Raw genomic sequence first — 72,089 nt, 5'->3', positions numbered from 1 at the left:
TCGCCATTTCACAGTGATAAGTAGTGGGGAATGCAAGTATTGATTCCAATGCAGTTTTACTCAAAATGGGGAATTCTTTCGCCATCTGACACCTAACAATAAAAAGTAATTATTAATGAGAATACCAAAAATCTAATAATGAAGTACATTTGAAAATAATCTGAGCAGACTGATTACATTGAAGTTCAATCAAGCTCTGCTGAAAATTGAGTTTGGGGCAATGAATTTAGTGAATCCAAATTGTACGTGATCCGACCAAAGACGACGATTCTTGTTAACCATAACTAGAATGATAAACCACGCTAATCAAATCAGATTAATTTCAATGTTTTTGATTTATACTTAATTGTACAATTAGTTTTAACTTTAATATATTTTTATTTTTCGAAAATTCCTGGGGACCACTAAAAATTTTCTGGGGACCACGGTTGAGAACCGCTGCATTAGAATGATAAACCACGCTGATAAAATCAGGTTAATATCAATGTTTTTGATTTATACTTAATTACACAATTATTTTTAACTTTAATATATTTTTATTTTTTCAAAATTCCTAGGGACCACGGTTGAGAACCGCTGTCTTAGTTAAAATAGAATCGCCATCTCACAGAAATATGCAACGAAAAGCTTCATAAATTACAAAGAAGAATTGGCCAATTAGAATCATATTTTTTATATCGACTCAATATTTGCTAATTGGATTTCTTATTTAGTTAAGTCACTTCCAAATATTCAGTTCCAAAACATTTTAAAAATTTATCAAAAACCCGAGTAAATATATTTTTAGCTTATTTTAAAACTATATTCAAGCTATTTTTAAATGTCTTTTACAATAAACCTTATATTTTTGTTTACCACAAAATAATGAAGGAAATAACTTTAATCAAAGCGGGCATTACATCATAAGATCGTCTCAAACAAGTCGAAATCAAAAAATTTCATAAATATGATCTACTGGGAAATAAAATTTCGATACTCTTTGAAGCAAAGGTAAAAACTATTCCGGTTGTTTTGCCATAGAATGGAAATATCTCGAGATACTTTAAAAATTACCATTGAAAAGCAACAAGAACTTATATTCAATCTTGTATACTGAAAAAGACTCTTGAAAGTATGTTGATTGAACACAAGCATGGGATGAGAGTATCTGGTGATGAATACACTTCTGAGCAATTTTGGAACTGCCATGCTTTCGGGGCATTTCAATTAAATTAAAGCTATGGTACATATAACAACTATATCTGACAGAAAGATAGAGAATGAGGAGCTAGTAGCAAATTCTTCCCCTAAATGAGGAGAAAAATTTCCAACAATAAGGAATGAAAAATTTCAATTAAATGGTGTAACCTTAATTAAATTTTGTTTTGTTTTAATAAAGTTTAATTTTTTACTCATTAAGGCATATCCAGTTTTTGAAATCAATATCTGGAAACCAATTGAGTATTATCTATCTCCTTGGTAAATATGTTGACTTTAGGGTTATTAATTATTGATTGACAGTTACTATAGCGTTTTGACGCTAATACATATGAAGCATCAATCAAATAATAAAAGCTATAAATTGTTAGCTTTTATTAAATATAATAAAGAATGCTAGATATAATCTCTATTAATATCAGTGGACGAAAATTCGAACTTGACAAATGTTACTTTAAAAAATTTCCAAAAACATTATTGGGAAATCCTTTGAAATTAAATGAATATTTTGATAAGACTAGAAACGAATATTTTTTTGACCGACATCGAGACAGTTTTGAAGGAATTATAAATTATTACCAAAATGAGGGAAACCTAAAAAAACCAGGAAACGTCGATATAGACATATTTACAAGAGAAGTAGAATTTTTTGAAATTGATCGTCGGTCGATCGAAAATATGTATGCTGACGAAGGAATTGGTCCATATTACGTTCCGAAAGAAATAAATATCCCAGAAAATTTTTTTTTGAGATTTATATGGATAACTTTAAAGTTTCCTGATTTATCTATGAGTGGAAAGATTATTCAAATATTTTCAAATCTTTTAATTTTGCTTTCCATTGCAAATTTATGTTTGCGCACTTATCCACACAATGATATAAGGATAGAAAGTCTTTCCAAAATTAATTATATTTTTGCAATTGAAGTTCTGTTTACAACATATTTTACAATTGAAATGATCATTCGCTTATTTTTGATTTATAAAATTATTTCAGAATGTTTTTCTGGAAAATTTATAGTTGACATTTTAAGCATTTCACCGTTATACATACAAACTATATTTGAAGTTATATATGCTCATGGATTAATCAAACACAGTATATTGTACACAATTAACCAGATTTGTTTAATAATCCAAATAATTCGAATATTTAAGTTATCAAATAATTTAACTGGTCTAGAAATACTGGGAAAAGCTATTTTTTATTCACTTGATTGTTTGACGCTAATGCTGGTTTATTTTATGATCACAATTCTCTTTTATTCGTCGTTAATTTATTACGCAGAATTAACCAATGTCAATAGTAACTTTTTAAGCATTCCGGATGCATTTTGGTGGGCTATTATTACAATGACAACTGTTGGATATGGAGATAAGCGACCATTGGGAGTTTATGGAAAAATTGTGGCAGGTTTCTGCTCTCTTTCTGGAATATTAATCATATCATTCCCAATTCCAGTGATAGTTTCAAAATTTACATTTTTATATAAGAAAAAATTTAAAATGCCATCAGAAATTTCACATGAAACTTTACGTTTTAATAAAATAAACAAAAACAGTTAAAATGCAAATAAATCGGAATTTTTAATTATTTTTTTACTAAATTTAAAGTGACTTTTATTTAAAAAAATCCAGTTTTTTATAAAAATGGTGTTGAATTACTAAAATCATTTTTCTATTAACTTATTAATTTTCTCGTTCTGGTCTACAGACAATTTGTCGGAACATCAATGAACTACGGAGTTCGGCATGGTTATGGAACCTGTCTTTATCAAATCTCCAAAAACTCCGAAGAATTAATAACTCACGCCTTCACACAATAATTGGCTGCTTAGCCCACACTCCCATCCTCATTGGCAATCCTGTATCCTTCCGCTCGAAGACCGTTTGGTGATGAGAGGACTTCAATTCCTCCACGAAATACAAAACCTTCTCATCCATGCCACAGAATCTATTTTAGAAAACAAGACATATTACTAATCTGGCCGATCAATGCAGATGTCTCTTAAAAATAAAATAAAGTCTCTCGAATCTGCCATTTTTTCGAATCTGTCAATTATATCTAATAAATTCTCCAATTTATTTATTAAATCACCAAGACCACGCTAAAAACCGAACAAATGTCACGTGATCCCGATGCACTCAACCAGGGACCTCATCCTCGCTCGGTGGTCTTCCCACGAGCCCACACAAGATCGCACAGGGCGGCAGGCCGTTTTTGGCAGACCAATCTGCCATTTTCTCTAAGAAAATTTCTCGAATCCTCTAAATTCCAGATTTTTGTTAACGAATCCGAAGGGTTCTCAATTTTAAAGAAATTTTATCAATCCCACGACACACGCACATACTCAGACTGTGAAGAGGATGTGGGAAGTGCAAAAAAGCGCGATAAAGTACAGAGAGGTGCCGCGCGTTACTTTATGGAAACATACTTTGCTGGTAGAAACAATTAAAACAATTTTTTTTCGAATTTCTCTGGAGAAGACAAGTAAGCAAGTTGAACAACGCATTTGACGAACTTCTAGATGCCATAATGGCCTTACGCACAAATAATTAATTTTTTTGATTATTTTTTTTCTCGCAAATTATACTCTAATAAAATATATGGATCATAAATAACAGATGGATTGGATGCAAATTCAAGCATTTAAAAACTGGAATCACTCACTAGGTTGCAACATTTAAAATATTCATTAAATTATTTAAATACGCATGGTACCTATAACCACTTTTATGAATTAAAACAAATTTTATTAGTTTAATTAACACAAAAAAGCAGCATCCATGAATACCTAAGAAACTAAAAATATTAAACCTGTGATGAAGTTTTTCTGTTGCTTTATCTTTGATGTCAAAAACCCGGTTTCAGCATCAAAAAGTTGCAGAAACTTAGATTTAACAAACAATTAGGAAATTAACTACTTTCATGCGAGACGGAAAGGAGTAAAAAGGGACATGTATGCGGAATTAATCAATGTAAATAATCGCAAACCGACTCCTTCATTGAAGAAACCGCCTTGAGGTTTAACACTTAGAGGTTCTACACTCTTAGAGGCTCTCCCCTCTATTTCCGCATGCTAATAGGCAAATTAAGTATGAGTTAACCGAATCCGAAATATTATTATGTTTAATATTTTAGTCTCTTTTATCTTTATTTTAATTATTAATAAAACTATTGAGTGGTGATGAGTCTTTCGGGCAAGACAGCACTCATCACAGGCTCTACTCGTGGAATTGGCAAGGCAATCGCACTCAAATTAGCCCAAAATGGGGCCAACGTAATCATCACAGGCAAGACAATAAGTCCCCACCGATTCCTCGAAGGAACAATATTCTCAGTTGCCCAAGAAAGTTTGATCCAACTAAAAATTCTAGTCAACCACTTCTGCGGAGCCGAGAGAGCCATCGCCTGTTTCCTCGACGTGCGTCGTCCTCAGCTAATCCAGGACGCCTTGGCCACTGCACTTAAAAAGTTTGACTCGCTCGACATCCTCGTCAATTCCTGCGCATCCACCAAACTGCGAGCACTCTCCGACCTAGATTTGACCAGTTTTAATTTAATGTACAACATCAACATGCTCGGACCATACAACTGGTATTCTGTTTACTGACTCCCCGTAGTATAAGGGAGACAATCAAATACTTGGAAAGAAATGGAAAAGGAGCCCACGTAGTCAACATATCCCCGCCTATGGACACTGACCCGAAGTGGTTCGGAGGAAACTCACGTAAATCAGTGCTGACATTTTCAGTCTTTGCTTTGACTAAGTATGGCCAGTCACTCCTCACGAGTGGTCTGTCGGGGTTGTTTAGGGAGAAGGGAGTGGCAGTCAATTCCCTTTGGTCGAAATATGGTTTGCCCTCCTCGAAAAGTCCTCAGTCATAGACACTAACACGACTGAGCATATTTTTGGGAAGCATTTTATCACACATGCTTGCTCCCCCGACTTGATGGCCGATGCCCTCGTCAAAATCGTTCTCAAGGACCCCCGTGACTTCACAGGAAATTTCTGTTTGGCCGAGGACTTGGTGTTAGACGATAGCTCAAAGTTGGAGTACTATACCCTTAGAGGTTTCCTTTTTCCATATTTGTAGACGACACGTCGACACCGCTGATGCCTAATCTGTTCACGGGAAGTGCTGAGGCGACTGTACGTGCCAGAGGACAGATCGCAAAGACAGTTGGTGTTTGGGGAGGTCAAATGTAGAGTTCCGTGAAGGCTCTCCTCCACCAAGTGAACGGATTGGTCACAGCCAAGGGGGTTTCTTCAGTGAAGGGACGGTTTTCGATTAAATTCGATGGTTTGTGAGGGTAAGTGATCAAAGATGTGAATGTTACGTGGACTATTGACTTTCGGTCGGACAATCCTCAGTTTCATTTGGATTCTGAGAAGTTGAAGTTGAGTGGTCCGCGTTGTCATCTTGTGATGAGTTCTTCCACATTGAGGGATATTGTCGACAAGAGAGCGGATGGCAATTTTCTTTTCTCGAAGGTGCGGACGGTTGGGGACGCTGATTTGACCAAGCGAGCTCGCTCATTTCTTTATTCTCTTTTTGAGCAATAATCCTGATTTAGTAGAATTAATGAAAATACTACCAAATAGTTTTTTTTAGTAAAATAATCATTTTGATTAATTTTTCAGTTAGATCCGAGAATTATGTTAATCAAACAAAGATTCGGGTAAAGGTAGTTACTCTCGTATTTGGAAAACCTACAAAGGTAAAGATTGCCTACCTAAAAAATAAAAATCATGTGATCCTAGAGGAATTGAATGCCATTTATTTGCTTTACATACAAATGTTAAAAAAAGTTAATGTTATAGTAAACAAATAATACACGTAAATCACAATCTAACCATTACTCCTTAAAATAAAAAACGTCCGTGAAATAAATTCAATCGCTGTTCCGATCCTTTAAAACGCAAAATAATGGGGAAAAATCCTCTTGATCTTGACACCAGAAAACCTACTTCAGGCTGAAGATTTAAAGCTTTTAAAATATTCTGCCCTCTCGGAGAAGTTTTCCGTGGTGCCGATCGCGGCGGAGACGTCGGGTGCTCTCGGTCCAAAAACAGAAAAGTTTCTTCGCAAGCTCGGAGCCAAAATCTCAATGCGCACCCATGATCCTCGGGAGGCGAACTGGCTAATGCAACGGTTCTCGATTGCCATCATCCGGGGAAACAGTTTAATGAGAATCCAGATCATCAGTGATTTCTCTTTCTCGCTTGGACGAAGAGTTTTGCCACAAACTTGCTTTCATTTTTCATTTCTGCGTCAAGGTTTTTGTCAGCTGAGTTTCCTCGCGATATTCCAGCTCGCAAGTTGATTGACGGCAGAAGCCTACTTTTCGTTGTCAACTTTCACTCCGTGTCTGTGTTTAGTGAGCATACTCTCCAGCGTTCTCTACAGCACAACCCACTGGATGTATGTCCTAGTTCATTTTAAATGGATGATGAAAACCAACCAATAACTACAAGTTAATTAATTAAAAGCTTCAAGTGCGGGAAGCCGACGCGATCAAGAAAGAATTAGAGCGTACTATCGCAAGGGATATCCGCTCGAAAAACCATCTCGATTCGCGGGCGTCGCCTGTGATGGCAGACATGCGGGATCCGATCTCCTGAACGAAGCTGATTGCCTTACTGCCCAAGGAACCGGAAGTCTCAACCGCGAATGGAAGGAATTGGAACTTCTCCGTAAGTGAGGAGTACTTCCGCATCTTTTTGCATTCCGCGGTTGTGACAATAGATCCAGGAGCGGAGGCCGACATCAGCAGGTTCTGAGGCGAGAAAGAGTCCACACACGTGGCATCCCAGGTGAGAGGCTTCCCCCTGTTGAAAGGAAACACAGTTATCCCGTCAGGCCTTTTTCCGTCCCCCCGATCGATCCCAGTGGGTTCAAGCAGGGAGGGGATTCCGGCGACTTCCAGGGCTCTCCTGATAAGGTCGTTAAGAGCGGCGTGACGCGGGATGCGGCCAGCACTGCGTCTGCACGATAGAGCGTGCAATCCAAAGCGACAGATTTTCGCGCCACAGCGGCAGACATGTGGCTCGCATAGGCGAAGACCGAGACGTAAACAGATTCCAGTGCGTACGGACTCGCAGTCCAGAAGGTTCCCAATGCTCGGCAGTGGAGTGGCATTTAGCCAGGCTCCGCTGTGAGGGCGACATGCCGTCTCAAAGCAGGCCAAGCGGTGTTGGTCGAAAGATGTACGTAAAGATTGGATTCGGGATTGTAGGCGGACTTCGTCCCAAACAAATTGCTTATGCTGATCCTCTGGGATTTCCAGTCCTAGCGAGTGCCACTTTACGACCGCCGATGATAACTCAGAGGGCACGTAATGTAATTCTTTCTCGCTCTAATTCTTTCTCGATCGCGTCGGCTTCCCGCACTTGAAGCTTTTAATTAATTAACTTGTAGTTATTGGTTGGTTTTCATCAAACCATTTTAAATGGATAAATTATCCATATGAATTTAAAGAATTTAAAGACAACTTACTTTTGCTTCTCAGCTGGATTAGCAAGGACTAAACTAAACTCAGTGAACCTCTTCAAAACAATCAACGAGTATGCCCTGTCTTTATATAATTACTACATTGGGCTAATCAATATTGAACCTTTCGAATTTGACGATATTGATCTCCAAATACGAAGATTACTTACAACACTGAAAATACACCTGAAGCCAGCCAATAAAGAGCGGCTATACCTCTCAAGAAAGAGCATGGGAAGGGGGTTGACATCAATTGCTTTTAAAAGTGAACTAATGCTGCTTCATTTTCTGGAAACCTTGGAGAAGAAGTCGGCTATCTGTCTCAGAAGGTCGGGGATCCTGCGGGTTATTAAAAAAGAAAAACCGCATATGGCGACAATCGCAGGATTTCTTGCCTCTAAATATGGATTGACTGATAAACAATCTATCACTGACAAATCCCTGAAAGAGGCTTATGTACAATATTTTTCCAACAAAATAAAAAACAAGTCACTCCATTCTGTCCTATTCAGGTTTAAAGAAGACTCTAACTCCGACCTCAAAATGTCTAGCGAGTGGCTGTACAAAGGGAACAATACACTAAGGAGTGAAGCTTTGTATTGCCTCTTGCAAGATATAAATTTGTTTTTTTCTTCTGCGCGTGGTGCGCTGTGTGATCATTGCAAAAAAGCTAAGAAGACAGTAGACCACATGGCTACACGGTGCAACAGAATGCTAAACAGTGACTATGTGAGAAGGCACAATGAGGTTTTTAGATGCATCCATTTGCACGTATGCAGACAGTTTGGAATAAAGAAAACTGGGAAACTAAAGTCTCACTCAGTACAGTCTAGTTTATCGGCTCGAAATGTTGAGATAAGAGTAGATACGCCAATATTGACTGATACGCAAGTTCAGTTCAATAAGCCAGATATCTTTATCTATGACAGATTGAAGAATGAGATCACCATAATTGAGATGGAGATTACATCGCAGGAGAGACTCAAACAAACCGAAGTTGAGAAATTGCATAAGTACGATTTGCTGGCTGGAGAACTAAAGATGCTTTACGGGGCACCAGTCCGAATTATTCCGATTGTGCTGACGTGGGACGGGGTGGTTTCAACGTGTTACAAAGCCTATATGGAGAAGTTATCCGTTGAAGGCCCGACAAGAACGTACATTCAGGGACTTGTCATGAAGAAGACATTGGAGGCAATTGTGGTGGAACATAGGCATGGAATCCATACGTCTCAAGAGGAATTCATTACGGCAACCAGTCAGTTGGCTGAAGTGGCAAATCAATCTTGCGAGGACCCTTCGGATGAAGCAAACGGGAAAATCTTGTGTTCGGAGAATGAAAGTTTCCCTCAGCGAATTGTGTCAAAAGCTCTCGACATATCGATTCCCACAATTTTCTCGAATCTTCGCTACGTAGCACAACGCCACCTATGTCCCCAGACAGTATCAGTGGTAGATCTGACACCCTGAACTCACGGTGGCTCAAAGACAGGAATTCCTTCGCAGGCTCTTATAAAAGGTCCAGCATCACCAGAACAAGTACCTTTCTTAACGTATTGAGATGTGAAAAAAATCTGACTACATTGGCAATCTTCAATTAAAATAAATTACGCAATTCAATTGGTCGAATCTCAAGATCTCAATTAGCTAATTACATTAGAAATCTTCAAAATTCAATTGGTCGAATTGTTGATAATTGGCGGAAAACCCATTATCAATTCATTGGAGTGGAAAATTGTTTAAACTATGTTTTAAAGCATCATTTTAGTTAAATAAGAAATTTCTTAAACAAAGTTGTTTGACAATACCATTTTCCTATTCAGAAGATCGTTGTTTATTCCTTTTCTCAGTAGCGTTTTAATCGATGCTTGTTTATAAAAAAACTGTTTAAAGCGAAAGTTCATCTACTATTAATGTAAATTTGTCATGCTGTCTAAACAGTTCGAATTTGGCTTTTTTGAAAGTTAGCGTATTTTTTAATCAATGGTGCTCAAACAATACTAATTAGATTTTGATACCTGGAAAGTTTACCATTACTTCTACTTTATTTCGGAAGCTCTATTTTTGTATCAATATTGGTTCACCAAGAAAAATTGATTTAATACCGAAAAAGTCATAATTGTTGTGTAAACATACGATCAAGTACTTTTTGAAATCCTCTTGAATAATATCCGCACAAAAATTGATATAAATGAACGTGAAAGATAAACTTTTTGAATTTAAAGACATATTTACAAGTATGAATCCTTTTTTAAATATAAAATAGACTTTCACCTGAAGGATAATTCAACATATCTTCTCGTTCCACTGTTTATAATCCAAAAAAAATCAAGTCAAGCTTTTCGAAAAATTTTAGTCTTTTTGGAATTTCTTTTAAAAATTTTAAAAATAAACATAATTAATTTAAAAATTCCCGTTTGAGTTCGGTAAGTCTCTGTTATGGGATGCGACGTGTTCAGACACTTTCTCGGAGCTCAACCTTCCTTCTTCAGCTGTCGAGGCTGGCTCAGTCTCTCGCAAAACCGAGAAGATGAAGATTGGAAAGTACAAGGAGCTCTCTGAACGGTATCTGTTCACTCCCATCGCCGTCGAGACTTCCGGCGTCATCGGCGAAAAGTCTCTTTCCTTTCTGAAAAAGCTTGGCCGCATGATCTCCCATAAACGGGGAGACCCACGCGAGTCCAAGTGGCTTCTCGAAAGGATTTCCTTGGCTATAGTACGTGGAAACTGTGTTTCCATTTACGAGGCCGGGAATTTAGTTAGTTAATAACTGTCGTAAGTTATAGCGTCCGGGCCAGTTCTAAGTGTCCGGAGTGATAAATTGGATTTATCACTCCAAATCATTATGATTTTGGGAATAAATTTTATTTGTGTCGCCTAATTTTGGTTAAATAACGTCCTATACGGGGATACGGATGAAATTATTGGTAAAATGTACCCGCATGTTTTTCTGGTAGGCAAAAAAATTGAAATTTTATTTTTGTTGAATTAGATAGGAAATGGGTCGAATTGGGGATAAAATGTCTATATTTTTTCCAGATTTTTATATTAAAAAGTTTAAATTTTTATTTAACAGTTTCACGTTTTTTAAACTGTTCATGGTGCGCTCGATACACATCAATAGCAAAGGAGAATATGATTCTATTTTACTATATCTATTGTCTAAAAAATATGAACCTGGAATGACAGAAACCAAAAAGCGAACAATTCGAAGAAAGTGTAAAACTCTTCATTTTGCAGACGATCAATTATTCTCTTATTCCAAATCAGGAACACGTAAAATTGTTATATGTCCTTTTGAACATGAAAGGATTCAATCTATTCTTTGTGATGAACATAATGAAGGACATCCTGGGTTCAATAAAATGTGTTATCTAATTTCTCAAAAATATATTGAAATTAAACAATGTATAATTCGTGATTTTGTATCAAAATGCATACCGTGCCAATCATTTAACTCTTTAAGTACTTGTGAAAATATCAGAATGATTTCTGTGGAAAAAAAATACGAAAGCTTTATCGCCGACTGTATAGTTCTAAGGCGGTATTCTGCAAATAATGACAATTTTAAATGGATACTTACTGTCATCGATGCATACACAAAGTTTGCATGGTCATTCGCGTTAGAGAATAAAACATCACAAAGCATCTATAATGCAATTGAGAGTTTATTCCAGACTGTCGGTCCTCCAATTTATTTTCATTCGGACAATGGAAAGGAATTCCGCAACAAAGAAGTTTCAAAACTTTTTGATGATTGGAAAATAACTCCGATATATGGATGACCAAGGCACCCACAATCTCAAGGACAAATAGAAAGATATAACCAAACTCTCAAACGTTGGTTGGGGAAGACTTTGTTCGCAACAGAATCTATAAGGTGGAGAGAAATTCTACAGAAGGTGGTGTATAAATACAACATAACTTGTCATCGCGCAACTGGAAAGTCACCATTTTGGTTAGTCTCTTTTTATTTACTCAGTCTATTTTACGGAATATCGGGTTTTAATATTTTGCCATGTGGAGGCGCAGTTACAGAAGTAAAAACTCATAATGAAAAGTATAAAAGAAAAGTTACAGAAGACGCAAATAAAAATTTTCGAAAAAAAGATATCACAATTGGAGATAATGTTACAATTAAAATTGATTTCGATAAAAATATAAAAGCAAGAAAATATCCACTCACTAGTTTTTTTAGCAAGGAACTATTTCTAGTAGTGGAAGAAGTTTCTCTGCATTCCGTTCTCGTTGAGAATTGCACATCTGGTGAAAGGAAGACAATTCCAAAGTCAATGATTAAAAAAATTAACTTTTAAAAAATTACATTTTCATTTTATATTCAATCAATTTGTAATGTTTCTTTAAAAATTGTTTCATAATATAAGTGAACTTTTGCTTTGTTTTATTCGACATAGGAGACGTTGCTTCTATACTGGAAGAAGGTCATCTCGTCTAAACCCTTTTCGTCACATAAATAAGGACCGGAAGAGTTTGCACAGAATCATATGTAGCGGTTGAATACAGACTCTGTTGAAAACTGAATTTATATTATACGAGACTGTTTGGGACAATGTTTGTAAATTTTATTATCTATTTTTATGTTTAGTTTCGGTTTTCGATTTAGTCAATATCTATATTTTATAGTCTTTTTAGCAATCAACAAATAGTTATAAAACTAAAGGATTTGAATTGAATTAATTGAGGTTAATTGTGAAAAAAAATTCGCATAGAGTAATCTTACATTTTTATGTTCGTTACTATGACGCTCAATCACCTGATTGATGAAAATTTCTTTGTTTAATTTCCGCGTTTTTTTTAACTTTTTTTTTTTTAACTCGTTCATTTTTTTAGACAAATAACACCGAAAATCGTTAAGTTCCAGCGGCGAGGACGCAGTGTGCGTTGCCCCGGACAATGGCCAGGCCGATGCGCTGGCGGAACCAGAGGCTCTCTCTCGAGTCCTTGAGCCTTCTCCCGATGGACTGCCCGACCTCTTTGAGGAAGGAGTCAGTCTCCTTTCCTGCAACTCCAGCGGTCTCCAGGGCGATTGCCGTAACGCGGTAGCGGTCCGCGAGCGAAGAATATTTGTGTATTTTCATCTTTTCGGCGTGGTTTGCAGCCGAACAAGGGTTTGCCGCAGAAGAATGGATCCTCGATTTCGAAAAGGTATCCACAACGGTGACATCCCATACAAGGGCCTTCCCCGACGAGTACGGGAATATTGTCATCCCGTCAGGCCTTTTGCCATCTCCCCGATCGAGTTCTTTTTAACTGAGTTACTTTTTTCAAATTTTAATAATTTAAAAAATTATTGAATTAACAAAAGTAATCATTAAGAATTTCAGATTTTAAACAAAGAATTTAGATGATTTGGAGTGATAAATCCGATTTATCACTCCGGACACTTAGAACGGGCCTAGACATTATAACTTACGACAATAACTATTTGTCACTTATTTCTCGAAAGTGCTTCAAAGATCAAAAAAACATAATAATAACTTATTATTTTTTCGGTTCTTGATAATTAATTTCGTTGTTCTAATTCTCTAATTTCAGCTTCTCTTCTGTATGTCACATTTATTTGTTAATTAAATTTAAGTTCAATATTCGATCCGGGTCATTGTCCATCTTATCTATAAAGCCAGATAATTAGTAATTTGGATAGTTTAATTAAATACACTTATATTTAAAAATTATAATTTTATAAATTACCTTGTTTATAATTTATAATTTTTTCATATTTTTTAATTTCTATAAATTTCAGCTTATATAAACACTATAGATATTATACCAAATTTCTCTTTTTTCGAAGTCAAAGGTTTCACAAAGTCAAATTTTAATTTAACTAATATAAAAATTATTCCCAGCAAGTCCTATTTAACAAAAAGATAGAATTTGAGGGCATTATTAGCTATTTTCTGTTGATTTATCTAATAAATATCAATTTATTCACAACAAAATTGCTATAAAATATGTCTCGACAATTTACAAAAGATTTTTATAATACACATTAAAAAAACATAGTCCAGATGTTCTATAGACTTTAATTTTATATTATAATTACTGGCTTCAACTTGCTAAAAAATTGATATTTATTGAGAACTCTTTGGACGACAATTATCGCTGGTTGGGTTCCAAAACAGAGTGTAGTTACTACAAAGATGGTTGAGATCACCAAATTAATTTATTTAGTTAATTATGGGTGACCGTTAGTAATAAATTGTTAAATGTTTTGTATTAAGTACATGATCAACTGCTCAAGTATGTATAAAATTAGATTTCCAAATTAATGATATTTAATAAATTCTAATTTTAGTATTATATGTTTAGATCCTAAAAGTAATAATTTTTTTCAAACGTGAAATAATTTTGATAATAAAAGCTCCAAATAGTTTGCCGACAATCCCTATCATATAAAAACTTTTGGAAACACATATAATTGAATTATTACTTAGATTGGTTTTACCTAATTTCGTCAAATACCTATTATTAGAGTCTATAAACATTTCAGACAGTGGATCGATTTAATGATTTGTAAGTAAAAATAGCTTAGTAAAAACATCAATCAATTATGAGGTTAATAAAATTGAGTCTTGATTAAAATATCTAAATTTTATAACAAAATTAGAATCTTATACCTTTGCAATAATTGATATTAACATCAGATTTTATAATGTAATAAAAGTTGTTTTTATTTTCAATAGATAAAACATATTACTAATTTGGTGAAATTTATTTTTAGAGTATAGAGTTGCAGATAAGAGTTTTAAAAAAATAATTAAGATGTTAAAACATGATAGTTACATTTTAATTTAGCATTATTTGTAATCATTTTAAAACAGTACAAGTCGATAAACGCGCTTTGACCGTTGTTGATGAAACTATAAAACATATGTATATCGCCAAACAACTTGGCTGTGAAGGAGGTATTTAAAGTATAATCAAATTAATATTGTCTGGCAAATAATAAACTTATGCGAAAAGCGACGGTAGCCTACATAATAGAAGTGTCATTCAAACAATGTTTTCTTAAGTGTATTGACACGGGGCAACAGCATGTAGTAAAGTTGACTGAATAATAGAATAAGCATATGAATTTGTGCAAATTTTATACGTTTCAAAGTCTAAAAATACATTTGTATTGATCAGAATGTATTTAAATATTTTTTGAGCTGTTCCAAATATAAGTCCCAGTGTGAGGTATTTAATCGCAATGTCATAAACAGCTATATATTATCAAATGACTGACTTATGTTACCCATACTGAGTCTTTGTTTCAATTGCTGTCACTTAGTTATTTTTTGTTTCTATTTGAGTGTTTCTTAATTATATAATTAACAGTACTCTTCGGTATAAAATATTTAGTAATCGTATTTTGTATCAAAGATAAAATTATTTCTAATCATTATGTAAAACTTTAATGCATTTATATTATCGTTGGCAGTATATACTGGTATATAAACATATGTTAGAGTAGGTCAAAGAACTTTACCAACCGCTGTTTGCGTACCCACTGTGAAGATATGTCGTTCACAGTTAGACATATATCAAGTGTATATTTTTTTAATTTACGCTAAATTAAATATATTTCTAAACAAGTTTAGAAAACCTGAACTAATGGAAGGCGAAAAAATATGCAAAAAATGTTGCAATGTGATAAATAAAGGCGAATCTCATTGTATTCTGATGCAATCCTTTTGGCATGAGAACTGTATACAGTGTTCAGAATGTAGTTCAATTCTTCGTGATATTTGTTATTGGAAGAATGGATTTATCTACTGTTTCAACGACTATTCAAGGTAAAAATCATTTTAAGTTCATTTATCAAGAATTTATGGAAATTGTCCAATATGTTGTTGTATGATTGAAGAAAATACATACGTTCTAATGGTGAATTCCTTCATGTATCACATTGAATGCTTTAAATGTCACGGCTGCAGACAGCAACTACAGGTCGGAGATTGTTTCTACTACATTAATCGCAGCACTCTGTTTTGCGTTGAAGATTATAAAAAATATTCATGTTTTATTAAATTGTGATTGATAGATTTAGGTGAAAATAAGAAAAATGATGACTACGATGCGATCCCGAATAGTTCTGCGGAGTCCTCGCCTGTTTTTGATTACAAGTCTGTTAATTCTGACAATGAATCTGAAACAAATGATAACGAAGACAAAGTCAAAAATAGGGGAACTGGAATTTGTAAAAAACGGGGCCCCAGAACATCCATTCGTCCTGAACAGCTCAGAATTCTTTTGAAAGCGTTTTCTGAAACGTCAAAGCCGTCACGGCATGTAAGAGAACAACTATCCAAGGACACGAACTTGGATATTAGAGTAATTCAAGTAAAATTTATTTGATTCTAATCAAGATTTGGTACCAAAACAAAAGATCAAAAGAGAAAAAGAATAATTTTAATAACAACAATGTGAACTATAACATAAAATATGTGCCAAAAGACAAAAATTCGAAAAATTTGTATTCAATGGGTAAAATTAAACATAATATTTTTAGACTATCAAAATCCTGGTTATTCGATGTACGCTTCTGAACCAAACGGGCCTTCGAATTATTCTCAATTTGGTCCAAATTCTGAAGGAACATGCGTTTATAATGGGAATATGCAATTTAGTAAACCTTCATCCAATTTGATGTACAGCAACTTTCAGATGGAATAAATTTAAAATCTATTAATTGTTGTCTCTTTTAATCAAATAAAGAGTATAATTAATACTTAAATTTCAATTTAATAATTACAGCCAACTTGGATTTTTGGTGATGAAAGATTGTTTGTACCTTCCAAGTTTACTTAGTTTCTACGACTGCAAGATGCTAAGAAAATCTAAAAAAATAGCCCGTTTCTATGAAATAATAATTGTTTTAAATATATTTTTTCTATGATTTATTTTGACGAAAACTCTACTTTTTTGTCTGGAATGGATTTGTCACTCGTCAGATTCTACAATTACTTTTCCTTTGTCCACTTGTCGAATGATGATTTTAGCAGTCTTCTTTCACTTCGACGAATACCGGAAATCTTTTCGTTGAAATTTTCAATCTATAAATTGAGTAAATTTAGTCTGACATTCGAATAAAAGCTCACATACGAACAAAAACAGAACCTTCTAAAAGTGTTAAAAAAGGTAAAATAGATAAGTCGATAAAGCCAACCATTTATCACTTTGGACGATTCGGGGCAGTGAACTCCTATGATAGAGTATTTGGAACTTATTTTATTCAATCCTATAAAGATGGAGTTTGTTCTATCTTAAATAACAAAACGTAGACCGAGCCTAGAGAATTTTTTAAAAATGGAATAGTCGTAACTCATCCTTAAATAGGAATTTTAAGTGAAACTCTTTTGAACAGCCTGTTGGTCTAGCGCACTAAAAAGAGACATATCTCAGAGTCACAACAGAAAACTGCGTAGATGGTATTTTATATAAGTTTTCACAATTGAAAGTAAATATAGTTATTCCACGTTTCTGCACAACAAACCCGATATTTTGGTCCGTGATAAGGTTACTGGGGAGATTGTTATCGTGGAAGTTAGCATCGCGTGCCTAGACCGTTTGCAAATAGTGGAAGTGAAGAAAAGTAGGAAGTATTACCTCCTTGCAAACAAGCTAGGGCTGATGTAACAGAGCAAAGTCCATGTCATTCCGTATGTGATGACATGGGATGGAATAGTCACGAAATACCACAAGGGGTACTTAAGACAGCTGGGTGTAGATAAGTCTCTATATGCTTATATGCAGTCAACTGTTCTTAAGAGGACTCTGGAGAGTGTCTCGTTTGATGCTCGCCGATCCAGTTCTTTCCTGACATTTAGTCAGCGTGAGGCGCTGGACTGCACTTTCTCGGAAGTCTATAGTGCCAGAGAAGAGGAAGAAGAAGGGAAGGAGGTGCGTGGAGTGTTATTCTCTGCTCACTTCGAAGGTTCGAAAATTAATTAGTTTTTTTTTAATGAAGGTTCCAAGTTTCTTGTTCCCGCAATCAAGCCCAGCAGGTTCAAACATTAAAGTAAATCCATCCACATCAAGTGCTCCCTTAACGATGTCGTCAAGCAATACATGAGGGGAAAACATTCCAGCAGTATGAGAAAAGATTCAAACACCTGAAAAGATTCAAATCCTTTCATTTGGTAAAAGCTAATAATCGGACTTTCCTATCTTCGACCTTCAGCAAATATCCGAGTGTCAAAGATTATTAAATTATTAAATCAAAGAAGTTCAACCATCCAATATGATTCCATCGAAATGAGATTTCTGGCTATTTGGTTGGCCCAGAGAGCAAATAGAAAAAAACAAGTGGATCTCCTTAGTGAATTTTAGTACAAGAAATAATAGTATAGCTCGACCCTAGCTTTGTGTGCTAAAATTTTAGAGTGTTCAAAAAACTATGGATAAAAAAATTTGTTCCAAACTCCCTAATATTATTTTGTGTTAATTATTTCAAAGAAATAATTGTTAAAACCAATTTAAAATCACTGTATAATCTCACATCAATTTGCTAGCCATTTTGTAAGGATATCTTATCTAAAAAGTCCCTTTTATACACCTTTGTTATTCTAATCTTGAATAAATAATTATAGTTCAAAAAGCAACAAATATTTACCCAAAAACACAAAATTTATTAGAAAAGAACAAAAATCACATATCGATGCGCTTAAAGAACCACTTATGTTCGCCTTTTCGATAACTACAGAGTAATATACAAATACGCATAACTGTGACTCCAATGCAGTTCGTGCCAATTGCCTCATCTGCTTTCTTCCTGCAAGATCTTTATACTTATCTACATTAACATCATCAGTTGTAATGGAAGGAGTGACACAATATCTAAATATATAAAATAAATGTATATAAACCTTGTTGTGAGGACGTGGTTGATATTTGTCAGCTTAACGAATGTGGATAGTCTGGTCCTTTTAAGTATTTTATTTGAGGACATTCCAGATAGTATTCTACGGGGATTTTTTGCCAGTCCAACAACAAGACATTGAGGATATTTTCTATTTTTAGTCTCGTTTATATTCTAGGCCTAATAATATATAATAGGTACCTGCATTACGATGCCTTTTTTGCCAGCATATCGCCCAGCAAGCATTATAACCACCCTTCCTGGAGTAATAACGTTAACTGGATTCTCTTCCATTCTATTTATAGTGATTTTTAAATATTGCAACAAACTAAGAAATCAAACACCAACTAATGAATAATCCACGCGTTGATTTTTTTATTGTTTTATTATAAATTATTACTAAACTACAAAATAATAAATATTTTTTATAACTTATTATTTTGAAATAGAAATTTCCTGAAATAATAGGTGGTATACTACGGTGAAAAATCGTATCCTAATTCCTGATATCATTTATAAAGGCAAGATCAAGCTTTTTGCGATTTCTGAGGTCTCTAGTGCTCCTAGGATAAAGATTTACTTCACCAGTCACATGTTTTTGCCATCACCGAAGTGGAGTCTGACTGGTTAAAAGATTTATTGCAAACCTTTAGCTTGTAGAACAACTTTTTTGGGAAAAATTAGCAAAGGAAATAATTCGCGTTGGGTCGACACCAAAAATAATTGATCAAAATTCTTTTATTGAACAAAAAATTGAAAACTGTAAATATTAAATGCCACAGGTCGCTGAACAGACAACGCCATTGAATTGACTATTCTCAAAATGCCATTTTTATCAATTCTGTACATCGGTAGTTCCGAACCTTTTAGAGATCGCGGCCGCCTAAAGACATTTTATTTGCCTCACGGAACCCATATATAGTTTTTAACAATTATCAGTATTTTATTAATACAACTGCAAAGTTCAGTTTCACTGAACTCCGTATAAAGTCAACTGTTTTCGAAACGCTTTTAAAGACGACGGGTTCTGTGTTCCACGTCAAAGCATGCTGGCACGAGAATATGCGTGTTATGATTGGGAATGTCTGCATCACCTAACTGATTTTGTTCTGGCTTTGACGGTCTTCTCGATTTAAATAATAATAAGTAGTAGGTTCATTCAACGTCCTTGTCCATCGAATGGATGATGACATTAAATTAAAGATCATGGATCGTTTAACACAATTTCAGGAAGAACACCTTATTGAAATTATTAAAATAATTGGTTGCATTCAATGGAAATACTTCTTATCGAAATGAAGAAATGTTATGCTTTATTCAAGATTGAAATTTATTTTCATTTAAGATTGAAATAATTCCCGAGACAAAGTATATTCACTGCAACTCGAGGAGGAAAACTGTTGACAATTTGTTTTGAGCAACTCTAGAGATCCTAAATGAATCACAAAGATTATAATGTCGTCAATGCAAAAAATGGAAAGCTTGTCGGAATACGGTATTTGTAGCATAAAATTATTTCTTACGCATTTAAACTCGGGGTTCTCTGCACTTCTCATAAACATTACTCTTCTCAATCCCACTCTGGTAACGTGGCACTCAGAGTTCGGAGCTTCGCTTTGTAAACATGACTCTTCTGATTACAAACTCTTTTATGATTAATGACGTAATAATGATAGTCAGAATTCATAACCAAATCAAATAGGAAATACTAATTAATAGGTTAATTAATTAAAATTGACTTATTAAGCCCCTTAACACAAACTTTGGTCTTGTAAAAAAACATTTTTTTTCAGCCTTGTTTCATCTAGTTAAAAAAAATATATCGTGTGTTATGAATACCCATTTTTTCTAAAAAAATAAATAAAATCTTCAGCTATTTATAATAGGTAATAAATATGTTATTATAATGTGATATAATTTTTAAGCCTAACCTTAAAAAATTAATAAATTTTATTCTACTGCGTCAGCATATCATAGGTAACTGATTATCTAACTATTATCAATTTAACATTTATAATCACCTTTTAAGAAACTATATGAATTCATTTTTAACCGAAATCCAACAAAAACAACTTTCAGAAATCGCTAACAAACTCACAAGAGTCGGCCGAGGAATTTTGGCTGCTGATGAAAGCACAGGGACGATCGGAAAACGGTTTTCAGCAATAAATTGCACAAATAATGAACAAAATCGTCGTCTTTATCGTCAAATGCTCTTCTCGTCTGGAGAAGTTCTCAGTAATTACATCTCCGGAGTGATCATGTACGACGAAACTTTCTGGCAAACATCTGACGAAGGAGTCTCATTTCCGGAGGTCTTACGTAAAAACGGGATACTTACTGGAATTAAAGTTGATTTGGGAGTAGTTTCGATCAATGGAGTGGAGACAACGACTCAAGGTCAACATGGCATTTAGAATTTGTCAGGGCTCGACAATTTGGACCAAAGATGTGCCAAGTACAAAAAGGCTGGAGCGGACTTTGCTAAATGGCGGTGTGTCCTCACAATTACTGACCAAACACCGTCGGAACTAGCGATTGTCACAAACAGCAATGTACTTGCCTCGTATGCCAAAATATGTCAACGAGTTGGTCTCATTTTTCCTGAATCCATAGAATGCCATCGTCCCCATCGTAGAGCCTGAAGTTCTCTGTGACGGTACTCACAGTTTAGAAAGATGTGAATATGTTACTACAAAGGTGGTCATTCGTTTTTATTATTTTAGGTTTTGGCGGGAGTTTATAAAGCTCTGAATGACCAGGACGTGTTTTTGGAAGGAACTTTACTAAAACCAAACATGGTCACTTCAGGAATGCAGGCCAATCCTCAAAGTTCGTTTTCTGATAATGCCACCGCAACTCTTCGCACATTGCGAAGAACTGTTCCATCTGCAGTCCCTGGTTCTGAGCTTTTAATGACTCAAAGGAATTGTTTTCCTTTCGGGTGGATTTTCCGAGTCGGATTCTACAAACATTCTTAACGAGATCAATAAGCAGGCCAATACAGATCGGAGAATGTATCCCTGGTCCTTGTCCTTTTCTTATGGACGAGCTCTGCAACATTCCGTTATTAGAAAGTGGAATGGAGATTGTGCAAATAATGATCTAGCTGTCGCTCAATTGATCAAAAGAGCCAATGTATAGTTTAATGGTCACTACGCCTAGGCCTGTAGTGATGCTTCCCAGGGTGTTTATTCTGGCACAGACGATGCATCTGCCAATGAAAGCCTCTTTGTGGCTAAACACGTCTACTAATTTGCTTATTGTTCAACTAATCAAATTTAATAAATCTTTCTAATTTTCTACTTACAATTAAGCAGGGTGTGTCTGTCCCATTAAATTTTGTGGTTATGTAATCAATTATTATTTTATTGGGAAAATCTGAAAGGTTTCAAGACCGTTCGACTGGATCACGTATGTGGTCATTTAGTCAAAGTCCCGGAGAAACACTAAAGATATAAGTATCTTGATGTGGTTGAAAAACCAGCTTTATTAATCACGCTCGAAACTAGAAAGTGCCTAGTGGAAGATGTGCGTAGCAATGCAGCAATAATATAGGCATCTCGCCTCAATGTATAGAACTTGTTCCACGTCTTTAACAAGTACGCTCAACTACTACGTCGGACTAATCGAATTCAACCCGAGTGACTATGATGAAATTGAACTTATTGTCCGAAGAGTACTTAAAGAGAATTGCGTTCACGTGTTTTCAAGTAATAAGAAGAAATTGTACTTGTTCAGTGAGCAGTTATGACGTGGGTTCATTCCGTGTAAAATGATATGGGATGGAGTGGTCTCGGAATACCACAAGCGTTACTTAAGATATTTAGATGTAGATAAACCTCTACAGGCTTATATGCAGTCAACTGTTTTTAAAAGGACTCTAGAGAGTATCTCGTTTAATGCTCTCCCAGTCCTTTTTAACATTTAGTCAGTAAGAAACGCTAAACTGCTTCTACTTCGAGGTCTATTGCTTTATTTCTTGAAAACTGAACGAAATCAATTCCTTGACGTATCTCATCAAGAATAATAACTAGGGCAAACATTTTATTGACCTAAAAAATTAACTGACCGTAAAATTTTAAAAATTGACTGAAAAATTGACCTACGGAATATTATTTAAAACTTTATTTTCAAATATTTTGTAAAAAAAGAAACTAATTAACTAAGTAATTTTCCAAGTCCAGAGCCTTCGAAGTGAGCAGACGATGGCACTCCATGCTCCTCCTTCCCTTCTTCCTCCTCTTCTCTGGCAATGTAGACCTCCGAGAAGGTGCAGTCTCGCTCATTTTAAATTAAATTAATTATTTTTGATATCTTTTATTGGGCTAAAATTTCTACTATCTTAAGTAAACTCTGAAGGAAGTGGATGCCCAATATTTTCGAATAAGTTGATAATTGCTTCATTCCTCAATTTATAGAGTGAAATGTTTGAGAATACAAATGATTCAAAATTTTTGAAACAATAATTTGAAAAAAATTCAATTATCTTGTATTTGTGGATGTAATTGTTGGTGAAGAGTGCTTCTGTGTTTCCCTGTGTTTGTTCACAAAAAAATGTTTTTTGCAAGTTACGGGTAACTCACACAATTTACAAAAAAGCATTCCATTCGGAGTAATTGAAAATTCTTTGGGATATTTTTCACAAATATTTTTCGCTTTTTTACAATCTGAAGGCTTATTTTTAGGCATACGTAGTCTATAATTTAGTTAAAGATTTGTTACAATACGATTTTTATAATTAAATTCGTATTTTAAAATTGACTTAATTAAAAAATTGACCTAAAAAATCCAAAAATTGACCAAATTGACGTAACAAACTTTTTATAAAAATCTTTTTTGGATATTTTTTAAATTAATCATTATTTTAGACTAAAGTTTAACTCTGAATTGAAATTGACTTTATTGATATGTTGCCCTAATAATAACGAAACTACATTATTTAAGTAATACCAAAAAACAAGAAGACAGAATAAGCCATTCATTCAACAAGGCAATACGATGAAATACAATCAAATATCCAATTCTCAGAAGCAACCAAACAATTTTTCTCTAAATTCATTCCAATGAGGACGGCTCCAGCCCACTCATCTGACACGGCTACAACCGGACAATTTGCTATCAGTCCAGAAGCAGCAGCATGGAAGGGTCTGCTCTTCTCATATTCAGAAAGAAGACTTCTTAGGACTTTTCCTCCACCCAACTCCACCAATGAAATAATTTTCCGCCGGGGCATGCGTGTCTTTGATGCAAAAAAGACAGAAATCCCATCAAAAAGAGGAGGAGACTACTCATTATCAAACAGCTACAGACTTGACTGGTCCTCGCCTTGGTAGGAATATACGACACTTCGCTATTGGAGTGTCCCACCACTTCATAAGGGGCACAGTCCAGTAAGGATTGACAGTCAAACGAGTCGGATAGCCCTGAAATACATTCATGTTCGTACATTGATGAGACACAATCCACAGACCTCTGAGAAGAGCGGTCATGTACTTAAATGTCCTCAAACATCGCCCATTCTCGTCTGTCTGGACAACCAAGTGGGAGACTTGTGAGGACATGGTGGATGCCGTCACACATCGTAGGAAAAGGTCATCCCCCTCAGGTCCCGTAGTTGTCGCATGGAGTAGCCACTGGGCCACCACGACTTTGGAGGGACTGTCTTTAAGGGATTTGAGCTTGTCCACAAGTTGATTGGCTAAGTTTGCGAGTGAAGTAAGGTTTTTCCGATTTATAATAGAAGAAGACAGAAGGGGATCGCCACACTCTTCCAAGCACTTTCTTTAATATTATTTAAAACTGCTAACTGGCAGAAAAGAGTTGGACGATTCGAATGGCTAAATAATTCACAAGTAGAGGACGAGCTGGTAGTAATAAGAAAAGAAAATCACCACGAGGAACACTTTAACTGTGAAATAAAATCATTTAAAGCTTTAGTGGTTTCATCGTCTCACATCATCCAATAAAATATTAATTTATCAAAATTCAATTTATTTAAATTTTCTTTAATAAAAAATCATAATCAAAAAAACAAGAAAAATTAAACTTTGGCGTATGAAATTGCCAGAAAATGAGTTGGGGAAAGTTTAAAGTTTTGAAGAGACTGAAGAGCAGCAGTAGCACATGTTTCATTCTCGTACTCCACAAAAGACACTTCCGGCCGAGCACTTGTGTACCGAAGTTCCTTAAACCCAGAAAACTTTTTAAAAAGAATGTTGAGATCATGTTCAGTGGCGTCACTTGGAATATTCTCCACAAAAAGCACAGAAGAGGCATCAGGAGGACATTCCACGTTCTCAAAGACATCCATTCGAACTCTTTTCGACTTTGACTGCAATTCCTCCTTCTGTCTTTCACATCTTTCGGCATATAATGTCTTCATTCTAGTTATGATCTGGGATTCAGTCTTGGCGTACTCTATGCGCTGGAAGATGAGGACAATCCTTTACCATGGCTTGCCGTAGAATGTAGAATTATCCATCATAGACCGGAGGGCAAGTGAGGCGTTGTTCACTTCCTTAAATATGACAAATGCTTGTCCCCGCATTTGATTAGTCTTTAGGGCCACTATTTCGACAATGTGGCCAAATGGGCAAAGGCGTGGTATAGCTGGTCTTTAAGTTCTGGAAATATTAATTTAAACTTAACCCAGCTTCTTTATCTTGTCGTTTAGGTTGCTTATGTATATTGTGTTCCCAGGTAGAATATCAGCACACATCAGAACACTTGTGGGTTTGAATTTATTCATATATTAATAGTTTTTTATATAACTTATTTAAATTTAATTATTAAAATCTTAGTTTTTAAAAAAATTAATGGTTAGATTTTTTAATTTTCGACGAAATATATTATAAAATTCTATTATTTTTGTATAAATGTTTTAGATAATTATGTTAAAATAAATTGAAAATTTTTGTTATTAATATATTTTAATTAGTTATTACATTTAAAAAAGTAATAAAAGTACTGTCACGTTTTCTCTGATGGTTTCTCCACTTTGTATTAATATTCCAGTCCATTGCTCAAAAAATCGTTCCGCTATTTGATAGAATTCTTGTTCAGAGAGCAGCTAAGGAAACAGTTTCAAAGACTGGGATTCTCATTCCAGCCAAAGCTCAAGAAAAGGTCATAGAAGGGACAATTGTGGCTGCTGGACCCGGCAGTATCGTGGTACAACATAAGTCGACTTAAATATATTAGAATGGTGTCAGACAGGCAATGTCGGTCAAGGTGGGGGATTCTGTCATCATCCCAGAGTACGGTGGTAGCAAAATAATGCTTGGGGACAACGTAGTGTGTCTTTTATATGTCTAGGAATACTATTTTTACAGGGAAAGTGATTTGTTGGCCAAACAAGTCGAGCAAAATTAGACCTTTCTGTCTTTACTTGTTCTTTGACTAATTTCAATACTTTTTCCTTATTTTATATATTTAGTTAATTAGTATATTTTTGTGTTTTCTCGTGTCTATGAAAGTTTATTTTTTGAAATTGGACTGATTTTCCACTGATAGATTTACTTTTTACACCGTGATATTATTCTTAATAGCTATCCGACTTTTGAGCTCAAATATTCTTTTATTTTTTTGGCCAATACAACTGTTATTTCATTATTTATAGATTCAAAGGCCTTTATAATAGCGACGTATCTTTTTTCCATGAAGGAATCGAAATACTCTTAGTATTTCCTCTGTTTAGTGAAAAGTCTCACAAGTGTTTGAGATTTGCTGGATTAGGTGGAATGTGCAAAATCATTTTAAAGTATAATCTGGTAATTGGTATAAAACTCGCATCCAAAGAGAAAGATTTGCTTGAAATGATCAGAAAAGCAGGCTTCGAGAATCACGTCTCTTCTCAGGCTGTTGAATGCATTCTTAATATCCAGTTTTATATCTAAAACATTTGAGTTTCTTTTTTTGCGAAAAGAATTCTCTGGTTGCATGCACTGCAGCTTCACATTCATTTGGAATTCTTACATCAATCTGAAGTGGCGAGACTTCGCAGCTGAGTCTCTGTGATGGCCTCCGTGATGCGACTTTAGCAGCCCGTTTTTCGAGAACGTTGCCAATAGTAATTTGACGTATCTCTGCCAACTAGACAGCCTCGCAATTCATTCACCTTAGTCTTTCTTCCGTTGGGCAAATGATAAACGGGGAGAAGAGTTTGGTCCTTTTGGACGAAAAAAAGCTCTAAAAATTGCTCTCAAAAATCCAGAACTCAATTGGGGACATGAGCATGACAAACTTGTTGATCGCACAACAAGATACTCGATAGACCAATTCTTATCTATTGGCGAGCCATTCTAAATTACTTTTTTCAGCAAACCAAGCGCTTCAAGACTGGACAAATCAAGCTAACATAAGCACCTATGTGCCTAAGGTTTTGCTCATGTCGTAGTCTCAAATATCCTCCCAGTCAGTCTTTTCCATTCAGCCTTGTTTCTCGTGCGTTTGTGAATGTCCTCAAGATTGTCACCATTTTCAAGTTGGTTGCCAATTCTCGCGTAATCATCCCTCAGGCAGAGGAGAAACGTGCGTCTTGGCCGACTCCGAAATCCAATTCCTTGATTAGAAAAGTATTCTTCCATGATTTGATTGCAAGAAATCATTTTTCCATTCTCATGACAGCATGAGGTAGTAACTTCCTTGCTAATCGGCTTGCATTCACATAATTTGTAGAAAGTGTCGTTTTTGATGGTCTGTGGCCATTTGATACCCGTTTTTTTTCTCATTTGCTTTCTATGAAAAGCGTAAAGGTCCGTTTTCGATGTTCCCCATGTTCCCGAGTTGCATAATAGGATTGGTAGTACGAACACATTATACAAGTGTGTCCGAAGATTTAGAGAGATAAGTCTTTGGCGTGTCCAGATACTCCACATCTTATTTAGTGCACACGACGCCAACATTTTTCTACGGGCAATGTCCTCAGCATCGCTCAAAAGCGACCCAAGCATTTTACTAAACCTCCACTTCTCGTCAATCCGAGTCGACGGACGCAGAAATCGAAGTTATGCCTGTCTTTTTCAAATTGATCTTCAGGACCACCTCTTCAAAACTGTTGTAGCCTTGTCTATTACAGCTCTTGGAATTTCCCCATCCTCAGATATAAAATCAATGGCGTTGGCCTATATTAGTTCCACAAAATGATTATTCAAGACTTAAATTTTACGTGATACAATTCCTTTCTGACATCTCATAACGCGGCTTCCAAATAGATTACAAAGAGGACTGGGGAAAGAGAGTCCCTTTGCGGAGTACCAATCCCGGAGGTCCATTTATCCGAATAGTTTCTCTCCATTTTCACTACGAGGCTCGTATCAGCCAGCAGAAAACGCACAATCCTCAAGGAGTCTTCATCAACAATATCCTCGAGAACTCGCAGTAGTTTATCTAGACAGATACTGTCGAACGCTTTTGATAGCTCAACTCCCAAAATGTGCATCGTTTTCCTGTACTTCTGACATATGGCAGTAAGCCACCGATGACTCCATACTATATCAGCGGTTGATCTTCCCAGTCTGAATTCGCTTTGACTTGGCGACAGGTATTTATCAACTGATTTTAATATACGATTCAATGTTATAATCGACAGGGTTTTTCGCAACGTGGTCAGTTGCCTGAGATTTTCAATCGCCAGGTTTTTGCAGAGAAAGTATAACTCCCATCGCAAGTTCAATTGGACAATGATTCCTGAATACATTGAATATAAGAGTTATCATTTCTGGAAGCTTGGTCCGTGCGTATTTCAACAACTCTCCGCAAATATCATCATAACCCGCTGCCCTGTTGTTATTAAGTCGATGCAATGCTGAGAGAATTTCGGACTTTTTACACATATTTTTCAGTGAACGAGGCTGTCCATCGAATTGTGAGAGTAATGAAGTATCCTCAAATTGCTAAAGTGTCTGGCTATGAGTTCAACCAAACGTCATAAAAAGGAATTTTCGTTAATTTTATTTAGATAATTTGTTATGGCTATAACTTCTGTATTTTAGACACCTTTAATATCACTTTTATGATGAAAATAAATGACGCCTAATTGTTTATAATCCACCATTATGTCTTCCAGTACATTAATTTATTAGACTAGGTGGTGATCTGCAACATCTAATTGATTTTCAGAGATTTTAATCTTATGTATATATCTTATCATTTAGCTTTCTGTGTTTTTAAAATGAATAATTCAGAATTTTTTAGATATTATTTGAATAATCTGTGAGAAAAAGATTTATTTAAAATATTTCTTAATATCTATATTTATATTTAAAATGTTTATTATTAAGCTGAAAAATTAATTATCAATTATTAACTCGGCAAAATAATTTATATATTTTAACTAAAAGAACTATGTGATTTAAAATTTTGCATTTTTGTGAAAATTAAGGCTATACTTCTAGGGATCATTTCTAAAGTTTGCCTTGAAAGAACGTTCATCGAAATTGTTCTTACACAAAGCTGTGATGATGTTCTATACTCTGCATTGCTTGAGCGTGACTTGACGTTCTTTTTTGAACGTTTGGACGATCGTTCCTGTTGGTTGGAGGGCATGTAGAGTTTCTGAGCAGTTTTGCTTTTTTTCTTATTAATCTTAAAAAGTGGATTTTGGAATTTTTACACAAATTTTTTTTTTTTTAATTTTTTTTTGTAATAAACGAAAGTCAAAAAAAACGAAAATCGTAAGTCCCAGCGGCGAAGACGCAGTGTGCGTTGCCCCAAACAATGGCCAGGCCGATGCGCTGGCAGAACCAGAGACCCTCTCTCGTGTTCTTGAGCCTCCTCCCAATGGACGCCCGACCTCGTTGAGGAACGAGTCAGTCTCCTTTCCCGCGGTTCCAGCGGTCTCCAGGGCGATTGGCGTAACGCGGTAGCGGTTCGCGAGCGAAGAATATTTTTGTATTTTGATCTTTTCGGCGTGGTTTGCAGCCGAACAAGGGTTTGCGGCGGAAGAATGGATCCTCGATTTGAAAAGGTATCCACAACGGTAACATCCCATACGAGGGCCTTCCCCGACGAGTACGGGAATATTGTCATCCCGTCAGGCCTTTTGCCATTCCCCGATCGAGTCCGACCGGTTCGAGGAGGCACGAATGAGGGCCTTGTGTCTGTGTTCCCTGCCTGCGCTCCTCTTGCAGGAAAGTGGGTGCATTCCCTTTTCGTCAACGTCCTCACCGCATCTGCAGCGGTGTTTTGCACAAACATCCAGGCCGAGTCGGTGAGCCACTCCGATGCGTATGGCAGCATCGTCTAGCCACGTCCCGATGCTGGAAAGAGGAAGAGCATTCATCCAGCTGCCAGAGTGAGGGGCGGATGCCGCACGAAGGCATGCCAGGCGGTGTTGGTCAAGGTTTGCCGAGAGCACATAAAATAATATGAAATTAGGTACAACTCAATTTCAAACGTCGTTGAGAGCTGAATGCCTCGGGAATCTACCAGCGCTTTTTCGGCAAGAAAAAAGGTGAAGTCCAAATTGATCAATCGATGCACCACAGCGGCCTTTGTGTGGTGGCACGACGGCTTCCGGACCTCCCTCGCCACGTGTGAGGTTTCTCCGTGTCTAAGGCGCTGGTTGTCGGGGTTCCTTGAATCTCGCGGACAGGTCTTGCGGCATTAGGAGGTCTTTTCTAAAGTCAGTAAGTCTTATATGGAAAGACTGAAGTTGGATGCTTCCACTAGATCAGTGGTTCTCAACCTTTTTTGTCCGCGGACCCCTTGTGAGTAAATGAAAAATTTCGCGGACCCCCTACATATTTATTAAGTTTTTTGCCAAAAAAATTTTGTTGTCCAAAATTACCACCTCAATCACAGAATTCCTGCATTGTAAATATGGAACAACCACACTCGATGAGATTGCTAAATCACTACGTGACTTGCAGATAGAGTCACTGTTGCTTAGTATTAAAAAGAAAAGGTTGCATTCGAAGCTATTGAGTCGCTTGAGAATAATATTTTTGATATCCCAACATCTTCAACATGGCTAAAGAAAGGGAATATATCTCCTAAATCTGAGGCAATGTTCTCTTTTCTTCAAGACAGAAACGTCTTTTTCAGAAACTCTGATGAAAAATGCCCACATTGTAAATCCTCGCCTAAAACCGTGGACCATCTTGCGACGCGATGCAGTAGAATGCTAAATTCAGATTATACCAGAAGGCATAACGAGATTGTGAGGTGTGTTCACATGCACTTGTGTCGGAGATTGGAATGAAGAAGTCCAAGAGACTGAAAAACCACTCCGTGCAGTGTATAATGTCGAATAGCTCTGCGGAAATTCGGGTCGATACTACAATTCCAACTGAACTAAAAATACAATATAACAAGCCTGATATATTCCTGTATGACAAGAAGGAAAATTTGATATGGATCATTGAAGTGGGTGTTACCTCGATAGATAATTTGAAATCGGTGGAAGTGGAAAAAATGCATAAATACGACATTCTAGCCAGTGAATTACAATTAATTCACAAGGCTAAGGTAAAGATTGTACCGATTGTCCTCACGTGGGATGGGATAGTCTCTACATTCTTCAGAAAATATATGGACCTTCTTAAAATCAAAGAAAGTGTGCAAGCATACATCCAGACTGTTGGTTTGAAAAAAAACAATGGAAAGCATGATAGTAGAACACAAATTTGGCTTCGAAAATATGTCTACCTCAGGTAACTCATTTGACGAAGGACGGAAATCGGTGAAGAGACGGCGAGATTCTGTAGTTTCCGCCGATGAAGGAAACAACTCCGAAGTGGGAACAGATAGCGGGAAGAGGATTCCGAGAGTAAACTTGGCGGAGCAAACTAATATGGAAAAGGAAAGTTAATTAGTTAATTAATTATTTTATCTTTCATGTCTAGTCGAGTTTGTTATACCAAATTTCTCTTTTTCGAAGTCAAAGGTTTCACAAAGTCAAATTTTAATTTAACTAATATAAAAATTATTCCCAGCAAGTCCTATTTAAAAAAAGATAGAATTGGAGGGCATTATTAGCTATTTTCTGTTGATTTATCTAATAAATATCAATTTATTCACAACAAAATTGCTATAAAATATGTCTCGACAATTTACAAAAGATTTTTATAATACACATTAAAAAACATAGTCCAGATGTTCTATAGACTTTAATTTTATATTATAATTACTGGCTTCAACTTGCTAAAAAATTGATATTTATTGAGAACTCTTTGGACGACAATTATCGCTGGTTGGGTTCCAAAACAGAGTGTAGTTACTACAAAGATGGTTGAGATCACCAAATTAATTTATTTAGTTAATTATGGGTGACCGTTAGTAATAAATTGTTAAATGTTTTGTATTAAGTACATGATCAACTGCTCAAGTATGTATAAAATTAGATTTCCAAATTAATGATATTTAATAAATTCTAATTTTAGTATTATATGTTTAGATCCTAAAAGTAATAATTTTTTTCAAACGTGAAATAATTTTGATAATAAAAGCTCCAAATAGTTTGCCGACAATCCCTATCATATAAAAACTTTTGGAAACACATATAATTGAATTATTACTTAGATTGGTTTTACCTAATTTCGTCAAATACCTATTATTAGAGTCTATAAAATTTCAGACAGTGGATCGATTTAATGATTTGTAAGTAAAAATAGCTTAGTAAAAACATCAATCAATTATGAGGTTAATAAAATTGAGTCTTGATTAAAATATCTAAATTTTATAACAAAATTAGAATCTTATACCTTTGCAATAATTGATATTAACATCAGATTTATAATGTAATAAAAGTTGTTTTTATTTTCAATAGATAAAACATATTACTAATTTGGTGAAATTTATTTTTAGAGTATAGAGTTGCAGATAAGAGTTTTAAAAAAATAATTAAGATGTTAAAACATGATAGTTACATTTTAATTTAGCATTATTTGTAATCATTTTAAAACAGTACAAGTCGATAAACGCGCTTTGACCGTTGTTGATGAAACTATAAAACATATGTATATCGCCAAACAACTTGGCTGTGAAGGAGGTATTTAAAGTATAATCAAATTAATATTGTCTGGCAAATAATAAACTTATGCGAAAAGCGACGGTAGCCTACATAATAGAAGTGTCATTCAAACAATGTTTTCTTAAGTGTATTGACACGGGGCAACAGCATGTAGTAAAGTTGACTGAATAATAGAATAAGCATATGAATTGTGCAAATTTTATACGTTTCAAAATCTAAAAATACATTTGTATTGATCAGAATGTATTTAAATATTTTTTGAGCTGTTCCAAATATAAGTCCCAGTGTGAGGTATTTAATCGCAATGTCATAAACAGCTATATATTATCAAATGACTGACTTATGTTACCCATACTGAGTCTTTGTTTCAATTGCTGTCACTTAGTTATTTTTTGTTTCTATTTGAGTGTTTCTTAATTATATAATTAACAGTACTCTTCGGTATAAAATATTTAGTAATCGTATTTTGTATCAAAGATAAATTATTTCTAATCATTATGTAAAACTTTAATGCATTTATATTATCGTTGGCAGTATATACTGGTATATAAACATATGTTAGAGTAGGTCAAAGAACTTTACCAACCGCTGTTTGCGTACCCACTGTGAAGATATGTCGTTCACAGTTAGACATATATCAAGTGTATATTTTTTTAATTTACGCTAAATTAAATATATTTCTAAACAAGTTTAGAAAACCTGGACTAATGGAAGGCGAAAAAATATGCAAAAAATGTTGCAATGTGATAAATAAAGGCGAATCTCATTGTATTCTGATGCAATCCTTTTGGCATGAGAACTGTATACAGTGTTCAGAATGTAGTTCAATTCTTCGTGATATTTGTTATTGGAAGAATGGATTTATCTACTGTTTCAACGACTATTCAAGGTAAAAATCATTTTAAGTTTATTTATCAAGAATTTATGGAAATTGTCCAATATGTTGTTGTATGATTGAAGAAAATACATACGTTCTAATGGTGAATTCCTTCATGTATCACATTGAATGCTTTAAATGTCACGGCTGCAGACAGCAACTACAGGTCGGAGATTGTTTCTACTACATTAATCGCAGCACTCTGTTTTGCGTTGAAGATTATAAAAAATATTCATGTTTTATTAAATTGTGATTGATAGATTTAGGTGAAAATAAGAAAAATGATGACTACGATGCGATCCCGAATAGTTCTGCGGAGTCCTCGCCTGTTTTTGATTACAAGTCTGTTAATTCTGACAATGAATCTGAAACAAATGATAACGAAGACAAAGTCAAAAATAGGGGAACTGGAATTTGTAAAAAACGGGGCCCCAGAACATCCATTCGTCCTGAACAGCTCAGAATTCTTTTGAAAGCGTTTTCTGAAACGTCAAAGCCGTCACGGCATGTAAGAGAACAACTATCCAAGGACACGAACTTGGATATTAGAGTAATTCAAGTAAAATTTATTTGATTCTAATCAAGATTGGTACCAAAACAAAAGATCAAAAGAGAAAAAGAATAATTTTAATAACAACAATGTGAACTATAACATAAAATATGTGCCAAAAGACAAAAATTCGAAAAATTTGTATTCAATGGGTAAAATTAAACATAATATTTTTAGACTATCAAAATCCTGGTTATTCGATGTACGCTTCTGAACCAAACGGGCCTTCGAATTATTCTCAATTTGGTCCAAATTCTGAAGGAACATGCGTTTATAATGGGAATATGCAATTTAGTAAACCTTCATCCAATTTGATGTACAGCAACTTTCAGATGGAATAAATTAAAATCTATTAATTGTTGTCTCTTTTAATCAAATAAAGAGTATAATTAATACTTAAATTTCAATTTAATAATTACAGCCAACTTGGATTTTTGGTGATGAAAGATTGTTTGTACCTTCCAAGTTTACTTAGTTTCTACGACTGCAAGATGCTAAGAAAATCTAAAAAAATAGCCCGTTTCTATGAAATAATAATTGTTTTAAATATATTTTTTCTATGATTTATTTTGACGAAAACTCTACTTTTTTGTCTGGAATGGATTTGTCACTTGTCAGATTCTACAATTACTTTTCCTTTGTCCACTTGTCGAATGTTGATTTTAGCAGTCTTCTTTCACTTCGACGAATACCGGAAATCTTTTCGATGAAATTTTCAATCTCCGAATTGAGTAAATTTAGTCTGACATTCGAATAAAAGCTCACATACGAACAACAACAGAACCTTCTAAAAGTGTTAAAAAAGGTAAAATAGATAAGTCGATAAAGCCAACCATTTATCACTTTGGACGATTCGGGGCAGTGAACTTCTATGATAGAGTATTTGGAACTTATTTTATTCAATCCTATAAAGATGGAGTTTGTTCTATCTTAAATAACAAAACGTAGACCGAGCCTAGAGAATTTTTTAAAAATGGAATAGTCGTAACTCATCCTTAAATAGGAATTTTAAGTGAAACTCTTTTGAACAGCCTGTTGGTCTAGCGCACTAAAAAGAGAGATATCTCAGAGTCACAACAGAAAACTGCGTAGATGGTATTTTATATAAGTTTTCACAATTGAAAGTAAATATAGTTATTCCACGTTTCTGCACAACAAACCCGATATTTTGGTCCGTGATAAGGTTACTGGGGAGATTGTTATCGTAAAAGTGAGCATCGCGTGCCTAGACCGTTTGCAAATAGTGGAAGTGAAGAAAAGTAGGAAGTATTACCTCCTTGCAAACGAGCTAGGGCTGATGTAACAGAACAAAGTCCATGTCATTCCGTATGTGATGACATGGGATGGAATAGTCACGAAATACCACAAGGGGTACTTAAGACAGCTGGGTGTAGATAAGTCTCTATATGCTTATACAGTATAACCTCCATTTGGGGCATCAATTTTGAAAAATTGCCCCAAAAATAGAGGTTTCCCCAAAAATGGAGGTCTGAAATTTTCTTTATTTTTATAAAAATTTTAATAGTTTTAGCATATTTTTCATTAATTTATAAATAAATAAAGTATTTTTAAGAACATTTAAACATGTTTTCCACTAATTTTATTGATAATTAGAGTATTTTTCAAGTAGAAAAAAATTTTTATTCTATTATACACGAAAATAATCTGTTATTTTGTTTCCTGTTGCAGATTTCTTCATATGTATGCCCAATATTTTTCTGAAATTGTAATAGTCTTTTAACGCATCGGGAAACAAACGGTGAATATTCTCTTCAAGGTTATTCATTGCTGTTATCGTGTCCAAGTGTGAACAGTTGCATTCAGTTTGGTCATATATTGACTCATCATTATTTTCTTCTTCATTTTCAGCAATTACGTCTGCAATTATCGTGTCCAAATTTTCTTTCTCACTGTTAACTAAAAAATTTGAACTAGGAATCTGTTGCCGACAGTTATTAATTGTTTCCCAACAATTCGTTATTGTTTCAGGATTTAAATTTTGCCATGTTTTTCCAACAATTATTATGACATGACGAAGATTTATTTTTTTTAAATTAACAATTTGTAACTCAACGTCCTCAAAATAAAGAGTAAAATCCAATAAAGCGTTAAGATAATTGGACTTGAAAGATTTAATAATACCCATGTCTAACGGTTGAATTAATGAGGTTGTATTTTTTGGGAGAAAAAACAATTCAATGTTGGAAAGATGGATATATTTGTGACAGCTTGCGTTATCAAGTAACAAAAACATTTTTCTCTTTTGCGTAATCATTTGTTCATTTGTAATGGTGAGCCATGTAATAAATATTTCTGATGTCATCCAACTGTTTTTAGATGATGAATATGAAACTCCATGTTCTTCAGGGTTAAAGTTTTTCATACAACGTGGGGATTTATATTTTCCTACTAACAATGGCTTCAATTTTTCGCCACAAGCACTGACCGACAAAAGAATAGTGAATTTTTCTTTACTCTTTTAATTCCGAAACAATCTTCATCCGAACTTACAAATGATTTTGAAGGTATCCTTTTAATATATAACCCAGTTTCGTCGCAATTAAAAATATTTTGAAGACCATATTCTTTTACGTATTCATCATACTTGGAAAAAAAACATATCAAGCGAAGAAACATCGGAAGAGTTTTTCTCTCCACTAATTGTCTTAAATGACAACATATGTCTTTTCTTAATTTTTCCAACCAGCCATTGGACCCTTTGAACGCCGAATAATTCAACATCCTTGCTACTTTGGAAGCAATATTTTTTAAAAGAGGACCGGACACAGGAATAAATTCTTCCCTTGTCTTGGTGAAAGCCTCAAAAACAATTTTATCCAATTTTTGGGATAAAGTATGAGGAGAGCGTTGAATATTTCTGGGAAAATCTGTTTGAACAGCCCCAGTATAAAAAAATTGAGATAATTTTTTAATACGTGACACAGCGCCTAAAAACTTACATTAATAAAAAACCTTTACTAATTTTGTACTTATCTACAATATCTCGTTCAGTAAGATGTTTATTTTCACTTAATTCCTTGGCAATTTTGATCTTTAACTCAAGACTAAGCTTACGAGCCATAACAACAAGAATACAAAAATTACACGAGGCTTCCAAATGAAATTTTATATAATTAATTTTAATTTTAATAGCAAATATGTATATAAATTAAAAATCCTGTGCCCCACTTAGAGGTTCCGGTAATTTCTAAATTTGGAAATTACCGCATAAAAATTATATCCTTTTCAAACTACCCCAAAAATAGAGGTTTCCCCAAAAATAGAGGTTTCCCCAAAAATAGAGGTTCCCCAAGCCAGAGGTCTGCCCCAAATGGAGGTTATACTGTATGCAGTCAACTGTTCTTAAGAGGACTCTGGAGAGTGTCTCGTTTGATGCTCGCCGATCCAGTTCTTTCCTGACATTTAGTCAGCGTGAGGCGCTGGACTGCACTTTCTCGGAAGTCTATAGTGCCAGAGAAAAGGAAGAAGAAGGGAAGGAGGTGCGTGGAGTGTTATTCTCTGCTCACTTCGAAGGTTCGAAAATTAATTAGTTTTTTTTTAATGAAGGTTCCAAGTTTCTTGTTCCCGCAATCAAGCCCAGCAGGTTCAAACATTAAAGTAAATCCATCCACATCAAGTGCTCCCTTAACGATGTCGTCAAGCAATACATGAGGGGAAAACATTCCAGCAGTATGAGAAAAGATTCAAATCCTTTCATTTGGTATAAGCTAATAATCGGACTTTCCTATCTTCGACCTTCAGCAAATATCCGAGTGTCAAAGATTATTAAATTATTAAATCAAAGAAGTTCAACCATCCAATATGATTCCATCGAAATGAGATTTCTGGCTATTTGGTTGGCCCAGAGAGCAAATAGAAAAAAAACAAGTGGATCTCCTTAGTGAATTTTAGTACAAGAAATAATAGTATAGCTCGACCCTAGCTTTGTGTGCTAAAATTTTAGAGTGTTCAAAAAACTATGGATAAAAAAATTTGTTCCAAACTCCCTAATATTATTTTGTGTTAATTATTTCAAAGAAATAATTGTTAAAACCAATTTAAAATCACTGTATAATCTCACATCAATTTGCTAGCCATTTTGTAAGGATATCTTATCTAAAAAGTCCCTTTTATACACCTTTGTTATTCTAATCTTGAATAAATAATTATAGTTCAAAAAGCAACAAATATTTACCCTAAAACACAAAATTTATTAGAAAAGAACAAAAATCACATATCGATGCGCTTAAAGAACCACTTATGTTCGCCTTTTCGATAACTACAGAGTAATATACAAATACGCATAACTGTGACTCCAATGCAGTTCGTGCCAATTGCCTCATCTGCTTTCTTCCTGCAAGATCTTTATACTTATCTACATTAACATCATCAGTTGTAATGGAAGGAGTGACACAATATCTAAATATATAAAATAAATGTATATAAACCTTGTTGTGAGGACGTGGTTGATATTTGTCAGCTTAACGAACGTGGATAGTCTGGTCCTTTTAAGTATTTTATTTGAGGACATTCCGGATAGTATTCTACGGGGATTTTTTGCCAGTCCAACAACAAGACATTGAGGATATTTTCTATTTTTAGTCTCGTTTATATTCTAAGCCTAATAATATATAATAGGTCCCTGCATTACGATGCCTTTTTTGCCAGCATATCGCCCAGCAAGCATTATAACCACCCTTCCTGGAGTAATAACGTTAACTGGATTCTCTTCCATTCTATTTATAGTGATTTTTAAATATTGCAACAAACTAAGAAATCAACACCAACTAATGAATAATCCACGCGTTGATTTTTTATTGTTTATTATAAATTATTACTAAACTACAAAATAATAAATATTTTTTATAACTTATTATTTTGAATAGAAATTTCCTGAAATAATAGGTGGTATACTACGGTGAAAAATCGTATCCTAATTCCTGATATCATTTATAAAGCAAGATCAAGCTTTTTGCGATTTCTGAGGTCTCTAGTGCTCCTAGGATAAAGATTTACTTCACCAGTCACATGTTTTTGCCATCACCGAAGTGGAGTCTGACTGGTTAAAAGATTTATTGCAAACCTTTAGCTTGTAGAACACTTTTTTGGGAAAAATTAGCAAAGGAAATAATTCGCGTTGGGTCGACACCAAAAATAATTGATCAAAATTCTTTTATTGAACAAAAAATTGAAAACTGTAAATATTAAATGCCACAGGTCGCTGAACAGACAACGCCATTGAATTGACTATTCTCAAAATGCCATTTTTATCAATTCTGTACATCGGTAGTTCCGAACCTTTTAGAGATCGCGGCCGCCTAAAGACATTTTATTTGCCTCACGGAACCCATATATAGTTTTTTAACAATTATCAGTATTTTATTAATACAACTGCAAAGTTCAGTTTCACTGAACTCCGTATAAAGTCAACTGTTTTCGAAACGCTTTTAAAGACGACGGGTTCTGTGTTCCACGTCAAAGCATGCTGGCACGAGAATATGCGTGTTATGATTGGGAATGTCTGCATCACCTAACTGATTTTGTTCTGACTTTGACGGTCTTCTCGATTTAAATAATAATAAGTAGTCGGTTCATTCAACGTCCTTGTCCATCGAATGGATGATGACATTAAATTAAAGATCATGCATCGTTTAACACAATTTCAGGAAGAACACCTTATTGAAATTATTAAAATAATTGGTTGCATTCAATGGAAATACTTCTTATCGAAATGAAGAAATGTTATGCTTTATTCAAGATTGAAATTTATTTTCATTTAAGATTGAAATAATTCCGAGACAAAGTATATTCACTGCAACTCGAGGAGGAAAACTGTTGACAATTTGTTTTGAGCAACTCTAGAGATCCTAAATGAATCACAAAGATTATAATGTCGTCAATGCAAAAAATGGAAAGCTTGTCGGAATACGGTATTTGTAGCATAAAATTATTTCTTACGCATTTAAACTCGGGGTTCTCTGCACTTCTCATAAACATTACTCTTCTCAATCCCACTCTGGTAACGTGGCACTCAGAGTTCGGAGCTTCGCTTTGTAAACATGACTCTTCTGATTACAAACTCTTTTATGATTAATGACGTAATAATGATAGTCAGAATTCATAACCAAATCAAATAGGAAATACTAATTAATAGGTTAATTAATTAAAATTGACTTATTAAGCCCCTTAACACAAACTTTGGTCTTGTAAAAAAACATTTTTATTCAGCCTTGTTTCATCTAGTTAAAAAAATACAGTAAAACCTCTGGTGCTCGCCATTTTCGGGACCGAAGAAAAAATGGCGAGCAATAGAATTTGGCGAGCAATAGAAATAATCAATAAATTTGTTGACATTGAAATTTTGAAAACATCTCCGTTTTCGATACTTTCCGATCATAAGTGAGCCTTCCAAGTCATATTTGAGCAAAGAAACAAAGAGAATCGAAAGAATTAAAAGGAAAAAATTAACTAAAAAAATCTTTAATAATTTTTTTAATTCAGCCATATTTTTAATAACGGTTTCGATTAGTTCCAACGAATTTATATCAAAATTTTCATTTTGATAAAAGAATGACTTTATTCTTTTCAACATTTTCAAAGCCTCTTCTGAAGTCACATGAGATTCGTCATTATGAGTATCTTCATCGTCATATTTGTGTGGAAAAGAATCTCCAGCAATATTAAGGTAATCTTCAATTTCATCTATTTCGGTAAATTCATGATTAATAAAATCATCTTTATTCACCGGGTCCAATATTTTCAAGATATTTACCATTTGATCATAATTATCAATTTCAACAGTTGGTCTTTCGAATTGATTTTCACATTCGATCCATTTTGAATGTCCGAAACAATTTGTAATTGTTTTTGGTCGTTACTTTTTTCCAGGCAAAATATGTAAAAAGAAGACCGTCTTTTAAAGTTATTTTTTTATGAGCTTCCAGTGGATTTTCTCCATTTTCAATTTTTTCTAACATAAACTCAAATTTAAGTTATTAAAATGTCCTTTGAAGGATCTAATGATTCCTTGATTCATTGGTTGTAGAATTGTTGTAGTCTTCGAAGGTAGGTAAAGAACTTCAATTGACTGTAAATCAGCGTAAAGTTTATGGGATGGGCATCGATCCACAACTAAAAGAATTTTTCGTTTTTTTAGATGCCTATCTTATGTTAGAAGCCATTCGTTAAAAATTTTACTTGTCATCCATGCTTTTGGTGAATGACAGTAATCGACAAAATTTTCGACTTTAAAATTTTTAAAGCAGCGAGGTTTCTGGAACTTTCCAATCATAAGTGGAATTTTTTTGTCTGTCCCAGTCATATTTGAGCATAGCAACAAAGAAAATCTAAAAAATAAATAAAAATTAAACCGTTCTTTAAGGATTTTATGTCCATGTCGAACCTTCTGACAAACACTTTTTGAAGGGATAGATTTGTAAAAAATCCCAGTTTCATCAGCGTTATAAATGTTTTCAGCATTATATTGTTGAATCTTTGCAGAGATCAAAAAAGTAAATGCATCAATTTCTTGTTTCTGATCAACTGCTCAACTGCTATACGGTCCATCGTGAGACTTTTGTTCTCCTCCATATACGCAAGAATGCGACGTTTTCCATTAAAAGACAATCTTTAGCACTTACGCATGTTAAATTCAGCCTGGTTGAAATATTTTATATAAAAAATAGTTTAACCAAAAAAAATATTTTTAAAAATTAATGGCGAGATTTAGAAAATGGCGAGCAATAGAATATTTATCAAAATTTACTAGAAATTTTTAATTTTTTGAAAAATATGTGGCGAGCAATAGAGGTGGCGAGTAACAGAGGTGGCGAGCACCAGAGGTTTTACTGTATATCGTGTGTTATGAATACCCATTTCTTCTAAAAAAATAAATAAAATCTTCAGCTATTTATAATAGGTAATAAATATGTTATTATAATGTGATATAATTTTTAGCCTAACCTTAAAAAATTAATAAATTTTATTCTACTGCGTCAGCATATCATAGGTAACTGATTATCTAACTATTATCAATTTAACATTTATAATCACCTTTTAAGAAACTATATGAATTCATTTTTAACCGAAATCCAACAAAAACAACTTTCAGAAATCGCTAACAAACTCACAAGAGTCGGCCGAGGAATTTTGGCTGCTGATGAAAGCACAGGGACGATCGGAAAACGGTTTTCAGCAATAAATTGCACAAATAATGAACAAAATCGTCGTCTTTATCGTCAAATGCTCTTCTCGTCTGCAGAAGTTCTCAGTAATTACATTTCCGGAGTGATCATGTACGACGAAACTTTCTGGCAAACATCTGACGAAGGAGTCTCATTTCCGGAGGTCTTACGTAAAAACGGGATACTTACTGGAATTAAAGTTGATTTGGGAGTAGTTTCGATCAATGGAGTGGAGACAACGACTCAAGGTCAACATGGCATTTAGAATTTGTCAGGGCTCGACAATTTGGACCAAAGATGTGCCAAGTACAAAAAGGCTGGAGCGGACTTTGCTAAATGGCGGTGTGTCCTCACAATTACTGACCAAACACACGTCGGAACTAGCGATTGTCACAAACAGCAATGTACTTGCCTCGTATGCCAAAATATGTCAACGAGTTGGTCTCATTTTTCCTGAATCCATAGAATGCCATCGTCCCCATCGTAGAGCCTGAAGTTCTCTGTGACGGTACTCACAGTTTAGAAAGATGTGAATATGTTACTACAAAGGTGGTCATTCGTTTTTATTATTTTAGGTTTTGGCGGGAGTTTATAAAGCTCTGAATGACCAGGACGTGTTTTTGGAAGGAACTTTACTAAAACCAAACATGGTCACTTCAGGAATGCAGGCCAATCCTCAAAGTTCGTTTTCTGATAATGCCACCGCAACTCTTCGCACATTGCGAAGAACTGTTCCATCTGCAGTCCCTGGTTCTGAGCTTTTAATGACTCAAAGGAATTGTTTTCCTTTCGGGTGGATTTTCCGAGTCGGATTCTACAACATTCTTAACGAGATCAATAAGCAGGCCAATACAGATCGGAGAATGTATCCCTGGTCCTTGTCCTTTTCTTATGGACGAGCTCTGCAACATTCCGTTATTAGAAAGTGGAATGGAGATTGTGCAAATAATGATCTAGCTGTCGCTCAATTGATCAAAAGAGCCAATGTATAGTTTAATGGTCACCACGCCTAGGCCTGTAGTGATGCTGCCCAGGGTGTTTATTCCGGCACAGACGATGCATCTGCCAATGAAAGCCTCTTTGTGGCTAAACACGTCTACTAATTTGCTTATTGTTCAACTAATCAAATTTAATAAATCTTTCTAATTTTCTACTTACAATTAAGCAGGGTGTGTCTGTCCCATTAAATTTTGTGGTTATGTAATCAATTATTATTTTATTGGGAAAATCTGAAAGGTTTCAAGACCGTTCGACTGGATCACGTATGTGGTCATTTAGTCAAAGTCCTGGAGAAACACTAAAGATATAAGTATCTTGATGTGGTTGAAAAACCAGCTTTATTAATCACGCTCGAAACTAGAAAGTGCCTAGTGGAAGATATGCGTAGCAATGCAGCAATAATATAGGCATCTCGCCTCAATGTATAGAATTTGTTCCACGTCTTGAACAAGTACGCTCAACTATTACTTTGGACTAATCGAATTCAACCCGAGTGACTATGATGAGATTGAACTTATTGTCCGAAGAGTACTTAAAGAGAATCGCGTTCACGTGTTTTCAAGTAATAAGGAGAAATTGTACTTGTTCAGTGAGCAGTTATGACGTGAAAACTGAAGGAAGTCAATTCCTTGACGTATCTCATCAAGAATAATAACTAGGGCAAACATTTTTATTGACCTAAAAAATTAACTGACCGTAAAATTTTAAAAATTGACTAAAAAATTGACCTAAGAAATATTATTTAAAACTTTATTTTCAAATATTTTGTAAAAAAAGAAACTAATTAACTAAGTGATTTTCTAACTAAGTCCAGAGCCTTCGAAGTGAGCAGAGGATGGCACTCCACGCTCCTCCTTCCCTTCTTCCTCCTCTTCTCTGGCAATGTAGACCTCCGAGAAGGTGCAGTCTCGCTCATTTTAAATTAAATTAATTATTTTTGATATCTTTTATAGAGCTAAAATTTCTACTATCTTAAGTAAACTCTGAAGGAAGTGAATGCCCAATATTTTCGAATAAGTTGATAATTGCTTCATTCCTCAATTTATAGAGTGAAATGTTTGAGAATACAAATGATTCAAAATTTTTGAAACAATAATTTGAAAAAAAATATTCAATTACAGTCCGACCTCTAATTGGGGCGCACCTCCAGGGGTGAGGCACCTCTTTTTTGGGGAAAACTCTGTTTTGGGGCATTATAAATTTTTTAACCAAATTATAAAAAATCAATTAATTTTAACATCTCTATTTGGGGCATTGATTTTTTATTAAATAAAATTAATTATACCAATTTAAAAAATAAATATTTTAAGACACGTTTCATTTCAAATTTCTTGTGTAATGCCTTTGAATTATGAAACCAAGTTGAAGATTGCTGATCATCTTTTAAAGAAAGAACATTCTGAGAGGAGATTATCCATAATGTACAATACTAGCAAGGGAACTATTTTCTGTATAAAAAAGAATATTCTTCCATTTATCAAAAAAGGATTTCTTTCCTCATCATTAAGTGAAAATAAAAACGGATTTGATGAAAAAGTCATTGATATTTTTCAGCGTCTAAGGGATCAGAATGTTCCAGTTTCTGGAACTCTTAAAAAAAATTTCCCTAACTGTTTCTTCGAGAATGGGCTTAAACAAGTTTAAAGCTTCAAATGGATGGTTAGAAAAATTCAAGCAGAGGCATGAATTAAAATTCCGAACATTGTCAGGCGAATCCGCATCTGCTGATAATTATTTGAATTGTCTAATTGATTTTTTATGTTTTCAAGACGACCAGGATTTGTTTATAGAGTCTTTATCCAAATTAAATTTGCGGCAAGTGGTAACAATAATCTCAGATGCCTGGAATAATGTATCTGCGGATATTATTTATAACTGCTGGCAAAAGGTTTTTCGACAATCTCCATCAGACTCGAGTTGCATAAATGAATCATCTGAAGAAATATTTAATAATGTTATTGATGAAATAGAAGATAATGATCCAAATATCTATGAGAATATAAGCTGCGAACCATCAATATCACAAATTTAAAGTTTGATGGAAAACTTAGAGACAAACATCTTTGATTTGATTCCAGATTCTCTTCATGATTTTTATGAATTCAGAAAGAAAGTGTCGTTAGGAATTAAAAATAAATATAAATATGGAGAAAAATTAACTGATTATTTTAAAAAATAATGTTCTTTTTCTTTATTTATTGAGCTTTTTGAAAAACCTCTTTTTTGGGGAAACCTCTGATTTGAGGCACTTAGTGCCCCATTTAGAGGTCGGACTGTATCTTGTATTGGTGGATATAATTGTTGGTGAAGAGTGCTTCTGTGTTTCCCTGTGTTTGTTCACAAAAAAACGTTTTTTGCAAGTTACGAGTAACTCACACAATTTACAAAAAAGCATTCCATTCGGAGTAATTGAAAATTCTTTGGGATATTTTTCATAAATATTTTTCGCTTTTTTACAATCTGAAGGCTTATTTTTAGGCATACGTACTCTATAATTTAGTTAAAGATTTGTTACAATACGACAGAAACGTCACGCCGATTTTTCTAATTAAATTCGTATTTTAAAATTGACTTAATTAACAAATTGACCAAATTGACGTAACAAACTTTTTATAAAAACCTTTTTTGGACCTTTTTAAAATTAATCATTACTTTTAGGTTGCCCTAATAATAACGAAACTACATTATTTAAGTAATACCTAGAATCCCTATCCTTACCAAAAAACAAGAAGACAGAATAAGCCATTCATTCAACAAGGCAATACGATGAAATACAATCAAATATCCAATTCTCAGAAGCAACCAAACAATTTTTCTCTAAATTCATTCCAATGAGGACGGCTCCAGCCCACTCATCTGACACGGCTACAACCGGACAATTTGCTATCAGTCCAGAAGCAGCAGCATGGAAGGGTCTGCTCTTCTCATATTCAGAAAGAAGACTTCTTAGGACTTTTCCTCCACCCAACTCCACCAATGAAATAATTTTCCGCCGGGGCATGCGTGTCTTTGATGCAAAAAAGACAGAAATCCCATCAAAAAGAGGAGGAGACTACTCATTATCAAACAGCCACAGACTTGACTGGTCCTCGCCTTGGTAGGAATATACGACACTTCGCTATTGGAGTGTCCCACCACTTCATAAGGGGCACAGTCCAGTAAGGATTGACAGTCAAACGAGTCGGATAGCCCTGAAATACATTCATGTTCGTACATTGATGAGACACAATCCACAGACCTCTGAGAAGAGCGGTCATGTACTTAAATGTCCTCAAACATCGCCCATTCTCGTCTGTCTGGACAACCAAGTGGGAGACTTGTGAGGACATGGTGGATGCCGTCACACATCGTAGGGAAAAGGTCATCCCCCTCAGGTCCCGTAGTTGTCGTATGGAGTAGCCACTGTGGGCCACCACGACTTTGGAGGGACTGTCTTTAAGGGATTTGAGCTTGTCCACAAGTTGATTGGCTAAGTTTGCGAGTGAAGTAAGGTTTTTCCGATTTATAATAGAAGAAGACAGAAGGGGATCGCCACACTCTTCCAAGCACTTTCTTTAATATTATTTAAAACTGCTAACTGGCAGAAAAGAGTTGGACGATTCGAATGGCTAAATAATTCACAAGTAGAGGACGAGCTGGTAGTAATAAGAAAAGAAAATCACCACGAGGAACACTTTAACTGTGAAATAAAATCATTTAAAGCTTTAGTGGTTTTCATCGTCTCACATCATCCAATAAAATATTAATTTATCAAAATTCAATTTATTTAAATTTTCTTTAATAAAAAATCATAATCAAAAAAAACAAGAAAAATTAAACTTTGGCGTATGAAATTGCCAGAAAATGAGTTGGGGAAAGTTTAAAGTTTTGAAGAGACTGAAGAGCAGCAGTAGCACATGTTTCATTCTCGTACTCCACAAAAGACACTTCCGGCCGAGCACTCGTGTACCGAAGTTCCTTAAACCCAGAAAACTTTTTAAAAAGAATGTTGAGATCATGTTCAGTGGCGTCACTTGGAATATTCTCCACAAAAAGCACAGAAGAGGCATCAGGAGGACATTCCACGTTCTCAAAGACATCCATTCGAACTCTTTTCGACTTTGACTGCAATTCCTCCTTCTGTCTTTCACATCTTTCGGCATATAATGTCTTCATTCTAGTTATGATCTGGGATTCAGTCTTGGCGTACTCTATGCGCTGGAAGATGAGGACAATCCTTTACCATGGGCTTGCCGTAGAATTTGAATCCATTCATAGACCGGAGGGCAAGTGAGGCGTTGTTCACTTCCTTAAATATGACAAATGCTTGTCCCCGCATTTGATTAGTCTTTAGGGCCACTATTTCGACAATGTGGCCAAATGGGGCAAAGGCGTGGTATAGCTGGTCTTTAAGTTCTGGAAATATTAATTTAAACTTAACCCAGCTTCTTTATCTTGTCGTTTAGGTTGCTTATGTATATTGTGTTCCCAGGTAGAATATCAGCACACATCAGAACACTTGTGGGTTTGAATTTATTTCATATATTAATAGTTTTTATATAACTTATTTAAATTTAATTATTAAAATCTTAGTTTTTAAAAAAATTAATGGTTAGATTTTTTAATTTTCGACGAAATATATTATAAAATTCTATTATTTTTGTATAAATGTTTTAGATAATTATGTTAAAATAAATTGAAAATTTTTGTTATTAATATATTTTAATTAGTTTATCACATTTAAAAAAGTAATAAAAGTACTGTCACGTTTTCTCTGATGGTTTCTCCACTTTGTATTAATATTCCAGTCCATTGCTCAAAAAATCGTTCCGCTATTTGATAGAATTCTTGTTCAGAGAGCAGCCAAGGAAACAGTTTCAAAGACTGGGATTCTCATTCCAGCCAAAGCTCAAGAAAAGGTCATAGAAGGGACAATTGTGGCTGCTGGACCCGGCAGTATCGTGGTACAACATAAGTCGACTTAAATATATTAGAATGGTGTCAGACAGGCAATGTCGGTCAAGGTGGGGGATTCTGTCATCATCCCAGAGTACGGTGGTAGCAAAATAATGCTTGAGGACAACGTAGTGTGTCTTTTATATGTCTAGGAATACTATTTTTACAGGGAAAGTGATTTGTTGGCCAAACAAGTCGAGCAAAATTAGACCCTTCTGTCTTTACTTGTTCTTTGACTAATTTCAATACTTTTTCCTTATTTTATATATTTAGTTAATTAGCATATTTTTGTGTTTCCTCGTGTCTATGAAAGTTTATTTTTTGAAATTGGACTGATTTTCCACTGATAGATTTACTTTTTACACCGTGATATTATTCTTAATAGCTATCCGACTTTTGAGCTCAAATATTCTTTTATTTTTTTGGTCGATACAACTGTTATTTCATTATTTATAGATTCAGGGGCCTCTTTGATAGCGACGTATCTTTTTTCCATAAAGGAATCGAAATACTCTTAATATTTCCTGTGTTTAGTGTAGAGTCTCACTAGTGTTTGAGACTAGCTGGATTAGGTGGAATGTGCAAAATCATTTTAAAGTATAATCTTGTAATTGGTATAAAACTCGCATCCAAAGAGAAAGATTTGCTTGAAATGATCAGAAAAGCAGGCTTCGAGAATCACGTCTCTTCTCAGGCTGTTAAATGCATTCTTAATATCCAGTTTTATAGCTAATAAATTTGAGTTTCTTTTTTTGCGCAAAGAATTTTCTGGCTGCATACACTGCAGCTTCAAAACCATTTGGAATTCCCATACCAAGCTGAAGTGGCGAGAGTTCACAGCTGAGTCTCTTTGACTTTAGCAGCCAGTTTCCCGAGAACGTTTGCCAATAGTAATTGGTCGTATCTCTGCCAACTAGACAGCCTCGCAATCCATTCACCTCAGTCTTCTTGAGCTTGTTAAGATTGCTTTATTGCACTAAAAAGCTCTTCCGTTGGGCAAATGATAAACGGAGAGAAGAGTGTGGTCCTCTTGGAAGAAAAAAAGCTCTATAAATTGCTCTCAAAAACCCAGAACTCAATTGGGAATATGAGCATGACAAACTTGTTGATCGCACAAGATACTCGATAGACCAATTCTTATCTATTGGCGAGCCATTCTAAATTACTTTTTTCAGCAAACCAAACGCTTCAAGACTGGACAAATCAAGCTCAATCAAAAGCTGGCATAAGCACGTATGTGCCTAAGGTTTCGCTCATGTCGCACTCTCAAATATCCTCCCAGTCAGTCTTTTCCATCCAGCCTTGTTTCTCGTGCGTTTGTGAATGTCCTCAAGATTGTCACCATTTTCAAGTCGGTCGCCAATTCTTTTGTAATCATTCCTCAGGCAGAGGGGAAACGTGCGTCTTGGCCGACTCCGAAATCCAATTCCTTGATTAGAAAAGTATTCTTCCATTATTTGATTGCAAGGAATCATTTTATCCGTTCTCAGGACAGCGTGAGGTAGTAACTTCCTTGCTAATCGGCTTGCATTTACATAATTTGTAGAAAGTTTCGTTTTTGATGGTCTATGGCCATTTGATACCCGTGTTTTTTCTCATTTGCTTTCTATGAAAAGCGTAAAGGTCCGTTTTCGATGTTCCCCATGTTCCCGAGTTGCATAATAGGATTGGTAGTACGAACGCATTATACAAGTGTGTCCGAAGATTTAGAGAGATAAGTTTTTGGCGTGTCCAGATACTCCACATCTTCTTTAGTGCACACGACGCCAACATTTTTCTACGGGCAATGTCCTCAGCATCGCTCAAAAGCGACCCATGCATTTTAGTAAACCTCCACTTCTCGTCAATCCGAGTTGACAGACGCTAAATCGAAGTTATGCCCGTCTTTTCCGGATTGATCTTCAGGACCACCTCTTCAAAACTGTTGTAGCCTTGTCTATTACAGCTCTTAGAATTTCCACATCCTCAGATATAAAATCAATGGCGTTGGCCTATATTAGTTCCACAAAATGATTATTCAAGACTTAAATTTTAAGTGATGCAATTCCTTTCTGACATCTCTTAACGCGGCTTCCAAATAGATTACAAAGAGGACTGGGGAAAGAGAGTCCCTTTGCGGAGTACCAATCCCGGAGGTCCATTTATCCGAATAGTTTCTCTCCATTTTCACTACGAGGCTCGTATCAGCCAGCAGAAAACGCACAATCCTCAAGGAGTCTTCATCAACAATATCCTCGAGAACTCGCAGTAGTTTATCTAGACAGATACTGTCGAACGCTTTTGATAGCTCAACTCCCAAAATGTGCATCGTTTTCCTGTACTTCTGACATATGGCAGTAAGCCACCGATGACTCCATACTATATCAGCGGTTGATCTTCCCAGTCTGAATTCGCTTTGACTTGGCGACAGGTATTTATCAACTGATTTTAATATACGATTCAATGTTATAATCGACAGGGTTTTTCGCAACGTGGTCAGTGGCCTGAGATTTTCAATCGCCAGGTTTTTGCAGAGAAAGTATAACTCCCATCGCAAGTTCAATTGGACAATGATTCCTGAATATATCATTGAATATAAGAGTTATCATTTCTGGAAGCTTGGTCCGTGCGTATTTCAACAACTCTCCGCAAATATCATCATAACCCGCTGCCCTGTTGTTATTAAGTCGATGCAATGCTGAGAGAATTTCGGACTTTTTACACATATTTTTCAGTGAACGAGGCTGTCCATCGAATTGTGAGAGTAATGAAGTATCCTCAAATTGCTAAAGTGTCTGGCTATGAGTTCAACCAAACGTCATAAAAAGAAATTTTCGTTAATTTTATTTAGATAATTTGTTATGGCTATAACTTCTGTATTTTAGACACCTTTGATATCACTTTTATGATGAAAATAAATGACGCCTAATTGTTTATAATCCACCATTATGTCTTCCAGTACATTAATTTATTAGACTAGGTGGTGATCTGCAACATCTAATTGATTTTCAGAGATTTTAATCTTATGTATATATCTTATCATTTAGCTTTCTGTGTTTTTTAAAATGAATAATTCAGAATTTTTTAGATATTATTTGAATAATCTGTGAGAAAAAGATTTATTTAAAATATTTCTTAATATCTATATTTATATTTAAAATGTTTATTATTAAGCTGAAAAATTAATTATCAATTATTAACTCGGCAAAATAATTTATATATTTTAACTAAAAGAACTATGTGATTTAAAATTTTGCATTTTTGTGAAAATTAAGGCTATACTTCTAGGGATCATTTCTAAAGTTTGCCTTGAAAGAACGTTCATCGAAATTGTTCTTACACAAAGCTGTGATGATGTTCTATACTCTGCATTGCTTGAGCGTGACTTGACGTTCTTTTTTGAACGTTTGGACGATCGTTCCTGTTGGTTGGAGGGCATGTAGAGTTTCTGAGCAGTTTTGCTTTTTTTCTTATTAATCTTAAAAAGTGGATTTTGGAATTTTTACACATAAATTTTTTTTTTTTTAATTTTTTTTGTAATAAACGAAAGTCAAAAAAAACGAAAATCGTAAGTCCCAGCGGCGAGGACGCAGTGTGCGTTGCCCCAAACAATGGCCAGGCCGATGCGCTGGCAGAACCAGAGACCCTCTCTCGTGTTCTTGAGCCTCCTCCCAATGGACTGCCCGACCTCGTTGAGGAACGAGTCAGTCTCCTTTCCCGCGGTTCCAGCGGTCTCCAGGGCGATTGGCGTAACGCGGTAGCGGTTCGCGAGCGAAGAATATTTTTGTATTTTGATCTTTTCGGCGTGGTTTGCAGCCGAACAAGGGTTTGCGGCGGAAGAATGGATCCTCGATTTGAAAAGGTATCCACAACGGTAACATCCCATACGAGGGCCTTCCCCGACGAGTACGGGAATATTGTCATCCCGTCAGGCCTTTTGCCATTTCCCCGATCGAGTCCGACCGGTTCGAGGAGGCACGAATGAGGGCCTTGTGTCTGTGTTCCCTGCCTGCGCTCCTCTTGCAGGAAAGTGGGTGCAGTCCCTTTTCGTCAACGTCCTCACCGCATCTGCAGCGGTGTTTTGCACAAACATCCAGGCCGAGTCGGTGAGCCACTCCGATGCGTATGGCAGCATCGTCTAGCCACGTCCCGATGCTGGAAAGAGGAAGAGCATTCATCCAGCTGCCAGAGTGAGGGGCGGATGCCGCACGAAGGCATGCCAGGCGGTGTTGGTCAAGGTTTGCCGAGAGCACATAAAATAATATGAAATTAGGTACAACTCAATTTCAAACGTCGTTGAGAGCTGAATGCCTCGGGAATCTACCAGCGCTTTTTCGGCAAGAAAAAAGGTGAAGTCCAAATTGATCAATCGATGCACCACAGCGGCCTTTGTGTGGTGGCACGACGGCTTCCGGACCTCCCTCGCCACGTGTGAGGTTTCTCCGTGTCTAAGGCGCTGGTTGTCGGGGTTCCTTGAATCTCGCGGACAGGTCTTGCGGCATTAGGAGGTCTTTTCTAAAGTCAGTAAGTCTTATATGGGAAGACTGAAGTTGGATGCTTCCACTAGATCAGTGGTTCTCAACCTTTTTTGTCCGCGGACCCCTTGTGAGTAAATGAAAAATTTCGCGGACCCCCTACATATTTATTAAGTTTTTTGTCAAAAAAATTTTGTTGTCCAAAATTACCACCTCACTCTTTCTTTGGCCTAATATCTTTTTAATTGTAGCCATTTATTAGGATTTAATTTAATTAAAAATTCTAACAAAAAAGAGAATTTTAAATTAAATTTTTCATAAATAGAACTTTTTCAATTTTTATTTTTACAAAAAACGTCGATTTGAACTATAATAAAATATCAATTGACAATTTTAGAAATAAAGATTTTGTGCTACTTATCGGTCTTGACATTATCAATTAAAAGTTTTTTTATCCCCTACCCCGCTGGGGGCAAATTATAAAATGATGTCTACTTAAGACGGCAAGTCTAACATAGATTGATTTTAAAAATTCATGTTATTCTAAAATTCTTTTATTATTAGTTACTTCTAAAAAATCGTTAAAATTATTGAAATACAAATTTTAATACCCCAAATATACATTTCTTCCTAGGCGAGTTGTCCGTCCTTGTTATTGTCGAGTTCAAGGACAACTCGTCTGTAGGCGAGTTGTCCGTCAGCCGATTTTTCATCATTTTACGCAAAGAAATAAAATAATCCTTATTTTTGTGGATTAGATGGGGATGACAGTGCGCAAGTGTCTCACAAGAGTTGTTGGTTTCATGCTATTGTGTGACAGAATTTTCATGCACACAACACATTTTGGGCTTTCAAATCCATCTTCATCAATACAAATAAACCCATATTTTATATAATCAGGATTATATTTGCGTATCTCAACAACATTCGAGGAATTCATATCAATAACGTGCTTAAAAATTTTATTAACTTTTACTAAAAAATAAATATATATACGATTTTTATAAATAATTGAGCTACATTCAGCTATTTAGCCCCCTCAGTATTATTGAATATAAAATATATTTATTTATAATATATCTAAAAGAGATATTATTAATTATGATTTAATTCTATTATATATTAATTTAAAATTGTTATCATTAAATATAAACATTTAAATAAAGTTTCAGAAAAATCTCGCGGTCCCCCTGGAATCTTTCGCGGACCCCAGGTTGAGAACCACTGCACTAGATCGTATATACAATCGCTGACGATTAAAAAGACATTGGAGGCCATGCTTGTTGAACATAAACATGGAGTGGAAATTGAAAAACATGAGGAACAAGTTTCGAGAGCCACCAACCACCTCCTAAAATTGGCTAGAGAAACAACAGATCCACCAGATTTGCCGGAAGATGTGTCTCATGTGTCATATGAAGTGTTAGAGGAGAAGAATACGCAGATCCAGTGCAACGGTCCAAAAAGGAGAAGAATTATACAGATTAGTTAGTTATTAGTAACTAAAGACGTTAATTTATAATAAGGCTTTATTGTGACCAAGCACTATCTTCGACTCTGAAAAAATTTTTAGACAATTTTTCGACAATAGTTACTGGATCCCCATACGGATATACAAAACACAGCCTTTTAAATGTTTTTATTTACTTTTTTGATCATCCGAAGCCATCAATATGGATAAACTCCTTGTGATTGTCTGGTTAAATTGTTTAAATATCCTTCGACTCTGAGGATTGTTCAGCCTTCCATGAATTTGAGTAATTTAGAATTCTCCACATAAATTTGAAATGTGAAGATTTTTGAATTCTGTTTCGTTAACAGACTGTAAATATCTGTAAGGGCCATGATCCACGAAAATGTAGTTTAATTTTCCAGCGATTTCAATTCCACTTGTATTTCTAGAATTCATTGTGATGGCAGATCTCAAATAAACGTCAATAACAGTGAAAAACCAAGAATATTGATCATTGTCATTTACAAACTTTTAATATGTCGCGAGCGCAGCGAGCACGCGAGCGCGACGCGCACATTTGACAGCTAACAAGCCTGTCATCAACAAATATATTTATTAAATTATTTAAAATTTTAACATGATTTAAAATTAAAATTGAAATAACTTAAGTTTTCCATTGAATCCCATAAAATAATTTATAAGTAGACCTTAATAGAAAAAGTAAAATCAATGAATACTGAACGCTAATTTTGTTTAGGTTGTGAGGGGGGTAATAATTTGACAAATCTCATTGCTATTTTTTCGTTTTAATCTCTAAAATTAGGTCTTCTAATCAAAAATGAACTGTGCAGACAGGCTTGCTCCTTCAGAAGATTCTTGTTTTGACATTTTTATAAATTATGAAGCATTTAGATTTTTTCTCATTATTCTAAAAAATCAATTATAAATTTTAAAATATTATTTTTATTTATGAAATCGGTTTTAAAGCTCATTCTGCTTTGGCATCGATTTTAATTTTTGTTATCGAATATATTTAATCCCAAATACAAGCCTGGGTATTTGTCAATTTATAGATTTTTTGATTGATCGGATCTAGAAATTGAGTGGTTGCTCGCTGCGCTCGCGTGCTCGCTGCGCTCGCGACATAATATAACACAATTTTATATTTTCAAGTTCGACAGATCAATCTGAAATCTCTCATTTGGTACATCCGCAAAAATATAACTTACGTCGTCATAATTGTTTTAGTGGGACTGCAGATTGGCATATACCGCAGTCTCTTACCACCTGACGAATGCCATCTCTTTTAACAAAAAAATTGTTTTCTACAGAATTTTTCCAATGCATTGTGTCCACAATTATTAGCGTCGTGGATCTCTTCTGCAATTGTCTGCATCTCATGTGCGTCGGTAGCAGTAATAACAAGTTTCTGATTAGATAAAAAATCTTAAAGATATAGCTTTCCGTCTATTTAAACAAATTTTTCAGCCTTTTTTTTAGTTTATACTTCCGAAAAGCTGATATATTTAGTTCTTGTCCTTTGAGCATGGATTTTATTTTGCTTTACTCTTTCTTTGAAAATTATTTATTAGCCACCGATAGTCACAATTAACTAATCGAACGAAGACCGAAGGAAGAAATTATTTGTGCCGATCAACATACACCTCCAAATTCTTCATTACTGACTTCCCTATCCAAAGAGAGGTCGAGAAATTTTGGTATGCCCAGGTCAAATTTAATAGCCTTTAACCGTCACGGACCGAACTTCATTTTTCTCTGGAAGGCTTTTGCATAATGGAGATTTCCCATTGGTAATGTAATCAGGGAAGGTAGGAAAACTCCTTTCTACAACTGTGTCGTTCAGAAGTACTCATCGCCTCACGGGTGGGGAACGTTGACAAGACTTGACCCCAAATGAAAAGTTGCTTTTTCCGGTCGCACGACGGATAGTAAGCGAATTACCTCGCAATATTCAAAGGGACTTGATCCATTACTTCATATATCCTAGACAAGATTCCCGGCTTCTGATTTCCAGTTTTTCCCAAAAATAAAGAAAACTCTGAAGAGACAAACTACACATGTCTATATTCCTTAAAAACCACTTATTTCAGGAAAAAACAAAATTTGTCAATTCATCTTGATAACCCCAGGCTGACCTCTAAAGTGAATCCCGACCGGATATGGCTTGTAGAGGTTACACGACTCTTCAACCTTGAATTTTGTGACATGCAGACACACTTAGCAACTATTACGAAATAGATATAAAGAAGTTCAAATAAAAATATTACAAAAACTTTTCATGGACGATTTTACTTTTTTGTGTCGTGGTCCCCTCAAGACTATAGATCCTCACTCCATTGAATGCATTCCACAAATTGGACAAATAATTTCTAGTTGGATTTCTCATGTTTGTTCTAGTTCATTTTTGCCACAATTTGTCACGTAGGTTATATTTGGTCGCTTCAAGGACGGTTGAAAGAAATTAACTTAAACCTTATTCATATTGAAAGAAGTGGACCCTTTTGCTGAAAAATGGATAGCTATTCTACATATTTAGTAGTTTTTGTTGGATACATACAACATAAAAGTGTCGTTCCTTCAAATACCAGTTGTGGAGGCTTTACGGATGCGTTCTTCCCCCATTACGTGGTCGGTTTGTTATAGTCAGTTATATGAATTATGTGACCAGGCAAATGAGTCTTTCTGAATTCATTCCTAAAATCACCATTGGCGCAGAAGAAATTGATCCCCCCGAATTTGTAAACTTGTATTGTCAGCACATTAATGACCCCTCCGATGCTAAGTTAAAGATAATCCTCAAAATGAAGGTTTATACCATTTTCAGTTCAAGTTTGACATTTTTTGCACCAATTTTGACAATGCAATATTCAAATTTGACAACGCGACATTCAATTTTGACACTTTTTGCATCAATTTTGACAATGCAATAAGCAATATTGACATTTTTTGCATCAATTTTGACATTGCAACATTCAATTTTGACAATGCAATAAGCAATATTGACATTTTTTGCATCGGTTTTGACAATGCGATATTCAAATTTGACAATGCGACATTCAATTTTGACACTTTTTACATCAATTTTGACTTTTGCCGATTTGTCATTTATTTTACATTTTCTGATTCGCCGTCCCTGTACGAATTTTATGTCAAGAAAAAATTCAAGAGTGTCAGAAGCTACAAGAAGAGCACTTATAAATAAGGATGAAGAGGGCGGTGATTATATACAGCTTGCTCGCGATCTTGGTGTCAAGAGGAAAACAGCTATAGCCATTGTAAAAAGTGGAAATCCGTATCTTTGTAAACGTGGAGGTAGAAGGGATGCTACGATAAAACTTACGGATGATGATATGAATTTGATAATTGAAACAATTGATAATAATCCATCGATAACATTGAAGGAATTACGAAAATTGGTAAATAATAAAGTTTGTATTGCGACAATATATAACCGACTTGATGGGCGATTGATTACCTACAAAATGCTGCGAAGAGAACCAATTTCTAGGAATAGTCCGGAAAATATAGAAAAAAGAAAAATATTTTCATTGGATTATCAACGTAATACAAATAGAAAAATACATTTGGACGAAATAAATTTTAATCTTTTTACGTTAAAAAAATTCGGCCGATCCTTTACAGGATCACGTGCGATAGTTCCAGTAAGGGCAAGCAAAGGAGTGAATCTTAACGTTATTTTGGCAATTGATGACAATGGAACAATTGTGAGATTTGAATCACACATTGGATCTATAAAATCGAAATTTTGCAATTTTATGACGGCATTATCGGACAGTTTAGCTGGAGAGGAAATTATTATGTCGCGAGCGCAGCGAGCGACCACTCAATTTCTAGATCCGATCAATCAAAAAATCTATAAATTGACAAATACCCAGGCTTGTATTTGGGATTAAATATATTCGATAACAAAAATTAAAATCGATGCCAAAGCAGAATGAGCTTTAAAACCGATTTCATAAATAAAAATAATATTTTAAAATTTATAATTGATATTTTAGAATAATGAGAAAAAATCTAAATGCTTCATAATTTATAAAAATGTCAAAACAAGAATCTTCTGAAGGAGCAAGCCTGTCTGCACAGTTCATTTTTGATTAGAAGACCTAATTTTAGAGATTAAAACGAAAAAATAGCAATGAGATCTGTCAAATTATTACCCCCCTCACAACCTAAACCAAATTAGCGTTCAGTATTAATTGATTTTACTTTTTCTATTAAGGTCTACTTATAAATTATTTTATGGGATTCAATGGAAAACTTAAGTTATTTCAATTTTAATTTTAAATCATGTTAAAATTTTAAATAATTTAATAAATATATTTGTTGATGATAGGCTTGTTAGGTGTTAAAGTCGCGTCTAGCGCTCGGTCGCGCGCTGCGCTCGCGACATATTATTTATATGGATAATGCTCCAATCCATAAAAAAACAAGGAAATTTTGAAGGCGTGAGAGTAGAACATACAATTCGAAGATTTGATGCACCATATTCTCCGCAGCTAAATCCATGCGAAGGCTGTTTTTCGATTATCAAGGCTGGGATTAAGACATATTTATCCAATCACAATAATCCTCATAACAATGTTTATGCAGCAGGAAATGGAACGCTGACAGAATTTCGAGCACTATTATTAAAAAATGCCTTAGAATATTCTATGACAAATCTAACTCGCGAGAAAATACGGAATTTTTACAGAAATGCAGAAAAAATTATTGCGAATTGTACGATTGGGATTCCATTAATCTGACCTGATTAATAAATTGTCTTTATTAACTCTCATCTTGATTTAGCCGCATAGAAAAGTCCTTATGTGTGTCCGTTATAAAAATATTTGTCAAAATTGATCTAAAAAATGTCAAAATTGAATATCGAATTGTCAAAACCGATGTAAAAATGTCAATATTGCTTATTGCATTGTCAAAATTGATGCAAAAAGTGTCAAAATTGAATATCGCATTGTCAAAACCGATGTAAAAAATGTCAATATTGCTTATTGCATTGTCAAAATTGAATGTTGCATTGTCAAAATTGATGCAAAAAGTGTCAAAATTGAACGTCGCATTTTCAAAATTGGTATAAAAAATGTCAAACTTGAATTGAAAATGGTATAGTTATGTATTTTGGAGTTTAGGGGGTTAAAAAGAGTGAAGTGCAGGCCTATATTGATTAAATATCTGATTTGTTATAAAAGATTTTATTCATTTCCGTTACCACGACAAGGCTTTCTTAAACAGTGTTTAATATGTCGGGATATCAAATGGTTTATGAGAAGTGTGGCACCCGTCCTCGCAGGTAAAAAAATTTTCAAATTGGTCAAAACAATATAAGTCTAAAGAATTTGTTTTCAATATGCCAGGGAAATTAATAAAGTCCAGAAAATCTCAATGAATTAGTTATTCAACACCTTTTTGAATTGAATTACCACATGAACATAATTTGCTAAATATGAGAGGGCAAACTAATTTATAATACAGTTCCAAGTCGGTCTAGTCTAATTTGGATATGTTCAGACTTTGATGGTCTTTAAAACCAGTTAAATGTTTAAGAATGGTGATAGTGAATAAAGGAAAATGCTCCTATAGTTCACTCAAGAATAGGTCTCAGGAGAATGACGAGATTAAAGCCAATGATCCGGAATCGAAATGAATAAGAAGGCCAGAAACTGCCCTAAAGTTGATAAACAACATACAACTAGGCCTGAAAGACTCCACTTTAGAGAAACAGAGACATGCTGACTTAAAATAACTGACCTCATTTGAATGGCTGAAATTTTCCGACCACGCTAACATAATTTTGTGTCATGAAGTTTGTTTTGTTAACGTTACAGAAAAATAATCAGAATGAGTCGAATTTTAGGATGACGGCATCATTATTCAGATTGTCCGACTCCAAGAAAGACATAGTTTATTCTATTCGATGCATTCTCGAAGTTTTGTTGGACGTCACCATTATTGTTTAAGTCAGCTATGGAAGTCTCCAAAGCAATAAATAAAATAATATTAATGTTTGGAAAACCTCAGTTATAAATGGATTTCGATAATGAACCGGATAACCAGTTCATATAACTCAACTGTCAAAGAGTAGGTAAAAGAAAAACATTTCCCCAAAGATAGGCAAGAAAGGCTGAGCTCGGCACATTCATAATGTGACAAATGGGACCTTAATGAGTTGAGGTGTGTCCAAACAGAAAGGAAGAAGCTGATTCTTGTTAATCAGAAGACTTTACCCTTGCTCGATTCCAGAGTGGTTATGTACTGGAGTCACTTATTTGATTCTTAAAATAGATAATTCTTCCGCTCCGACAGATTATCATCCGATAACCAGTGAAGGCGGTGGGTGTGGAGCTGTCGGCGACTAACACCCCTGTGTGTGGTGACCTAGTCAAAGTCTTGGAGGAGCAACATGAATATAAGTATCTTGGTGTGTTTGAGTGTCCAGACTCATTAATCATATCTGAATCGAGAAAGTGTGTAGTGGAGGGTGTGCGCAGTACGGCAGCAATGTTATGCAAAACTCGCCTCAATACACGAAGCTTATTTCACGAACGAGTACATGATCTCACTGCTAAACTACTACGTTGGCCTGATCGAATTCTAGCCGAGTGAGTACGATGAAATAAACCTTATTGTTTGAAGAGTACTCCGAGAGAATTATGTCCACGTGTTGGCAAGCAATAAAGATAGATTATACTTGTCTCGCGGGATGCTATGACGTGGACTAAGTAACATCGTACACTTAAGTGAGAGAATTCTTACTAAGATGCACAACACCTGTGGAGTGGGTCGGGTGTTTTCCAAAGGAAAGTTGCCTTCGTTGCTGTTGAAAAGCGCATGGTACACACTTTGGGGCCATAAAAGGCTATGTGTTAGCTAAATATGGTCTGGTGCTAAATACCCAAGTTAACATGAAGGAGTTGATCAAACTTATAGAGAATCGCTATTAAAAATCGAAGTATGGGAATAATTCTTTCCAATCAGAAGAGTTATTCTCATATTTTCAAGACATAAATTATTTTTAATAATAAACGGAAACAGTGTAGCCACTGTAAAAGTTGACCATTTAGCTACGAATTGCGTAGATATGCTGTACCATGATTACAAATGGAGGTATAAGAAGGTGATGAGGTCCCTCTATCTTCTGCACCTACAATAAGTATGGCTTGAGGCTCTCCAACAAGTTGAGAAGTCATTGATTTCGATCTGTGTGTAAGAACTTGAAGGTTTGCATTAAAGTGGATACTCCCATATGCACCTCGTTTGTTGTCTAGCACAACAAACCCAATATTGTGGATAAGGTTACTATGGAGATCGTTATTGTGGGAGTGGGCATACGTGCCTAGATCGTTTGCAAACAGTGGAAGTGGAGAAAAGGAGGAATTGTGACCTCTTGGCAAACGAGCTAGAGCTGATGCACCAGTGTAAAGTCCGTGTCATTCTGTTTGTAATTACATTAAATGGACAGGTCACTAAATACCACAAGGGGTACTTAAGACAGTATATGCAGTCTACTGTTCTTAAGAGGATCATGGAGAGTATCTTGTTTGATACTTCCCGATCCAGTTCTTTTCCGACATTTAGTTAGCGAGAGGCGCTGGACTGCACCTTCTCGGGGGTCTACAGTGCCAGAGAAGAGGAGGAAGAAGAGAAGGAGGTGCGTGGAGCGTCATTTTTTCATTTCAAAGACCCTAGACTTAGGGAATTAATTACTTAATTGGTAAAGGCTTTTTATTAAAATAGCATTTAAACATATTACAAATGTATAATCATTCCTACGTTTTTTCGACTATTTTCGATTCCATTCCTACAGAGGTTTGAAAAGTTGAAAAACATTCCAAATCTTCAACCCAGAAGTTTTGCTTTTGAAGATTTTTCAATCTAAAGAATTGATAAGAAAACCATACGGAGTATTTTGAAATAAACATTTGTGACTTCTTCGAATATAAATAAATATAGCAGATAATATAATCCCATTCATCAAGAATATCCCAAAAAGAATCCACACGACATGCATTTTCAGTCCATGTTCAACTAGGAACATATCATTATAAAAACTCACTATAATTAAATGAAACATTTATTGTTTGATTTACCCTTGATATTCCGTCGGACACAATGCAAGTTAAAGTTACTGTTTTTTTATTAATTTTTTTAAGTTGGTCAGATGAAAGTGTAAATAAAAATTCGCTTTCGATTTCATTATTCATTATCAAAAAGTCGGAATTTTGTTTATCACTTTCTATCCGTTCTCCGTCATATAACCAATTTATTTGTAATTTAAAGATTGGGTCGACCGTTCCTTTGCATGAAAAGACGGGTCGATTAAATTGAGTAATTTTATTGCGACCTGAGTGGGACATGTATATTTGGGGTTTTTCCGTTACTTTAAGGTAAACAGTTTTGGCAACTATTCCGAAATTATTTTTAATAAGGCATCGAACACTCATCGATTGGGCTACTTTGCGAAAAATTAATTGTGTGTTGTCATGATTCAAACGCGAATCAAAAGAATAATTTTTCGTTTCTAAAAGTAATTTTTACTTAAAATACGATATTCCACAGAGTCCAAATACCACTTTATTGTAGGTTGTGGATAACCTGTTTTTGGAAAACATTCAAAAATTGCTGTTGATCCAATGGTGGCATTGATTGATTGGAATGAATCAGAAATTGACGGCAATTCTATAAATATTTTAAACAGTCACAGACCATAAAAGGACAGTGTGAAATCATGACTATGCTCAGACAAGACGGTGCTTTTAAAGACAGGAGTGCAAGAAATTGTTTTTATTTCATCTATTCTATGTGATTTAATGATTATAGTATTGGCTCCTATTTTATGATTTCCTTGATGATACACTATTTTATCATATCCCCTAAAATATGCATTTCCAAAAAAACCTTCCAAAAAATATACAAGGAGTGATTTGATGGACAACTCCAAACTCAAGTTGTATTTGTTGTCCTCTTGGAAAAAAGTGCACTATATCGAATTGTGTTTCTTTTTTTATTTAAAATCTAGCAAAAACCTTCAATCTTATAATTGAAATAAAATGATATTTTTCCATGTTCAAGTTTGCACGTGTATTCAGAAAATGAATCATCTTTGAGAAAGTATTTTATGTACAAATCGTTGTCCACCACGAATAGCCTTCTAGATATTGACAGTGTCTCAATTGCGGACATTTCGTGCACATCCCAAGTTCTTCTGAACCATGAACATTTCCCACTGACACCTTTAGTCTTGAGTATTTCATAAGGCTGATGGTAAAAATTAAAGACTTAAATAGTTAATGATTTCAAATATACCAGTATCTTTCTTTGGAGAATCTACTTTAATAGGAAGTGATGTTTCTTTTCCACATTGATTTTTCACAGTGCATTCATATAATCCTTCATGAATGGAATTCTTTTTTAATGCAAGATCTCTGCCAGCTTTATAGTCATCAATATAATATTTGGTGTAAATCGGAATTCCATCTTTAGCCCATCTGAATCTGTAATAATAATCATACTCATAATTGTCGGCTGGAATTGCTTTTATCGGACAGTGTATAGTGTGGTGTGTCTTATTAAGAATAATATTAGTTTCTGACATTTCCATTGTCGGAGGAAAACAAAAAGAATATGTTTTAGTCATCAACATAAAAACATAAAGCAGCATATTTATTTACAACGGTTTTGTAAGTTAAATATTGGCGTTTATTTTTGCTAAATTTAGCAAAACTGTAAACTCTGAATTAAACAGTAAAAAATAATATTTCTTTATTCAAGGAATTAAACTTATTATTTCCTATATTGTCAATTTTCAGAAAAAGCTTTAATTGCCTGATTTTCGTACGTCCCGTTTTATTTCTTGCGTCCTCAGAGGATTCGGGACTCTGGTCTCTTGTTTGTCACATCGATCGAGACTAGGTGGTTCAAAACAAACACCGCGTTCTAGACACTACAGACACGACATCATTCAGAGCTACGTGTTGGGGAAAGCAGCGAACGCTATGTCGACATGAGAGAGAGTGCAGTCACTTCTCGTTTATTATGCTTCCCCAATGGGATCGGTGTGTTGAGCATTGGTTCAGTCCGAGAGAATCGTCTTTGAAAAGAGTTCCTGTGGATGCAGTTGGGAATATCTTCAACCAGGCGTCACTGTTTTGGTGTGCGGCAGACAAGAGGCACCTAAAAAGTGCTGGTTGAAGAAAGGTAGGAAGTCCTTTTTTAACAACTGTCGATTCGTGACATTATCAGACAAAAGTTGCCAGGCAGATAACGCTCCAAGAGACAATTAATTAAAATTGTCTTTTAAATGGATATCAACTTCAAAAATTCTGACTCAAATAACTACCCTAAGCCTTATTTTTGACTGTATAATAATAAAATGGTATGGTGTGTGTCTGTCTGTCTGTCTGTCTGTCGTTCTGTCTGTCTGTCTGTGTGTGCACACCAACTTCAAATTGGCAATACGATGTCCTCGACTTACATGATGAGGTCCTTAAAACCTTCCCCCCAAAAAAATTAAAAAAAATTTTCTGCATTTTGGTCAAAATGAACAACTACGATGTCCTCGACTTACATGATGAGGTCCTTAAAACCTTCCCCCCAAAAAAATTAAAAAAAAATTTTCTGCATTTTGGTTAAAATGAACAACTACGATATCCTCGACTTACATGATGAGGTCCTTAAAACCTTCCCCCCAAAAAAATTAAAAAAAAATTTTCTGCATTTTGGTTAAAATGAACAACTACGATGTCCTCGACTTACATGATGAGGTCCTTAAAACCTTCCCCCCAAAAAAATTGAAAAAAAAATTCTGCATTTTGGTTAAAATGAACAACTACGATGTCCTCGACTTACATGATGAGGTCCTTAAAACCTTCCCTCCGAAAAAATTAAAAAAAAATTTCTGCATTTTGGTTAAAATGAACAACTACGATGTCCTCGACTTACATGATGAGGTCCTTAAAACCTTCCCCCCAAAAAAATTGAAAAAAAAATTTCTGCATTTTGGTTAAAATGAACAACTACGATGTCCTCGACTTACATGATGAGGTCCTTAAAACCTTCCCTCCGAAAAAATTAAAAAAAAATTTTCTGCATTTTGGTTAAAATGAACAACTACGATGTCCTCGACTTACATGATGAGGTCCTTAAAACCTTCCCCCCCAAAAAAATTAAAAAAAAATTTTCTGCATTTTGGTTAAAATGAACAACTACAATGTCCTCGACTTACATGATGAAGTCCTTAAAACCTTCCCCCAAAAAAATTGAAAAAAAAATTTCTGCATTTTGGTTAAAATGAACAACTACAATGTCCTCGACTTACATGATGAAGTCCTTAAAACCTTCCCCCCAAAAAAATTAAAAAAAAATTTTCTGCATTTTGGTTAAAATGAACAACTACAATGTCCTCGACTTACATGATGAAGTCCTTAAAACCTTCCCCCCCAAAAAAAATTAAAAAAAAATTTTCTGCATTTTGGTTAAAATGAACAACTACAATGTCCTCGACTTACATGATGAAGTCCTTAAAACCTTCCCCCCCAAACAAATTAAAAAAAAATTTTCTGCATTTTGGTTAAAATGAACAACTACAATGTCCTCGACTTACATGATGAAGTCCTTAAAACCTTCCCCCCAAAAAAATTAAAAAAAAATTTTCTGCATTTTGGTTAAAATGAACAACTACAATGTCCTCGACTTACATGATGAAGTCCTTAAAACCTTCCCCCCAAAAAAAATCAAAAAAAAATTTTCTGCATTTTGGTTAAAATGAACAACTACAATGTCCTCGACTTACATGATGAAGTCCTTAAAACCTTCCCCCCCAAAAAAATTAAAAAAAAATTTTCTGCATTTTGATTAAAATGAACAACGCGAATGTCCTCGACATTCATGATGAGGTCCATTAAAACCTTCAAGGCAAAAATCTCACGTATTAAGAATATCCTTGATGAAAACGACAGCGAGAATATTAACAATGATGAACTCCCAATTATTCGCGATAAAGAAATTCAATTCATCCTATGTTTTTCTCTTTAAAATTAAATGCATATATCATTATCGACCATGAATCAAAATTAAAGCTATTATCATATTTGACTTTGACAGAATGTGCAATCACAGATTGCACGACTTTGAATAGAGTGTGCAATTAACAGATTTTGAAAAACCACTTTGATAGTTGAAACCACATTAGCACAATCATTAACACAATTTACCACCAATTGACGCACGACCTTGAATAGAGTGTGCAATTAACAGATTTTGAAAAACACTTTGATAGTTGAAACCACATTAGCACAATCATTAAGGGGAGGAAAAATTTATTTGTTAAGGGAGGCAGTTAAAAAACTAACTAAGTAGACCTTCGGCATCGCTGCCTTTTCAGTCTCCATCACACACACGCCTCCCTACACACAACCACAAGTTAAGACTTACCGCCTTACCTGCCATCCAGAAATAATCTTCTCTAGGACCTCAGAGAGGCCTTTGAGGGATGATTCCTGGGCGTCGGAGAGCTCAGTCCGGAATCCTAAGCCATAGGCTAGCCTTATGGCTCGTCTTCTTACTTTTTTAAGCACGTCAACATGCTTATCCCTGTCCTCATAGAGGTACCAAGCGTGGACGCCATAGGTCAAGACGGGTAACACCATGGCGTTAAACACGCGGAACCAGGCACCTCTGCTCAAGCGGAAAGCACGCAACGCACCTAATCGCTGCATTGCACGCCTTTTCGTACGTGCAATGTGATCATCAAACTTACCGGACGGCTTAAAGAGCACGCCCAAATAAGTCATCCGATCAACTGCAGCGATTGCTGACCCGCTCAGCAATAACCTAGGAACAAAATTAGTGTAACCCCTCGTCCTTTTACAGACTTTAAGGACACTGCACTTGTCCGCGCACATTCTCAGACCCCTACTCCCACACCAGTTTGCAAGTCCATCCACAGCAACCTGAAGCCTACGACACGCACACTCCGGTTTCATTGAGTGATCCCAGAGGATAATGTCGTCTGCATAGATTACCATTTCAGTACGAGCATTGACTGGCATAGGCGCAGTGGCCATAAACACATTGAATAGTGTCGGACTGAGCACAGAGCCCTGAGGGACCCCGCGAAGGACTGTTGCGACTTTAGAAAAGACCCCCTGATGCCGCACGACCTGTCTGCGAGATTAAAGAAACCCCGACAGCCAGCGCCTTAGACACGGAGAAACCCCGCACGTGGCAAGGGAACTCCGGAGGCCGTCGTGCCACACCGAGTCGAAGGCCTTTTCAATGTCGAGACTAACTAAAATACCGCATTCCCTTTTCTGGAGGGCGCTCTTCATACTAGACGACACCTTGTGAAGGCAGTCCCCGCATGATCGGCCCTCCCTGAAGCCCATTGGAACTCAGGGAGGGCGTCTGCCACCATCAGCTCCTCCAGGAGCCTTTGGTGCATAATTCTTTCTAGGATTTTAGATATCGCGGGGAGCAAGGAAATGGGCCTATATCCCCCGGGGACATCATGTGGCTTCCCGGGTTTTCCGATAAGGATCACCTCAGCTACTTTCCACCTGGAAGGAATCATCCCAAGTCGCAAGCTCCCGTTAAATAAAACCTTTAGCGCAGTGATTAACCGCGGCGGGGCCTTCTTAAAGATGGCCATCGGGATCCGATCCAAGCCCGCCGCGGTGTTCTTACTTCGGGAGATTGCTGCCAGAATCTCCGCTTCAGTAATTTCGCCTGCATCGTCCATTGATATATCCAGCTGGCAGCGCTTGTCCCACGACAATATCTGCTGGACAGTATCAAAGGACGATGTCTCTACGAACTGACTTCCGTCAGTTCCCGAGATGTCATTGAGATGGGCTGAAAGTATTTCAACCACCTCAACCGGGTCCGAAGCGAGGGTTCCATCAGAGCGTTTAAGGCGCACTGACTTAGCCCCCCTTCTCCCCGACAGGCTCTTCAACTGCTTCCAGAAGTCCGGAAAGCGAGGGTCCACCCTTCGGCAGGCCCTCTCCCACCGCGAACTTTCGAGTTCGCGGATTTCTCTTCGGATCTCCCTCTGAAGCCGGCTAATCCAGCCACGAAACCAAACACGGTTCTCCTCGTAAATGCATTTGTCCCGTAGTCTGGATAGCCGGCGCTTGAACCTAATTTTATTTAAGATCCGGTGAGGGAGCGTGGAATGTGACTGACCCTGCACTGAGTTCTGTTTGAAATTATCTCGCATGTAATCAGTCAGGGCAGCATTGATTCCATTATCAAGCGCCTCCAACTCACGTATGTTGGCGCAGGTATTCCCCACCAGAAGTGAGGGCAACCTGCTGGCCATGAAACTCTCCAGGTTAGCCCAGGAAACCACCCGGAGGTCAAAGTATCCTGGGACCCTTTGAGGAACTGGCTCACGGAGTTCGTGCAATAGAGGCAGATGGTCGCTCCCAATATCGGGCAATAAAATAGTTTTACTAACCCAATTTAGAAGACCGGGACTGACCAGAGCAAGCCCTAGCCAGTCACGTCCTCCCCTCGTGTCGACGTGGTTTGGCTCGCTCGAGGTCCGGATTTCCAGCCCGAGTTCTTCAATCAGCGTCTTCAGAGCCAAACCATGCGAGTTGGTTACCCTGAAGCCAAGATCTTGATGCTTGGCATTCAGGTCCCCAACAACCATGGCCTTCGGATGCTTTTCAAAGAACTCCCGTACGTGCCAGGAGCACGCCGTAAAGTTCTTCGAGTACATCCCTCCTAGGTAAAATGTAAGCTCACCTATGCGAATTCTCACTTGGAGGAATTCACATAGGCTACATAAACATAAACCTGAACTTTGTAGGGGAAGGTACGGCTTGTAGAAGAGGCTAGTTCCCGTGCCACATAATGACCCGTCTTTCCAGGGTATGTGACGACAGTTGTAGCCATCAACTACGTACGGACCCCCCCTTATCTTCGTTTCGTTGACCACCAGAATGTCCGCACTCGTGGTGGCCAACATCCTCTGAACGGCGTCCCTTTTCCCTTCCAGGGAACGCGCGTTCACCGATATGATGTTGAGCATCATATCGGTTCTTCGCCAAGGATCTTCTTGGCCTCGGCAACGTTGCAGTGTAGCATTTCATCTACACTGCAATTCATCTCCCTACAAAATTTTAATAGGGAAACGCATAATTGCACCGCAGGACTAATACTGTCCTGCGGTACACGCTCGCCAGGGGCTGAGTGCAATGGCATCTCCACGTATGGAGGACGCCTTTTCAGCCCCACGTTGTGCCGGACGGTGCCGCCGTTAGCCGCCTCGGAAGGCATTGCCGGCTTAGGCAACCAAGCGGACTCGGAAGCTTTCGCCTGCTTTGCCAACTTTGTCGGCGAAGGCTGCACCGACCCACACGCAGCATGGCTCACAGGTTCCACTAGCCTCGCCACCCTAGCGGGTTTGGAAGGTTTGGCCAGTATCGCCTGCTTGTCAGGTTTTGGGGCAGGGGGCGCGACGCGAGGCGGGCGCCTTACCTTTGGGATTACATCCCCACCTACCTTTCGGGTTGCCTCCTTAAACTTGGGGCAACCTCTGAAGTTGGCAGTGTGTCCTAACTTACCGCAGTTGACACACTGCCTCTCCTTGGATGGTGAGGGGCACGTCTTGCGACCATGCTCTCCACCGCAGATAAGGCACTTAGCCTTATCCGGGCACTTCGTAGAGATGTGCCCGAACCCCTGACACCGAAAGCATTGGGTTGCTTTCGGGCGGGGCCAGGCAGCTCGGATCCTAATGTAGCCGATCCTGGTACCAAGAAGTACCAGGCGCTCGGCTTCTGCAGGAGATCCCAGTGTTAGCTCCGCCACTTCAAGAGGGCGATTACCCTGCTTGAAGCGTGCAATGGCAGAGGCACTGGGGTACTCCTGCTGCAGGTGATCTAGGAGGTCATTATCCTCGAAGTCCCGAGGAACCCCGAGGAGGAGGACACTTACCTTTCTTACCTTACGTTCGATCCTGACTAGGCGATGCATGCCAGGACCGAACGGATTTGACTTCTCCAACTCCCCTTTGAAGTTGGAGAAGTCATCCTCCTTCTCCCAACCAAGCAGGAATTGGGTGGGCTCCCTCTTCAGGACTCTATACAGCTTTGAAGGCTGGATAGAGTCCAAGGTACCTAGGATCTTTACGACCGAGGCCTTCCCACTTGTAGGGAGGACCTCAAGTCGTGCCACAGCACCAAAGGTAATTCTACCCCCGGCGCCAGTGGTCTTCTTTGGGTGTGCATCCACCTGAGCGGACGCACACCCAGTACCTAAAACATTAGGGGTTGGACGGCCAGCAACACGTTTCGGCTTCCCCACCGTGTGCCAACCGTCCTCGGGGGGAACCTTATTCCCTGCCGGACCCACCGGAGCGGGCCCAGGAGACGACACCCTGTTAGCATTAAATGACTTAAGTTGGCTGGGTTTGGCACCACTAGACAAACCGCAAACACGTGGCGAACCAGCATGCTGTGCGGTTGTCGTGGCTACCAAACAATTAGTACCTGTTGCAGCTGCTGCTCCCCGACACCAGCCAAAGGGGGAGCAGAGGGAGAAGAGTCTCCAGTGAGTGCTGAACCCATCTGGGAGGGTCCAGGCTTCGACCTCCTGCTTTGACCTAAAGAATTAAAAACACCACTAGAATAGCCGGAAGCACGTGGCGGTGAACCACGGCTCCGGCAGTTCATCGTAGTGGCACACTGAACCGTCTTGTCCTCCGGGGAGTGCGAAGCGGGAACGCCTCCACTTCGACATAGCCTTCTTAGTGCAGACAGTTGTCTCTTTGTAGCAACAGAAACATTTTTGCTTTTTATAGGAGCTCTTTTTTGTCCCTTTGTGCTAACTTTAGGTGCCATTATCCACAAAATTTTTATTAACAATGATGAACTCCCAATTATTCGCGATAAAGAAATTCAATTCATCCTATGTTTTTCTCTTTAAAATTAAATGCATATATCATTATCGACCATGAATCAAAATTAAAGCTATTATCATATTTGACTTTGACAGAATGTGCAATCACAGATTGCACGACTTTGAATAGAGTGTGCAATTAACAGATTTTGAAAAACCACTTTGATAGTTGAAACCACATTAGCACAATCATTAACACAATTTACCACCAATTGACGCACGACCTTGAATAGAGTGTGCAATTAACAGATTTTGAAAAACACTTTGATAGTTGAAACCACATTAGCACAATCATTAACACAATTTACCACCAATTGACAGCGCAATCTGAAGAATTTTTGTAAAAATATTCACTATTTAGTTAAGTTTTTCGTAAAGATAGAATTTATTTTCGGTATGTCTCTTTCCTAAACTTTTTTATTATTCAAAAATAATTTTTTCAATAGATAACCGAAGGAGGGAAGACGACCTTAAGAAAATAAGTTTTTCGTAAAGATAGAATTTATTTTCTGTATGCCTCTTTTTTCCTATATTTTTTATTATTCAAAAATAATTTTTTAAATAGATAACCGAAGGAAGAAAAACGAAGCTGAAGAAAAAACGGGCACCTTAAGGTAATTAATTAAATCTTTTTTGTGTGTCGCTTTTTTGGCTGCTGCTACTCTGCCTGCCCCATTTCCGCCAGTGGTTTTATTACGAAATCTTGCGCCACCTAAATTATGCAACGGAACGAGGTTAGTTATCAAAAATTTGATGGCTAACGTAATAGAGGCGACGATATTAACAGGTAAGTATAGAGGTGAGGATGTTTATATTCCACGAATTCCGATAATTTCTGATGAATTACCATTTAGATTTAAAAGGCTGCAATTTCCTTTGAGGATGAGTTTTGCAATGACAATAAACAAGGCCCAGAGACAGTCATTAAAGGTAGTTGGGTTATTTTTAGAGAGTGAGTGCTTTTCACATGGACAGCTGTATGTGGGATGCTCGAGGGTAGGCAGAAGAGAAAATTTATTCATATATGCCAAGGAAGGACGGACGACAAACATCGTTTATCAACAGGCGATAGAATAGGGTTACATTAAACCAGGTAGTTTTATACATCTACATAAACTTATAGTTGTTTGATGAAACAGGCCCTCCGCAGGAGCTAGGTC

At 36.1% G+C, this 72,089-nt stretch overlaps 5 protein-coding genes and 4 pseudogenes across 5 annotated transcripts; 7 read left to right on the top strand and 2 right to left on the bottom strand.

Annotated features, from left to right (window-relative positions):
* The first annotated feature begins 1,590 nt into the window (after window positions 1-1,590).
* LOC115229061 (potassium voltage-gated channel protein Shaker-like) lies at window positions 1,591-5,408 on the top strand. The gene is made up of 2 exons (XM_029799486.1): window positions 1,591-2,734; window positions 5,296-5,408. The coding sequence occupies exons 1-2, from the start codon at window positions 1,591-1,593 to the stop codon at window positions 5,406-5,408; spliced, it is 1,257 nt and encodes a 418-aa protein (XP_029655346.1).
* A 2,260-nt stretch (window positions 5,409-7,668) lies between these two features.
* On the top strand, window positions 7,669-9,162 carry LOC115229060. Its single transcript, XM_029799485.1, has one exon. It carries the CDS (start codon window positions 7,669-7,671, stop codon window positions 9,160-9,162), a length of 1,494 nt encoding a protein of 497 aa, XP_029655345.1.
* An 11,309-nt stretch (window positions 9,163-20,471) lies between these two features.
* Window positions 20,472-21,811, top strand: LOC115229075 (annotated as a pseudogene).
* Window positions 21,812-24,599: 2,788 nt separating this feature from the next.
* Window positions 24,600-24,941, bottom strand: LOC115229059 (U2 small nuclear ribonucleoprotein B''-like). Its single transcript, XM_029799484.1, has one exon. It carries the CDS (start codon window positions 24,939-24,941, stop codon window positions 24,600-24,602), a length of 342 nt encoding a protein of 113 aa, XP_029655344.1.
* Window positions 24,942-28,937: 3,996 nt separating this feature from the next.
* On the top strand, window positions 28,938-29,122 carry LOC115229079 (annotated as a pseudogene).
* Window positions 29,123-41,998: 12,876 nt separating this feature from the next.
* LOC115229076 lies at window positions 41,999-43,244 on the top strand (annotated as a pseudogene).
* Window positions 43,245-44,764: 1,520 nt separating this feature from the next.
* On the top strand, window positions 44,765-45,172 carry LOC115229058. The gene has a single exon (XM_029799482.1). It carries the CDS (start codon window positions 44,765-44,767, stop codon window positions 45,170-45,172), a length of 408 nt encoding a protein of 135 aa, XP_029655342.1.
* Window positions 45,173-46,953: 1,781 nt separating this feature from the next.
* LOC115229057 (U2 small nuclear ribonucleoprotein B''-like) lies at window positions 46,954-47,295 on the bottom strand. Its single transcript, XM_029799481.1, has one exon. It carries the CDS (start codon window positions 47,293-47,295, stop codon window positions 46,954-46,956), a length of 342 nt encoding a protein of 113 aa, XP_029655341.1.
* Window positions 47,296-51,326: 4,031 nt separating this feature from the next.
* Window positions 51,327-51,511, top strand: LOC115229078 (annotated as a pseudogene).
* The last annotated feature ends 20,578 nt before the right edge of the window (window positions 51,512-72,089 follow it).

This window comes from Octopus sinensis, unplaced genomic scaffold (genome assembly GCF_006345805.1).
Source record: "Octopus sinensis unplaced genomic scaffold, ASM634580v1 Contig11667, whole genome shotgun sequence".
Lineage (NCBI taxonomy): Eukaryota > Metazoa > Mollusca > Cephalopoda > Octopoda > Octopodidae > Octopus > Octopus sinensis.
This window is presented reverse-complemented; position numbering and strand designations above follow the sequence as displayed.

Excerpts from the sequence above, each read along its gene's own strand:
- LOC115229061 (XM_029799486.1), top strand. The coding sequence starts at position 1,591 with ATGCTAGATATAATCTCTATTAATATCAGTGGACGAAAATTCGAACTT. Across the intron at positions 2,735-5,295 it reads AATTTCACATGAAACTTTAC|ACGACACGTCGACACCGCTG; the intron begins GTTTTAATAAAA and ends CCATATTTGTAG.
- LOC115229060 (XM_029799485.1), top strand. The coding sequence starts at position 7,669 with ATGAATTTAAAGAATTTAAAGACAACTTACTTTTGCTTCTCAGCTGGA.
- LOC115229059 (XM_029799484.1), bottom strand. The coding sequence starts at position 24,941 with ATGAAGACATTATATGCCGAAAGATGTGAAAGACAGAAGGAGGAATTG.
- LOC115229058 (XM_029799482.1), top strand. The coding sequence starts at position 44,765 with ATGGGCTTAAACAAGTTTAAAGCTTCAAATGGATGGTTAGAAAAATTC.
- LOC115229057 (XM_029799481.1), bottom strand. The coding sequence starts at position 47,295 with ATGAAGACATTATATGCCGAAAGATGTGAAAGACAGAAGGAGGAATTG.